Source organism: Oncorhynchus keta, chromosome 2, assembly GCF_023373465.1.
Source record: "Oncorhynchus keta strain PuntledgeMale-10-30-2019 chromosome 2, Oket_V2, whole genome shotgun sequence".
NCBI lineage: Eukaryota > Metazoa > Chordata > Actinopteri > Salmoniformes > Salmonidae > Oncorhynchus > Oncorhynchus keta.
The window spans coordinates 78,810,825-78,882,641 of NC_068422.1; the positions used below are offsets into that span (position 1 = coordinate 78,810,825).

The 71,817-nt window shown below is 45.9% G+C and overlaps 1 long non-coding RNA gene across 7 annotated transcripts; it reads right to left on the bottom strand.

Annotated features, from left to right (window-relative positions):
- Nucleotides 1–40,127: 40,127 nt before the first annotated feature.
- LOC127913166 (uncharacterized) lies at nt 40,128–59,707 on the bottom strand. Of its 7 annotated transcripts, XR_008084962.1 has the most exons (5): nt 59,545–59,707; nt 50,674–52,714; nt 46,719–46,791; nt 45,409–46,066; nt 41,254–41,467 (listed from the first exon to the last, which is right to left on the bottom strand). It is a non-coding gene; the product is annotated as an uncharacterized LOC127913166 (long non-coding RNA). The 7 variants fall into 7 exon arrangements; XR_008084952.1 differs by lacking the exons at nt 41,254–41,467; nt 45,409–46,066; nt 46,719–46,791 and adding exons at nt 40,128–41,247; nt 41,688–41,760 and having other exon boundaries at nt 49,490–52,714; XR_008084954.1 differs by lacking the exons at nt 41,254–41,467; nt 45,409–46,066; nt 46,719–46,791 and adding exons at nt 41,476–41,687; nt 41,907–42,491.
- Between the last annotated feature and the right edge of the window lie 12,110 nt (nt 59,708–71,817).

The following is a 71,817-nucleotide window of genomic DNA, read 5'->3' on the forward strand; positions in this document are numbered from 1 at the left end:
CTCTCTCCATCTCTCTCTCCATCTATCTATCCATCTCTCTCTTTCGCTCTCTAGCTCTCCACCTCTCTATCTACCTCTCTCTCGCTCTCCATCTCTCTCTCTCTCCATCTCTCTCTCTAGCTCACCATCTCTCTCTCTCTCCAGCTCTCCACCTCTCTCTCTCGCTGTCCATCTCTCTCTCTCTAGCTCTCCACCTCTCTCTTTCGCTCTCCATCTCTCTCTCTCTAGCTCTCCATCCCTCTCTCTCTAGCTCCCCATCTACCCCTCTCTCGCTCTCCATCTCTCTCTCTCGCTCTCCATCTCTCTCTCTCGCTGTCCATCTCTCTCTCTCTAGCTCTCCACCTCTCTCTTTCGCTCTCCATCTCTCTCTAGCTCTCCACCCCTCTCTCTCTAGCTCCCCATCTACCCCTCTCTCGCTCTCCACCTCTCTCTTTCGCTCTCCATCTCTCTCTCTCTAGCTCTCCATCCCTCTCTCTCTCACTCCCCATCTACCTCTCTCTCGCTCTCCATCTCTCTCTCTCGCTCTCCATCTCTCTCTCTCTCACTCTCCATTTCTCTCTCTAGCTCACCATCTCTCTCTCTCTAGCTCTCCACCTCTCTCTTTCGCTCTCCATCTCTCTCTCTCTAGCTCTCCATCCCTCTCTCTCTCACTCCCCATCTACCTCTCTCTCGCTCTCCATCTCTCTCTCTCTCGCTCTCCATCTCTCTCTCTCTCTCGCTCTCCATCTCTCTCTCTCTCACTCTCCATTTCTCTCTCTAGCTCACCATCTCTCTCTCTCTCTAGCTCTCCACCTCTCTCTTTCGCTCTCCATCTCTCTCTCTCTAGCTCTCCATCCCTCTCTCTCTAGCTCCCCATCTACCCCTCTCTCGCTCTCCATCTCTCTCTCTCACGCTCTCCATCTCTCTCTCTCTCACTCTCCATTTCTCTCTCTCGCTCTCCATCTCTCTCTCTCGCTGTCCATCTCTCTCTCTCTAGCTCTCCACCTCTCTCTTTCGCTCTCCATCTCTCTCTCTCTAGCTCTCCACCCCTCTCTCTCTAGCTCCCCATCTACCCCTCTCTCGCTCTCCACCTCTCTCTTTCGCTCTCCATCTCTCTCTCTCTAGCTCTCCATCCCTCTCTCTCTCACTCCCCATCTACCTCTCTCTCGCTCTCCATCTCTCTCTCTCTCGCTCTCCATCTCTCTCTCTCTCGCTCTCCATCTCTCTCTCTCTCACTCTCCATTTCTCTCTCTAGCTCACCATCTCTCTCTCTCTAGCTCTCCACCTCTCTCTAACGCTCTCCATCTCTCTCTCTAGCTCTCCATCCTTCTCTCTCTCTCGCTCTCCATCTCTTTCTCTCTAGCTCTCCATCTCTCTCTCAATTCAATTCAATTCAATTCAAGGGCTTTATTGGCATGGGAAACATGTGTTAATATTGCCAAAGCAAGTGAGGTAGACAACATACAAAGTGAATATATAAAGTAAAAAAATAAAAAAAATTAACAGTAAACATTACACATACAGAAGTTTCAAAACAATAAAGACATTACAAATGTCATATTATATATATACAGTGTTTTAACAATGTACAAATGGTTAAAGGACACAAGATAAAATAAATAAGCATAAATATGGGTTGTATTTACAATGGTATTTGTTCTACACTGGTTGCCCTTTTCTCGTGGCAACAGGTCACAAATCTTGCTGCTGTGATGGCACACTGTGGAATTTCACCCAGTAGATATGGGAGTTTTTCAAAATTGGATTTGTTTTTGAATTCTTTGTGGATCTGTGTAATCTGAGGGAAATATGTCTCTCTAATATGGTCATACATTGGGCAGGAGGTTAGGAAGTGCAGCTCAGTTTCCACCTCGTTTTGTGGGCAGTGAGCACATAGCCTGTCTTACATTTACATTTACATTTAAGTCATTTAGCAGACGCTCTTATCCAGAGCGACTTACAAATTGGTGCATTCACCTTATGACATCCAGTGGAACAGCCACTTTACAATAGTGCATCTAAATCTTTTAAGGGGGGGGGGGAGGTGAGAAGGATTACTTATCCTATCCTAGGTATTCCTTAAAGAGGTGGGGTTTCAGGTGTCTCCGGAAGGTGGTGATTGACTCCGCTGTCCTGGCGTCGTGAGGGAGTTTGTTCCACCATTGGGGGGCGAGAGCAGCGAACAGTTTTGACTGGGCTGAGCGGGAACTGTACTTCATGTCTGCCTACGGCGGCCTTTCTCAATAGCAAGGCTATGCTCACTGAGTCTGTACATAGTCAAAGCTTTCCTTAATTTTGGGTCAGTCACAGTGGTCGGGTATTCTGCCGCTGTGTACACTCTGTGTAGGGCCAAATAGCATTATAGTTTGCTCTGTTTTTTTGTTAATTCTTTCCAATGTGTCAAGTAATTATCTTTTTGTTTTCTCATGATTTGGTTGGGTCTAATTGTGCTGTTGTCTTGGGGCTCTGTAGGGTGTGTTTATGTTTGTGAACAGAGCCCCAGGACCAGCTTGCTTAGGGAACTCTTCTCCAGGTTCATCTCTCTGTAGGTGATGGCTTTGTTATGGAAGGTTTGGGAATCGCTTCCTTTTAGGTGGTTGTAGAATTTAAATGCTCTTTTCTGGATTTTGATAATTAGTGGGTATCGGCCCAATTCTGCTCTGCATGCATTCTCTCTCTCACTCTCTATCTCTTTCACTCGCTCTGTTTATAGTTTGTTTGTATAAACATTAGAGCGCTAAAAACAATCAACACACAAACCTCCTGCAGAACTGTGTGTATGAGTAGGGTTTATGACCAACACCAATACAAACAACACACAAACCTCCTGCAGAACTGTGTGTATGAGTAGGGTTTATGACCAACACCAATACAATCAACACACAAACCTCCTGCAGAACAGTGTGTATGAGTAGGGTTCATGACCAACACCAATACAATCAACACACAAACCTCCTGCAGAACAGTGTGTATGAGTAGGGTTTATGACCAACACCAATACAATCAACACACAAACCTCCTGCAGAACAGTGTGTATGAGTAGGGTTTATGACCAACACCAATACAATCAACACACAAACCTCCTGCAGAACAGTGTGTATGAGTAGGGTTCATGACCAACACCAATACAAACAACACACAAACCTCCCACAGAACAGTGTGTATGAGTAGGGTTCATGACCAACACCAATACTAACAACACACAAACCTCCCGCAGAACTGTGTGTATGAGTAGGGTTCATGACCAACACCAATACAAACAACACACAAACCTCCCACAGAACTGTGTGTATGAGTAGGGTTCATGACCAACACCAATACAAACAACACACAAACCTCCCACAGAACTGTGTGTATGAATAGGGTTCATGACCAACACCAATACAATCAACACACAAACCTCCTGCAGAACAGTGTGTATGAGTAGGGTTTATGACCAACACCAATACAATCAACACACAAACCTCCCACATAACTGTGTGTATGAGTAGGGTTCATGACCAACACCAATACAATCAACACACAAACCTCCTGCAGAACAGTGTGTATGAGTAGGGTTTATGACCAACACCAATACAATCAACACACAAACCTCCCACATAACTGTGTGTATGAGTAGGGTTCATGACCAACACCAATACAATCAACACACAAACCTCCTGCAGAACAGTGTGTATGAGTAGGGTTTATGACCAACACCAATACAATCAATACACAAACCTCCTGCAGAACAGTGTGTATGAGTAGGGTTCATGACCAACACCAATACAATCAACACACAAACCTCCTGCAGAACAGTGTGTATGAGTAGGGTTTATGACCAACACCAATACAATCAACACACAAACCTCCCACATAACTGTGTGTATGAGTAGGGTTCATGACCAACACCAATACAATCAACACACAAACCTCCTGCAGAACAGTGTGTATGAGTAGGGTTTATGACCAACACCAATACAATCAATACACAAACCTCCTGCAGAACAGTGTGTATGAGTAGGGTTCATGACCAACACCAATACAATCAACACACAAACCTCCTGCAGAACAGTGTGTATGAGTAGGGTTCATGACCAACACCAATACAAACAACACACAAACCTCCTGCAGAACAGTGTGTATGAGTAGGGTTCATGACCAACACCAATACAATCAACGCACAAAACTCCTGCAGAACAGTGTGTATGAGTAGGGTTTATGACCAACACCAATACAAACAACACACAAACCTCCTGCAGAACAGTGTGTATGAGTAGGGTTTATGACCAACACCAATACAAACAATACACAAACCTCCTGCAGAACAGTGTGTATGAGTAGGGTTTATGACCAACACCAATACAATCAACACACAAACCTCCTGCAGAACAGTGTGTATGAGTAGGGTTTATGACCAACACCAATACAATCAACACACAAACCTCCTGCAGAACAGTGTGTATGAGTAGGGTTTATGACCAACACCAATACAATCAACACACAAACCTCCTGCAGAACAGTGTGTATGAGTAGGGTTCATGACCAACACCAATACAATCAACGCACAAACCTCCTGCAGAACAGTGTGTATGAGTAGGGTTTATGACCAACACCAATACAATCAACACACAAACCTCCTGCAGAACAGTGTGTATGAGTAGGGTTCATGACCAACACCAATACAATCAACACACAAACCTCCTGCAGAACAGTGTGTATGAGTAGGGTTCATGACCAACACCAATACAAACAACACACAAACCTCCTGCAGAACAGTGTGTATGAGTAGGGTTCATGACCAACACCAATACAATCAACACACAAACCTCCTGCAGAACAGTGTGTATGAGTAGGGTTTATGACCAACACCAATACAAACAACACACAAACCTCCTGCAGAACAGTGTGTATGAGTAGGGTTCATGACCAACACCAATACAATCAACACACAAACCTCCTGCAGAACTGTGTGTATGAGTAGGGTTTATGACCAACACCAATACAATCAACACACAAACCTCCCACATAACTGTGTGTATGAGTAGGGTTTATGACCAACACCAATACAATCAACACACAAACCTCCTGCAGAACAGTGTGTATGAGTAGGGTTTATGACCAACACCAATACAATCAACACACAAACCTCCCACATAACTGTGTGTATGAGTAGGGTTCATGACCAACACCAATACAATCAACACACAAACCTCCTGCAGAACAGTGTGTATGAGTAGGGTTTATGACCAACACCAATACAATCAATACACAAACCTCCTGCAGAACAGTGTGTATGAGTAGGGTTCATGACCAACACCAATACAATCAACACACAAACCTCCTGCAGAACAGTGTGTATGAGTAGGGTTTATGACCAACACCAATACAATCAACACACAAACCTCCCACATAACTGTGTGTATGAATAGGGTTCATGACCAACACCAATACAATCAACACACAAACCTCCTGCAGAACAGTGTGTATGAGTAGGGTTCATGACCAACACCAATACAAACAACACACAAACCTCCTGCAGAACAGTGTGTATGAGTAGGGTTCATGACCAACACCAATACAATCAACACACAAAACTCCTGCAGAACAGTGTGTATGAGTAGGGTTTATGACCAACACCAATACAAACAACACACAAACCTCCTGCAGAACAGTGTGTATGAGTAGGGTTTATGACCAACACCAATACAAACAATACACAAACCTCCTGCAGAACAGTGTGTATGAGTAGGGTTTATGACCAACACCAATACAATCAACACACAAACCTCCTGCAGAACAGTGTGTATGAGTAGGGTTTATGACCAACACCAATACAATCAACACACAAACCTCCTGCAGAACAGTGTGTATGAGTAGGGTTTATGACCAACACCAATACAATCAACACACAAACCTCCTGCAGAACAGTGTGTATGAGTAGGGTTCATGACCAACACCAATACAATCAACGCACAAACCTCCTGCAGAACAGTGTGTATGAGTAGGGTTTATGACCAACACCAATACAATCAACACACAAACCTCCTGCAGAACAGTGTGTATGAGTAGGGTTCATGACCAACACCAATACAATCAACACACAAACCTCCTGCAGAACAGTGTGTATGAGTAGGGTTCATGACCAACACCAATACAAACAACACACAAACCTCCTGCAGAACAGTGTGTATGAGTAGGGTTCATGACCAACACCAATACAATCAACACACAAACCTCCTGCAGAACAGTGTGTATGAGTAGGGTTTATGACCAACACCAATACAAACAACACACAAACCTCCTGCAGAACTGTGTGTATGAGTAGGGTTCATGACCAACACCAATACAATCAACACACAAACCTCCTGCAGAACAGTGTGTATGAGTAGGGTTTATGACCAACACCAATACAATCAACGCACAAAACTCCTGCAGAACAGTGTGTATGAGTAGGGTTCATGACCAACACCAATACAATCAACACACAAACCTCCTGCAGAACAGTGTGTATGAGTAGGGTTCATGACCAACACCAATACAATCAACACACAAACCTCCTGCAGAACTGTGTGTATGAGTAGGGTTTATGACCAACACCAATACAATCAACACACAAACCTCCCACATAACTGTGTGTGTATGAGTAGGGTTTATGACCAACACCAATACAATCAACACACAAACCTCCTGCAGAACAGTGTGTATGAGTAGGGTTTATGACCAACACCAATACAATCAACACACAAACCTCCCACATAACTGTGTGTATGAGTAGGGTTTATGACCAACACCAATACAATCAACACACAAACCTCCTGCAGAACAGTGTGTATGAGTAGGGTTTATGACCAACACCAATACAAACAATACACAAACCTCCTGCAGAACAGTGTGTATGAGTAGGGTTTATGACCAACACCAATACAATCAACACACAAACCTCCTGCAGAACAGTGTGTATGAGTAGGGTTTATGACCAACACCAATACAAACAACACACAAACCTCCTGCAGAACAGTGTGTATGAGTAGGGTTTATGACCAACACCAATACAATCAACACACAAACCTCCTGCAGAACAGTGTGTATGAGTAGGGTTTATGACCAACACCAATACAATCAACACACAAACCTCCTGCAGAACAGTGTGTATGAGTAGGGTTTATGACCAACACCAATACAAACAACACACAAACCTCCTGCAGAACAGTGTGTATGAGTAGGGTTTATGACCAACACCAATACAAACAATACACAAACCTCCTGCAGAACAGTGTGTATGAGTAGGGTTTATGACCAACACCAATACAAACAACACACAAACCTCCTGCAGAACAGTGTGTATGAGTAGGGTTTATGACCAACACCAATACAATCAACACACAAACCTCCTGCAGAACAGTGTGTATGAGTAGGGTTTATGACCAACACCAATACAATCAACACACAAACCTCCTGCAGAACAGTGTGTATGAGTAGGGTTTATGACCAACACCAATACAATCAACACACAAACCTCCTGCAGAACAGTGTGTATGAGTAGGGTTTATGACCAACACCAATACAATCAACACACAAACCTCCTGCAGAACAGTGTGTATGAGTAGGGTTTATGACCAACACCAATACAATCAACACACAAACCTCCTGCAGAACAGTGTGTATGAGTAGGGTTTATGACCAACACCAATACAATCAACACACAAACCTCCTGCAGAACAGTGTGTATGAGTAGGGTTTATGACCAACACCAATACAATCAACACACAAACCTCCTGCAGAACAGTGTGTATGAGTAGGGTTTATGACCAACACCAATACAATCAACACACAAACCTCCTGCAGAACAGTGTGTATGAGTAGGGTTTATGACCAACACCAATACAATCAACACACAAACCTCCTGCAGAACAGTGTGTATGAGTAGGGTTTATGACCAACACCAATACAAACAATACACAAACCTCCTGCAGAACAGTGTGTATGAGTAGGGTTTATGACCAACACCAATACAATCAACACACAAACCTCCTGCAGAACAGTGTGTATGAGTAGGGTTTATGACCAACACCAATACAAACAATACACAAACCTCCTGCAGAACAGTGTGTATGAGTAGGGTTTATGACCAACACCAATACAATCAACACACAAACCTCCTGCAGAACAGTGTGTATGAGTAGGGTTTATGACCAACACCAATACAATCAACACACAAACCTCCTGCAGAACAGTGTGTATGAGTAGGGTTTATGACCAACACCAATACAAACAACACACAAACCTCCTGCAGAACAGTGTGTATGAGTAGGGTTCATGACCAACACCAATACAATCAACACACAAACCTCCTGCAGAACAGTGTGTATGAGTAGGGTTTATGACCAACACCAATACAATCAATACACAAACCTCCTGCAGAACAGTGTGTATGAGTAGGGTTCATGACCAACACCAATACAATCAACACACACACCTCCTGCAGAACAGTGTGTATGAGTAGGGTTTATGACCAACACCAATACAATCAACACACAAACCTCCTGCAGAACAGTGTGTATGAGTAGGGTTTATGACCAACACCAATACAATCAACACACAAACCTCCTGCAGAACAGTGTGTATGAGTAGGGTTTATGACCAACACCAATACAATCAACACACAAACCTCCTGCAGAACAGTGTGTATGAGTAGGGTTTATGACCAACACCAATACAATCAACACACAAACCTCCTGCAGAACAGTGTGTATGAGTAGGGTTTATGACCAACACCAATACAATCAACACACAAACCTCCTGCAGAACAGTGTGTATGAGTAGGGTTCATGACCAACACCAATACAATCAACACACAAACCTCCTGCAGAACAGTGTGTATGAGTAGGGTTTATGACCAACACCAATACAATCAATACACAAACCTCCTGCAGAACAGTGTGTATGAGTAGGGTTCATGACCAACACCAATACAATCAACACACACACCTCCTGCAGAACAGTGTGTATGAGTAGGGTTTATGACCAACACCAATACAATCAACACACAAACCTCCTGCAGAACAGTGTGTATGAGTAGGGTTTATGACCAACACCAATACAATCAACACACAAACCTCCTGCAGAACAGTGTGTATGAGTAGGGTTTATGACCAACACCAATACAATCAACACACAAACCTCCTGCAGAACAGTGTGTATGAGTAGGGTTTATGACCAACACCAATACAATCAACACACAAACCTCCTGCAGAACAGTGTGTATGAGTAGGGTTTATGACCAACACCAATACAATCAACACACAAACCTCCTGCAGAACAGTGTGTATGAGTAGGGTTTATGACCAACACCAATACAATCAACACACAAACCTCCTGCAGAACAGTGTGTATGAGTAGGGTTTATGACCAACACCAATACAATCAATACACAAACCTCCTGCAGAACAGTGTGTATGAGTAGGGTTTATGACCAACACCAATACAATCAACACACAAACCTCCTGCAGAACAGTGTGTATGAGTAGGGTTCATGACCAACACCAATACAATCAACACACAAACCTCCTGCAGAACAGTGTGTATGAGTAGGGTTTATGACCAACACCAATACAATCAACACACAAACCTCCTGCAGAACAGTGTGTATGAGTAGGGTTTATGACCAACACCAATACAATCAACACACAAACCTCCTGCAGAACAGTGTGTATGAGTAGGGTTTATGACCAACACCAATACAATCAATACACAAACCTCCTGCAGAACAGTGTGTATGAGTAGGGTTTATGACCAACACCAATACAATCAACACACAAACCTCCTGCAGAACAGTGTGTATGAGTAGGGTTTATGACCAACACCAATACAATCAACACACAAACCTCCTGCAGAACAGTGTGTATGAGTAGGGTTTATGACCAACACCAATACAATCAACACACAAACCTCCTGCAGAACAGTGTGTATGAGTAGGGTTTATGACCAACACCAATACAATCAACACACAAACCTCCTGCAGAACAGTGTGTATGAGTAGGGTTTATGACCAACACCAATACAATCAACACACAAACCTCCTGCAGAACAGTGTGTATGAGTAGGGTTTATGACCAACACCAATACAATCAACACACAAACCTCCTGCAGAACAGTGTGTATGAGTAGGGTTTATGACCAACACCAATACAATCAACACACAAACCTCCTGCAGAACAGTGTGTATGAGTAGGGTTTATGACCAACACCAATACAATCAATACACAAACCTCCTGCAGAACAGTGTGTATGAGTAGGGTTTATGACCAACACCAATACAATCAACACACAAACCTCCTGCAGAACAGTGTGTATGAGTAGGGTTCATGACCAACACCAATACAATCAACACACAAACCTCCTGCAGAACAGTGTGTATGAGTAGGGTTTATGACCAACACCAATACAATCAACACACAAACCTCCTGCAGAACAGTCTGTATGAGTAGGGTTTATGACCAACACCAATACAATCAACACACAAACCTCCTGCAGAACAGTGTGTATGAGTAGGGTTTATGACCAACACCAATACAATCAACACACAAACCTCCTGCAGAACAGTGTGTATGAGTAGGGTTTATGACCAACACCAATACAATCAACACACAAACCTCCCACATAACTGTGTGTATGAGTAGGGTTTATGACCAACACCAATACAATCAACACACAAACCTCCTGCAGAACAGTGTGTATGAGTAGGGTTTATGACCAACACCAATACAATCAACACACAAACCTCCTGCAGAACAGTGTGTATGAGTAGGGTTTATGACCAACACCAATACAATCAACACACAAACCTCCTGCAGAACAGTGTGTATGAGTAGGGTTTATGACCAACACCAATACAATCAACACACAAACCTCCTGCAGAACAGTGTGTATGAGTAGGGTTTATGACCAACACCAATACAATCAATACACAAACCTCCTGCAGAACAGTGTGTATGAGTAGGGTTTATGACCAACACCAATACAATCAACACACAAACCTCCTGCAGAACAGTGTGTATGAGTAGGGTTCATGACCAACACCAATACAATCAACACACAAACCTCCTGCAGAACAGTGTGTATGAGTAGGGTTTATGACCAACACCAATACAATCAACACACAAACCTCCTGCAGAACAGTCTGTATGAGTAGGGTTTATGACCAACACCAATACAATCAACACACAAACCTCCTGCAGAACAGTGTGTATGAGTAGGGTTTATGACCAACACCAATACAATCAACACACAAACCTCCTGCAGAACAGTGTGTATGAGTAGGGTTTATGACCAACAACAATACAATCAACACACAAACCTCCCACTGCATAACTGTGTGTATGAGTAGGGTTTATGACCAACACCAATACAATCAATACACAAACCTCCTGCAGAACAGTGTGTATGAGTAGGGTTCATGACCAACACCAATACAAACAACACACAAACCTCCTGCAGAACAGTGTGTATGAGTAGGGTTCATGACCAACACCAATACAATCAACACACAAACCTCCTGCAGAACAGTGTGTATGAGTAGGGTTTATGACCAACACCAATACAAACAACACACAAACCTCCTGCAGAACTGTGTGTATGAGTAGGGTTTATGACCAACACCAATACAATCAACACACAAACCTCCTGCAGAACAGTGTGTATGAGTAGGGTTCATGACCAACACCAATACAATCAACACACAAACCTCCTGCAGAACAGTGTGTATGAGTAGGGTTTATGACCAACACCAATACAAACAACACACAAACCTCCTGCAGAACAGTGTGTATGAGTAGGGTTTATGACCAACACCAATACAATCAACACACAAACCTCCTGCAGAACAGTGTGTATGAGTAGGGTTCATGACCAACACCAATACAATCAACACACAAACCTCCTGCAGAACAGTGTGTATGAGTAGGGTTTATGACCAACACCAATACAATCAACACACAAACCTCCTGCAGAACAGTCTGTATGAGTAGGGTTTATGACCAACACCAATACAATCAACACACAAACCTCCTGCAGAACAGTGTGTATGAGTAGGGTTTATGACCAACACCAATACAATCAACACACAAACCTCCTGCAGAACAGTGTGTATGAGTAGGGTTTATGACCAACACCAATACAATCAACACACAAACCTCCCACATAACTGTGTGTATGAGTAGGGTTTATGACCAACACCAATACAATCAATACACAAACCTCCTGCAGAACAGTGTGTATGAGTAGGGTTTATGACCAACACCAATACAATCAACACACAAACCTCCTGCAGAACAGTGTGTATGAGTAGGGTTCATGACCAACACCAATACAATCAACACACAAACCTCCTGCAGAACAGTGTGTATGAGTAGGGTTTATGACCAACACCAATACAAACAACACACAAACCTCCTGCAGAACAGTGTGTATGAGTAGGGTTTATGACCAACACCAATACAATCAACACACAAACCTCCTGCAGAACAGTGTGTATGAGTAGGGTTCATGACCAACACCAATACAATCAACACACAAACCTCCTGCAGAACAGTGTGTATGAGTAGGGTTTATGACCAACACCAATACAATCAACACACAAACCTCCTGCAGAACAGTGTGTATGAGTAGGGTTTATGACCAACACCAATACAATCAACACACAAACCTCCTGCAGAACAGTGTGTATGAGTAGGGTTTATGACCAACACCAATACAATCAACACACAAACCTCCTGCAGAACAGTGTGTATGAGTAGGGTTTATGACCAACACCAATACAATCAACACACAAACCTCCTGCAGAACAGTGTGTATGAGTAGGGTTTATGACCAACACCAATACAATCAATACACAAACCTCCTGCAGAACAGTGTGTATGAGTAGGGTTTATGACCAACACCAATACAATCAACACACAAACCTCCTGCAGAACAGTGTGTATGAGTAGGGTTCATGACCAACACCAATACAATCAACACACAAACCTCCTGCAGAACAGTGTGTATGAGTAGGGTTTATGACCAACACCAATACAATCAACACACAAACCTCCTGCAGAACAGTGTGTATGAGTAGGGTTTATGACCAACACCAATACAATCAACACACAAACCTCCTGCAGAACAGTGTGTATGAGTAGGGTTTATGACCAACACCAATACAATCAACACACAAACCTCCTGCAGAACAGTGTGTATGAGTAGGGTTTATGACCAACACCAATACAATCAACACACAAACCTCCACATAACAGTGTGTATGAGTAGGGTTTATGACCAACACCAATACAATCAACACACAAACCTCCTGCAGAACAGTGTGTATGAGTAGGGTTTATGACCAACACCAATACAATCAACACACAAACCTCCTGCAGAACAGTGTGTATGAGTAGGGTTCATGACCAACACCAATACAAACAATACACAAACCTCCTGCAGAACAGTGTGTATGAGTAGGGTTTATGACCAACACCAATACAATCAACACACAAACCTCCTGCAGAACAGTGTGTATGAGTAGGGTTTATGACCAACACCAATACAATCAACACACAAACCTCCTGCAGAACAGTGTGTATGAGTAGGGTTTATGACCAACACCAATACAATCAACACACAAACCTCCTGCAGAACAGTGTGTATGAGTAGGGTTTATGACCAACACCAATACAATCAACACACAAACCTCCTGCAGAACAGTGTGTATGAGTAGGGTTTATGACCAACACCAATACAATCAACACACAAACCTCCTGCAGAACAGTGTGTATGAGTAGGGTTTATGACCAACACCAATACAATCAACACACAAACCTCCTGCAGAACAGTGTGTATGAGTAGGGTTTATGACCAACACCAATACAATCAACACACAAACCTCCTGCAGAACAGTGTGTATGAGTAGGGTTTATGACCAACACCAATACAATCAACACACAAACCTCCTGCAGAACAGTGTGTATGAGTAGGGTTTATGACCAACACCAATACAATCAACACACAAACCTCCTGCAGAACAGTGTGTATGAGTAGGGTTTATGACCAACACCAATACAATCAACACACAAACCTCCTGCAGAACAGTGTGTATGAGTAGGGTTCATGACCAACACCAATACAATCAACACACAAACCTCCTGCAGAACAGTGTGTATGAGTAGGGTTTATGACCAACACCAATACAATCAACACACAAACCTCCTGCAGAACAGTCTGTATGAGTAGGGTTTATGACCAACACCAATACAATCAACACACAAACCTCCTGCAGAACAGTGTGTATGAGTAGGGTTTATGACCAACACCAATACAATCAACACACAAACCTCCTGCAGAACAGTGTGTATGAGTAGGGTTTATGACCAACACCAATACAATCAACACACAAACCTCCCATACAATAACTGTGTGTATGAGTAGGGTTTATGACCAACACCAATACAATCAATACACAAACCTCCTGCAGAACAGTGTGTATGAGTAGGGTTTATGACCAACACCAATACAATCAACACACAAACCTCCTGCAGAACAGTGTGTATGAGTAGGGTTCATGACCAACACCAATACAATCAACACACAAACCTCCTGCAGAACAGTGTGTGTATGAGTAGGGTTTATGACCAACACCAATACAATCAACACACAAACCTCCTGCAGAACAGTGTGTATGAGTAGGGTTTATGACCAACACCAATACAATCAACACACAAACCTCCTGCAGAACAGTGTGTATGAGTAGGGTTTATGACCAACACCAATACAATCAACACACAAACCTCCTGCAGAACAGTGTGTATGAGTAGGGTTTATGACCAACACCAATACAATCAACACACAAACCTCCTGCAGAACAGTGTGTATGAGTAGGGTTTATGACCAACACCAATACAATCAACACACAAACCTCCTGCAGAACAGTGTGTATGAGTAGGGTTTATGACCAACACCAATACAATCAACACACAAACCTCCTGCAGAACAGTGTGTATGAGTAGGGTTTATGACCAACACAATACAATCAACACACAAACCTCCTGCAGAACAGTGTGTATGAGTAGGGTTTATGACCAACACCAATACAATCAATACACAAACCTCCTGCAGAACAGTGTGTATGAGTAGGGTTTATGACCAACACCAATACAATCAACACACAAACCTCCTGCAGAACAGTGTGTATGAGTAGGGTTCATGACCAACACCAATACAATCAACACACAAACCTCCTGCAGAACAGTGTGTATGAGTAGGGTTTATGACCAACACCAATACAATCAACACACAAACCTCCTGCAGAACAGTCTGTATGAGTAGGGTTTATGACCAACACCAATACAATCAACACACAAACCTCCTGCAGAACAGTGTGTATGAGTAGGGTTTATGACCAACACCAATACAAACAACACACAAACCTCCTGCAGAACAGTGTGTATGAGTAGGGTTTATGACCAACACCAATACAATCAACACACAAACCTCCAACATAACTGTGTGTATGAGTAGGGTTTATGACCAACACCAATACAATCAACACACAAACCTCCCACAGAACTGTGTGTATGAGTAGGGTTTATGACCAACACCAATACAATCAACACACAAACCTCCTGCAGAACAGTGTGTATGAGTAGGGTTTATGACCAACACCAATACAAACAATACACAAACCTCCTGCAGAACAGTGTGTATGAGTAGGGTTTATGACCAACACCAATACAATCAACACACAAACCTCCTGCAGAACAGTGTGTATGAGTAGGGTTTATGACCAACACCAATACAATCAACACACAAACCTCCTGCAGAACAGTGTGTATGAGTAGGGTTTATGACCAACACCAATACAATCAACACACAAACCTCCTGCAGAACAGTGTGTATGAGTAGGGTTTATGACCAACACCAATACAATCAACACACAAACCTCCTGCAGAACAGTGTGTATGAGTAGGGTTTATGACCAACACCAATACAATCAACACACAAACCTCCTGCAGAACAGTGTGTATGAGTAGGGTTTATGACCAACACCAATACAAACAACACACAAACCTCCTGCAGAACTGTGTGTATGAGTAGGGTTTATGACCAACACCAATACAATCAACACACAAACCTCCTGCAGAACAGTGTGTATGAGTAGGGTTTATGACCAACACCAATACAATCAACACACAAACCTCCTGCAGAACAGTGTGTATGAGTAGGGTTTATGACCAACACCAATACAATCAACACACAAACCTCCTGCAGAACAGTGTGTATGAGTAGGGTTTATGACCAACACCAATACAATCAACACACAAACCTCCTGCAGAACAGTGTGTATGAGTAGGGTTTATGACCAACACCAATACAATCAACACACAAACCTCCTGCAGAACAGTGTGTATGAGTAGGGTTTATGACCAACACCAATACAATCAACACACAAACCTCCTGCAGAACAGTGTGTATGAGTAGGGTTTATGACCAACACCAATACAATCAATACACAAACCTCCTGCAGAACAGTGTGTATGAGTAGGGTTTATGACCAACACCAATACAATCAACACACAAACCTCCTGCAGAACAGTGTGTATGAGTAGGGTTCATGACCAACACCAATACAATCAACACACAAACCTCCTGCAGAACAGTGTGTATGAGTAGGGTTTATGACCAACACCAATACAATCAACACACAAACCTCCTGCAGAACAGTGTGTATGAGTAGGGTTTATGACCAACACCAATACAATCAACACACAAACCTCCTGCAGAACAGTGTGTATAAGTAGGGTTTATGACCAACACCAATACAATCAATACACAAACCTCCTGCAGAACAGTGTGTATGAGTAGGGTTTATGACCAACACCAATACAATCAACACACAAACCTCCTGCAGAACAGTGTGTATGAGTAGGGTTCATGACCAACACCAATACAATCAACACACAAACCTCCTGCAGAACAGTGTGTATGAGTAGGGTTTATGACCAACACCAATACAATCAACACACAAACCTCCTGCAGAACAGTGTGTATGAGTAGGGTTTATGACCAACACCAATACAATCAACACACAAACCTCCTGCAGAACAGTGTGTATGAGTAGGGTTTATGACCAACACCAATACAATCAACACACAAACCTCCTGCAGAACAGTGTGTATGAGTAGGGTTTATGACCAACACCAATACAATCAACACACAAACCTCCTGCAGAACAGTGTGTATGAGTAGGGTTTATGACCAACACCAATACAATCAACACACAAACCTCCTGCAGAACAGTGTGTATGAGTAGGGTTTATGACCAACACCAATACAATCAACACACAAACCTCCTGCAGAACAGTGTGTATGAGTAGGGTTTATGACCAACACCAATACAATCAACACACAAACCTCCTGCAGAACAGTGTGTATGAGTAGGGTTTATGACCAACACCAATACAATCAACACACAAACCTCCTGCAGAACAGTGTGTATGAGTAGGGTTTATGACCAACACCAATACAATCAACACACAAACCTCCTGCAGAACAGTGTGTATGAGTAGGGTTCATGACCAACACCAATACAATCAACACACAAACCTCCTGCAGAACAGTGTGTATGAGTAGGGTTTATGACCAACACCAATACAATCAACACCAAACCTCCTGCAGAACAGTCTGTATGAGTAGGGTTTATGACCAACACCAATACAATCAACACACAAACCTCCTGCAGAACAGTGTGTATGAGTAGGGTTTATGACCAACACCAATACAATCAACACACAAACCTCCTGCAGAACAGTGTGTATGAGTAGGGTTTATGACCAACACCAATACAATCAACACACAAACCTCCCGCAGAACTGTGTGTATGAGTAGGGTTTATGACCAACACCAATACAATCAATACACAAACCTCCTGCAGAACAGTGTGTATGAGTAGGGTTTATGACCAACACCAATACAATCAACACACAAACCTCCTGCAGAACAGTGTGTATGAGTTGGGTTCATGACCAACACCAATACAATCAACACACAAACCTCCTGCAGAACAGTGTGTATGAGTAGGGTTTATGACCAACACCAATACAATCAACACACAAACCTCCTGCAGAACAGTGTGTATGAGTAGGGTTTATGACCAACACCAATACAATCAACACACAAACCTCCTGCAGAACAGTGTGTATGAGTAGGGTTTATGACCAACACCAATACAATCAACACACAAACCTCCTGCAGAACAGTGTGTATGAGTAGGGTTTATGACCAACACCAATACAATCAACACACAAACCTCCTGCAGAACAGTGTGTATGAGTAGGGTTTATGACCAACACCAATACAATCAACACACAAACCTCCTGCAGAACAGTGTGTATGAGTAGGGTTTATGACCAACACCAATACAATCAACACACAAACCTCCTGCAGAACTGTGTGTATGAGTAGGGTTTATGACCAACACAAATACAATCAACACACAAACCTCCTGCAGAACAGTGTGTATGAGTAGGGTTTATGACCAACACCAATACAATCAACACACAAACCTCCTGCAGAACAGTGTGTATGAGTAGGGTTTATGACCAACACCAATACAATCAACACACAAACCTCCTGCAGAACAGTGTGTATGAGTAGGGTTTATGACCAACACCAATACAATCAACACACAAACCTCCTGCAGAACAGTGTGTATGAGTAGGGTTTATGACCAACACCAATACAATCAACACACAAACCTCCTGCAGAACAGTGTGTATGAGTAGGGTTTATGACCAACACCAATACAATCAACACACAAACCTCCTGCAGAACAGTGTGTATGAGTAGGGTTTATGACCAACACCAATACAATCAATACACAAACCTCCTGCAGAACAGTGTGTATGAGTAGGGTTTATGACCAACACCAATACAATCAACACACAAACCTCCTGCAGAACAGTGTGTATGAGTAGGGTTATGACCAACACCAATACAATCAACACACAAACCTCCTGCAGAACAGTGTGTATGAGTAGGGTTTATGACCAACACCAATACAATCAACACACAAACCTCCTGCAGAACAGTGTGTATGAGTAGGGTTTATGACCAACACCAATACAATCAACACACAAACCTCCTGCAGAACAGTGTGTATGAGTAGGGTTTATGACCAACACCAATACAATCAATACACAAACCTCCTGCAGAACAGTGTGTATGAGTAGGGTTTATGACCAACACCAATACAATCAACACACAAACCTCCTGCAGAACAGTGTGTATGAGTAGGGTTCATGACCAACACCAATACAATCAACACACAAACCTCCTGCAGAACAGTGTGTATGAGTAGGGTTTATGACCAACACCAATACAAACAACACACAAACCTCCTGCAGAACAGTGTGTATGAGTAGGGTTTATGACCAACACCAATACAATCAACACACAAACCTCCTGCAGAACAGTGTGTATGAGTAGGGTTCATGACCAACACCAATACAATCAACACACAAACCTCCTGCAGAACAGTGTGTATGAGTAGGGTTTATGACCAACACCAATACAATCAACACACAAACCTCCTGCAGAACAGTGTGTATGAGTAGGGTTTATGACCAACACCAATACAATCAACACACAAACCTCCTGCAGAACAGTGTGTATGAGTAGGGTTTATGACCAACACCAATACAATCAACACACAAACCTCCTGCAGAACAGTGTGTATGAGTAGGGTTTATGACCAACACCAATACAATCAATACACAAACCTCCTGCAGAACAGTGTGTATGAGTAGGGTTTATGACCAACACCAATACAATCAACACACAAACCTCCTGCAGAACAGTGTGTATGAGTAGGGTTTATGACCAACACCAATACAATCAACACACAAACCTCCTGCAGAACAGTGTGTATGAGTAGGGTTTATGACCAACACCAATACAATCAACACACAAACCTCCTGCAGAACAGTCTGTATGAGTAGGGTTTATGACCAACACCAATACAATCAACACACAAACCTCCTGCAGAACAGTGTGTATGAATAGGGTTTATGACCAACACCAATACAATCAACACACAAACCTCCTGCAGAACAGTGTGTATGAGTAGGGTTTATGACCAACACCAATACAATCAACACACAAACCTCCCACATAACTGTGTGTATGAGTAGGGTTTATGACCAACACCAATACAATCAATACACAAACCTCCTGCAGAACAGTGTGTATGAGTAGGGTTTATGACCAACACCAATACAATCAACACACAAACCTCCTGCAGAACAGTGTGTATGAGTAGGGTTCATGACCAACACCAATACAATCAACACACAAACCTCCTGCAGAACAGTGTGTATGAGTAGGGTTTATGACCAACACCAATACAAACAACACACAAACCTCCTGCAGAACAGTGTGTATGAGTAGGGTTTATGACCAACACCAATACAATCAACACACAAACCTCCTGCAGAACAGTGTGTATGAGTAGGGTTCATGACCAACACCAATACAATCAACACACAAACCTCCTGCAGAACAGTGTGTATGAGTAGGGTTTATGACCAACACCAATACAATCAACACACAAACCTCCTGCAGAACAGTGTGTATGAGTAGGGTTTATGACCAACACCAATACAATCAACACACAAACCTCCTGCAGAACAGTGTGTATGAGTAGGGTTTATGACCAACACCAATACAATCAACACACAAACCTCCTGCAGAACAGTGTGTATGAGTAGGGTTTATGACCAACACCAATACAATCAACACACAAACCTCCTGCAGAACAGTGTGTATGAGTAGGGTTTATGACCAACACCAATACAATCAATACACAAACCTCCTGCAGAACAGTGTGTATGAGTAGGGTTTATGACCAACACCAATACAATCAACACACAAACCTCCTGCAGAACAGTGTGTATGAGTAGGGTTCATGACCAACACCAATACAATCAACACACAAACCTCCTGCAGAACAGTGTGTATGAGTAGGGTTTATGACCAACACCAATACAATCAACACACAAACCTCCTGCAGAACAGTCTGTATGAGTAGGGTTTATGACCAACACCAATACAATCAACACACAAACCTCCTGCAGAACAGTGTGTATGAGTAGGGTTTATGACCAACACCAATACAATCAACACACAAACCTCCTGCAGAACAGTGTGTATGAGTAGGGTTTATGACCAACACCAATACAATCAACACACAAACCTCCCACATAACTGTGTGTATGAGTAGGGTTTATGACCAACACCAATACAATCAATACACAAACCTCCTGCAGAACAGTGTGTATGAGTAGGGTTTATGACCAACACCAATACAATCAACACACAAACCTCCTGCAGAACAGTGTGTATGAGTAGGGTTCATGACCAACACCAATACAATCAACACACAAACCTCCTGCAGAACAGTGTGTATGAGTAGGGTTTATGACCAACACCAATACAATCAACACACAAACCTCCTGCAGAACAGTGTGTATGAGTAGGGTTTATGACCAACACCAATACAATCAACACACAAACCTCCTGCAGAACAGTGTGTATGAGTAGGGTTCATGACCAGGGTTTATGACCAACACCAATACAATCAACACACAAACCTCCTGCAGAACAGTGTGTATGAGTAGGGTTCATGACCAACACCAATACAATCAACACACAAACCTCCTGCAGAACAGTGTGTATGAGTAGGGTTTATGACCAACACCAATACAATCAACACACAAACCTCCTGCAGAACAGTGTGTATGAGTAGGGTTTATGACCAACACCAATACAATCAACACACAAACCTCCTGCAGAACAGTGTGTATGAGTAGGGTTCATGACCAACACCAATACAATCAACACACAAACCTCCTGCAGAACAGTGTGTATGAGTAGGGTTTATGACCAACACCAATACAATCAACACACAAACCTCCTGCAGAACAGTGTGTATGAGTAGGGTTTATGACCAACACCAATACAATCAACACACAAACCTCCTGCAGAACAGTGTGTATGAGTAGGGTTTATGACCAACACCAATACAATCAACACACAAACCTCCTGCAGAACAGTGTGTATGAGTAGGGTTTATGACCAACACCAATACAATCAACACACAAACCTCCTGCAGAACAGTGTGTATGAGTAGGGTTTATGACCAACACCAATACAATCAATACACAAACCTCCTGCAGAACAGTGTGTATGAGTAGGGTTTATGACCAACACCAATACAATCAACACACAAACCTCCTGCAGAACAGTGTGTATGAGTAGGGTTCATGACCAACACCAATACAATCAACACACAAACCTCCTGCAGAACAGTGTGTATGAGTAGGGTTTATGACCAACACCAATACAATCAACACACAAACCTCCTGCAGAACAGTCTGTATGAGTAGGGTTTATGACCAACACCAATACAATCAACACACAAACCTCCTGCAGAACAGTGTGTATGAGTAGGGTTTATGACCAACACCAATACAATCAACACACAAACCTCCTGCAGAACAGTGTGTATGAGTAGGGTTTATGACCAACACCAATACAATCAACACACAAACCTCCCACATAACTGTGTGTATGAGTAGGGTTTATGACCAACACCAATACAATCAATACACAAACCTCCTGCAGAACAGTGTGTATGAGTAGGGTTTATGACCAACACCAATACAATCAACACACAAACCTCCTGCAGAACAGTGTGTATGAGTAGGGTTCATGACCAACACCAATACAATCAACACACAAACCTCCTGCAGAACAGTGTGTATGAGTAGGGTTTATGACCAACACCAATACAATCAACACACAAACCTCCTGCAGAACAGTGTGTATGAGTAGGGTTTATGACCAACACCAATACAATCAACACACAAACCTCCTGCAGAACAGTGTGTATGAGTAGGGTTTATGACCAACACCAATACAATCAACACACAAACCTCCTGCAGAACAGTGTGTATGAGTAGGGTTTATGACCAACACCAATACAATCAACACACAAACCTCCTGCAGAACAGTGTGTATGAGTAGGGTTTATGACCAACACCAATACAATCAACACAAAACCTCCTGCAGAACAGTGTGTATGAGTAGGGTTTATGACCAACACCAATACAATCAACACACAAACCTCCTGCAGAACAGTGTGTATGAGTAGGGTTTATGACCAACACCAATACAATCAACACACAAACCTCCTGCAGAACAGTGTGTATGAGTAGGGTTTATGACCAACACCAATACAAACAATACACAAACCTCCTGCAGAACAGTGTGTATGAGTAGGGTTTATGACCAACACCAATACAATCAACACACAAACCTCCTGCAGAACAGTGTGTATGAGTAGGGTTTATGACCAACACCAATACAATCAACACACAAACCTCCTGCAGAACAGTGTGTATGAGTAGGGTTTATGACCAACACCAATACAAACAACACACAAACCTCCTGCAGAACAGTGTGTATGAGTAGGGTTTATGACCAACACCAATACAATCAACACACAAACCTCCTGCAGAACAGTGTGTATGAGTAGGGTTCATGACCAACACCAATACAATCAACACACAAACCTCCTGCAGAACAGTGTGTATGAGTAGGGTTCATGACCAACACCAATACAATCAACACACAAACCTCCTGCAGAACAGTGTGTATGAGTAGGGTTTATGACCAACACCAATACAATCAACACACAAACCTCCTGCAGAACAGTGTGTATGAGTAGGGTTTATGACCAACACCAATACAATCAACACACAAACCTCCTGCAGAACAGTGTGTATGAGTAGGGTTTATGACCAACACCAATACAATCAACACACAAACCTCCTGCAGAACAGTGTGTATGAGTAGGGTTTATGACCAACACCAATACAATCAACACACAAACCTCCTGCAGAACAGTGTGTATGAGTAGGGTTTATGACCAACACCAATACAATCAACACACAAACCTCCTGCAGAACAGTGTGTATGAGTAGGGTTTATGACCAACACCAATACAATCAACACACAAACCTCCTGCAGAACAGTGTGTATGAGTAGGGTTTATGACCAACACCAATACAATCAACACACAAACCTCCTGCAGAACAGTGTGTATGAGTAGGGTTTATGACCAACACCAATACAATCAATACACAAACCTCCTGCAGAACAGTGTGTATGAGTAGGGTTTATGACCAACACCAATACAATCAACACACAAACCTCCTGCAGAACAGTGTGTATGAGTAGGGTTCATGACCAACACCAATACAATCAACACACAAACCTCCTGCAGAACAGTGTGTATGAGTAGGGTTTATGACCAACACCAATACAATCAACACACAAACCTCCTGCAGAACAGTCTGTATGAGTAGGGTTTATGACCAACACCAATACAATCAACACACAAACCTCCTGCAGAACAGTGTGTATGAGTAGGGTTTATGACCAACACCAATACAATCAACACACAAACCTCCTGCAGAACAGTGTGTATGAGTAGGGTTTATGACCAACACCAATACAATCAACACACAAACCTCCCACATAACTGTGTGTATGAGTAGGGTTTATGACCAACACCAATACAATCAATACACAAACCTCCTGCAGAACAGTGTGTATGAGTAGGGTTTATGACCAACACCAATACAATCAACACACAAACCTCCTGCAGAACAGTGTGTATGAGTAGGGTTCATGACCAACACCAATACAATCAACACACAAACCTCCTGCAGAACAGTGTGTATGAGTAGGGTTTATGACCAACACCAATACAATCAACACACAAACCTCCTGCAGAACAGTGTGTATGAGTAGGGTTTATGACCAACACCAATACAATCAACACACAAACCTCCTGCAGAACAGTGTGTATGAGTAGGGTTCATGACCAACACCAATACAATCAACACACAAACCTCCTGCAGAACAGTGTGTATGAGTAGGGTTTATGACCAACACCAATACAATCAACACACAAACCTCCTGCAGAACAGTGTGTATGAGTAGGGTTTATGACCAACACCAATACAATCAACACAAAACCTCCTGCAGAACAGTGTGTATGAGTAGGGTTTATGACCAACACCAATACAATCAACACACAAACCTCCTGCAGAACAGTGTGTATGAGTAGGGTTTATGACCAACACCAATACAATCAACACACAAACCTCCTGCAGAACAGTGTGTATGAGTAGGGTTTATGACCAACACCAATACAATCAATACACAAACCTCCTGCAGAACAGTGTGTATGAGTAGGGTTTATGACCAACACCAATACAATCAACACACAAACCTCCTGCAGAACAGTGTGTATGAGTAGGGTTTATGACCAACACCAATACAATCAACACACAAACCTCCTGCAGAACAGTGTGTATGAGTAGGGTTTATGACCAACACCAATACAAACAACACACAAACCTCCTGCAGAACAGTGTGTATGAGTAGGGTTTATGACCAACACCAATACAATCAACACACAAACCTCCTGCAGAACAGTGTGTATGAGTAGGGTTTATGACCAACACCAATACAAACAACACACAAACCTCCTGCAGAACAGTGTGTATGAGTAGGGTTTATGACCAACACCAATACAATCAACACACAAACCTCCAACATAACTGTGTGTATGAGTAGGGTTTATGACCAACACCAATACAATCAACACACAAACCTCCCACAGAACTGTGTGTATGAGTAGGGTTTATGACCAACACCAATACAATCAACACACAAACCTCCTGCAGAACAGTGTGTATGAGTAGGGTTCATGACCAACACCAATACAAACAATACACAAACCTCCTGCAGAACAGTGTGTATGAGTAGGGTTTATGACCAACACCAATACAATCAACACACAAACCTCCTGCAGAACAGTGTGTATGAGTAGGGTTTATGACCAACACCAATACAATCAACACACAAACCTCCTGCAGAACAGTGTGTATGAGTAGGGTTTATGACCAACACCAATACAATCAACACACAAACCTCCTGCAGAACAGTGTGTATGAGTAGGGTTTATGACCAACACCAATACAATCAACACACAAACCTCCTGCAGAACAGTGTGTATGAGTAGGGTTTATGACCAACACCAATACAATCAACACACAAACCTCCTGCAGAACAGTGTGTATGAGTAGGGTTTATGACCAACACCAATACAAACAACACACAAACCTCCTGCAGAACTGTGTGTATGAGTAGGGTTTATGACCAACACCAATACAATCAACACACAAACCTCCTGCAGAACAGTGTGTATGAGTAGGGTTTATGACCAACACCAATACAATCAACACACAAACCTCCTGCAGAACAGTGTGTATGAGTAGGGTTTATGACCAACACCAATACAATCAACACACAAACCTCCTGCAGAACAGTGTGTATGAGTAGGGTTTATGACCAACACCAATACAATCAACACACAAACCTCCTGCAGAACAGTGTGTATGAGTAGGGTTTATGACCAACACCAATACAATCAACACACAAACCTCCTGCAGAACTGTGTGTATGAGTAGGGTTTATGACCAACACCAATACAATCAACACACAAACCTCCTGCAGAACAGTGTGTATGAGTAGGGTTTATGACCAACACCAATACAATCAACACACAAACCTCCTGCAGAACAGTGTGTATGAGTAGGGTTTATGACCAACACCAATACAATCAACACACAAACCTCCTGCAGAACTGTGTGTATGAGTAGGGTTTATGACCAACACCAATACAATCAACACACAAACCTCCTGCAGAACAGTGTGTATGAGTAGGGTTTATGACCAACACCAATACAATCAACACACAAACCTCCTGCAGAACAGTGTGTATGAGTTGGGTTTATGACCAACACCAATACAATCAACACACAAACCTCCTGCAGAACAGTGTGTATGAGTAGGGTTTATGACCAACACCAATACAATCAACACACAAACCTCCTGCAGAACAGTGTGTATGAGTAGGGTTTATGACCAACACCAATACAATCAACACACAAACCTCCTGCAGAACTGTGTGTATGAGTAGGGTTTATGACCAACACCAATACAATCAACACACAAACCTCCTGCAGAACAGTGTGTATGAGTAGGGTTTATGACCAACACCAATACAATCAACACACAAACCTCCTGCAGAACAGTGTGTATGAGTAGGGTTTATGACCAACACCAATACAATCAACACACAAACCTCCTGCAGAACAGTGTGTATGAGTAGGGTTTATGACCAACACCAATACAATCAACACACAAACCTCCTGCAGAACAGTGTGTATGAGTAGGCTTTATGACCAACACCAATACAATCAACACACAAACCTCCTGCAGAACAGTGTGTATGAGTAGGGTTTATGACCAACACCAATACAATCAACACACAAACCTCCGGCAGAACAGTGTGTATGAGTAGGGTTTATGACCAACACCAATACAATCAACACACAAACCTCCTGCAGAACAGTGTGTATGAGTAGGGTTCATGACCAACACCAATACAAACAATACAAACAAACTTAGTATCAAGATTATTCTACTCAAATTGAATGGTAACATGTTATATGTGTACCTAGTATTCATCGACAAAATAAACATTTGTTGATCTATTGTCTACAGACAATAATGTCACTGAGCAGTTAGAGCCACATTTATACATACTGTATTTCTGAACAACCTATTGTGACCAGCTCTGCCAGGGCAGTGACGTAGTAACAAGCGCTACTGGGCTGAAACAATGAAGGCTCTAAGCAGGAAGAGAATGGCCATTTGTTACTGTACACTGATCAAATTCATACAGGGGCATTGTACTGGTGTAAAAATGGACGTCCAACACATTAATCAGAGACAGATGGAAGGTTCAGCTGTCGCCTGGTGCTGGGAGACAGAGAGACAGAGCCTGGGCTCTAAAAGGCCAGGGTGTGTTGGTGTGGCTCTCAGTGTCCCAGTGACTGGTGATAACCACTAGCTCACCATATTGATCATGGAGACCAGAGTGGAGTGGAGGGTGAGAGGTGGCCACACACAGACACACACAACCCAGAGAAACAGCCTCCTAACACAGCTTTAATAACACAGTCTTGTGGTGAAAAGAAGACCTGGATTCAAACCCAGTCAGTCACACTGTGCAACCTCATAGATTTTCATTTCAAATCCAAAAAGACTAATTAAAACGAGTCGCTAAAGACTGTAGACCAGGAGGAATACATCTCTGTAGACCAGGAGGAATACATCTCTGTAGACCAGGAGGAATACATCTCTGTAGACCAGGAGGAATACATCTCTGTAGACCAGGAGGAATACATCTCTGTAGACCAGGAGGAATACATCTCTGTAGACCAGGAGGAATACATCTCTGTAGACCAGGAGGAATACATCTCTGTAGACCAGGAGGAATACATCTCTGTAGACCAGGAGGAATACATCTCTGTAGACCAGGAGGAATGCATCTCTTCATATAGGAGTGTAAGTAATGTTCCAGCCCACCACACCAGACTGTTGTGTATGACTCATGTTCACCAGCTGGATACCATTCTCCCCCCAGCTTCACTATCCTGATTGGACAGGTAGACACTAAGGCGTGTTGCTTGTCTCCACTATGTTTCCACAGATTCAGCAGAAAATGTTTTATTGTGCGTTTTTGCCTCACCAATCCAAACAATGTGAGCTGCATGCACATGGCACATGGCTCCGTTTTGGCTGTGTGACGTAGGTTGGTTCCTCTACCGTTCTATGAATTACCCAGATATTGTTTTGGCTTTAGAGAGAGCGGGAGAAAGAGGGCTGCTCGATAGCTTTAGAGTTTTACTTAAGGTTAAACTGAGATTTTAATTTGAAGCATTGACTTTAATAATCCCCTGCCACTGTCCAAGTGGTGCTCTGTTTTCTCTCCACTGAATGGGTTCAGGGTGTGTGTATGTGTGTGAGTGCTTTTCGTGCGTGTGTGTTCTTGTGTATCATGCAGGGTTCTGGTGGCAGGTAGCCGGGTACACAGCGGGTGCACGGTTGGTCTGTGACAACCTCTCTCTGCTCCCAGGGGCAGATCTGCCACACTCTCCAAATTACACAGTGGGCTGGAGTCAATGCACTGAAACTAAGCACAAACAACAACCAAGTCTGCCCCTTATTCTGAATCAAAGTGAACTTACATGAACCAGGTTGTGGATGCGTCATTCTACAAGGCCACACCCATACTACAGAACATCCCCTGCTGTTTCATTCATGAAAACTCCTCCTCATCCTCCCCTCGTTCTCACCCTCCTATCTCTCTATCCTCCCTGTGTTGTGTGTCACAGTGTGTAGCTGGTTTGCTTTAAGGGACAGGGCTCCAGAGGTTCTTTGCAGCGACCAGCTTTCTCTCAAAACCAAACTCAAACACAACCAAAAATGACACCATACGTCTCAGCTGCTGTTCCCAAAGCTCCCTCATATTCACGGTTCAGTCCAGCTGGTACAGTACAACAGTATTAGCAACACCATGAAGACTGGCAGAACGGAGCAGAAATATACTCTCCAGCTGTGGTGGGCACACACACACACACGCATGCACACACACACACTGGCTCTGTGCATGCCACTAGACAGACCAGACTGTGTGTGTGGTGTAGGTCTGTGTGTGTCACGCCATCAGAATGTGTGGTTCTGTTGTGTGATGGAGGTCCTGAGAACGACGGCTGTAGCTGCAGTCCTATCAGCCTATCAGATAACAGTATGGAAAAACTGAGGCCAACAGGAAGGACCTGCATGTTTCCCAGCAGCCACTACTGTTCTCCAGAGAGCCAATAACCTTTCAGATGTACTCTCCAGCAGGTCTGGGTTCAGTGTTCTCTTTGGCAGCCATACTATATTGTAAATGGCCTACGTCTTTACAGGTCAAAACAGGTGCTCTCAGTATATATCTACAGGGTGGTGGTCTGAGGGGTGGGTGACATCACCCCGTTTAGATGTTGAAAGAGCCTGTAAAAGGCCATGATCTTAAAAGGGCCTAGTGCGTGTGTGAATTCTCCTCATAACACCTGGGCCTATGTAAACCACTAATGACAGAGAAAAAATAAACCTCAACTTATCCCTTTTATTTAGCTGATAAGGGACATGACACGCATTTGTCTCATTGAGATCAGTAAAATTAGGTAAGCAATGAAGCAAGAAGATATGCAGTCAAGAAAGGAGGCCATTGGAGACGGAGAGCCATGTGGAAAACCCCCACCATCACAGTGACCTCTCTGTCTGTGTTGCGTGTTACATTACATTACCTCTCCACTCTCCATATAATCACATGCAGCCAGACCAGGACCAGACCTATATTGCTGGTCTGCCGTGTAATTAGAGAGCCTAATTAATAACACACGTTGGCGTGTCCCATCTTCCTTCAGCCGGCTAAAGAGAGTGAGTGCGGAGGGAGACAGAGAGAGAGAGAGAGAGAGAGAGAGAGAGAGATGCAACATGTAATGCAACACGCAATTGGATTGAATTGAATTGAATTAAGAGAGAGAGAGAGTGAGACAGAGATAGAGAGAGAGAGTGGGGGGACAGTGAGTGAGAGAGATGAGCAGAACTGAACTAAGCCCGGACCCCTTTTCCTCCCCACCTCGTCCTGCTGTGGGGGAAGAGTTCAGATGTGATGAGGGTCAAATAAATAGCCATGATTCATTCCACTCTGCAATACCACTCTATCATCCACTCAGCCCCAGGTTTCCTCAGGCAACACCCAGCCACCTGTTGCTCTTCTTCTATAAATGCTGGCCGAACTGAGGAAGTCCTCTCATGTGGAACTGAGCCCTCGATCTCCCCTACTCCTATTTCTCCACTCCTATATCCCTACTCTCCATCTCCTTTCCTCTCCTCACCCCTGCATCCATTCCTCTGTTCTCCACTTTCCCATCTCCTCTCCTCTCTGCACCTCTCCTCTCCACTCTCCTATCTCCTCTCCTCTCTGCCCCTCTCCTTTCCACTCTCCCATCTCCTCTCCTCTCCACTCTCCCCTCTCCTCTATGCACCTCTCCTCTCCACTCTCCCATCTCCTCTCCTCTCTGCCCCTCTCCTCTCCACTCTCCCATATCCTCTCCTCTCTGCACCTCTCCTCTCCACTCTCCCATCTCCTCTCCTCTCTGCACCTCTCCTCTCCACTCTCCTATCTCCTCTCCTCTCTGCACCTCTCCTCTCCACTCTCCCCTCTCCTCTCCTCTCTGCACCTCTCCTCTCCACTCTCCTCTCCTCTCTGCACCTCTCCTCTCCACTCTCCTATCTCCTCTCCTCTCTGCATCTCTCCTCTACACTCTCCCCTCTCCTCTATGCACCTCTCCTCTCCACTCTCCCATCTCCTCTCCTCTCTGCACCTCTCCTCTCCACTCTCCTATCTCCTCTCCTCTCTGCACCTCTCCTTTCCACTCTCCCATCTCCTCTCCTCTCTGCACCTCTCCTCTCCACTCTCCCATCTCCTCTCCTCTCTGCACCTCTCCACTCCACTCTCCTATCTCCTCTCCTCTCTGCACCTCTCCTCTCCACTATCCCATCTCCTCTCCTCTCTGCACCTCTCCTCTCCACTCTCCTATCTCCTCTCCTCTCTGAACCTCTCATCTCCACTCTCCCCTCTCCTCTCCTCTCTGCACCTCTCCTCTCCACTCTCCCATCCCCTCTCCTCTCTGCACCTCTCCTCTCCATTCTCCCCTCTCCTCTCTGCACCTCTCCTCTCCACTATCCCATCTCCTCTCCTCTCTGCACCTCTCCTCTCCACTCTCCTATCTCCTCTCCTCTCTGCACCTCTCATCTCCACTCTTCCCTCTCCTCTCCTCTCTGCACCTCTCCTCTCCACTCTCCCATCCCCTCTCCTCTCTGCACCTCTCCTCTCCACTCTCCCATCTCCTCTCCTCTCTGCACCTCTCCTCTCCACTCTCCCATCTCCTCTCCTCTCTGCACCTCTCCTCTCCACTCTCCCATCTCCTCTCCTCTCTGCACCTCTCCTCTCCACTCTCCTATCTCCTCTCCTCTCTGCACCTCTCCTCTCCATTCTCCCATCACCTCTCCTCTCTCCTATCTCCTCTCCTTTCTGCACCTCTCCTCTCCACTCTCCCATCACCTCTCCTCTCTGCACCTCTACTCTCCTCTCCACTCTCGTATCTCCTCTCCTCTCTGCACCTCTCCTCTCCACTCTCCCCTCTCCTCTCCTCTCTGCACCTCTCCTCTCCACTCTCCTATCTCCTCTCCTTTCTGCACCTCTCCTCTCCACTCTCCCATCACCTCTCCTCTCTGCACCTCTACTCTCCTCTCCACTCTCGTATCTCCTCTCCTCTCTTTTCCACTCTCCCCTCTTCTCTTGCCTCTCCACTCTCCCCTCTTCTCTTGCCTCTCCACTCTCCCCTCTTCTCTTGCCTCTCCACTCTCCGCCCGTCTCTTGCCTCTCCACTCTCCCCTCTTCTCTTGCCTCTCCACTCTCCCCTCTTCTCTTGCCTCTCCACTCTCCCCTCTTCTCTTGCCTCTCCACTCTCCCCTCGTCTCTTGCCTCTCCACTCTCCCCTCTTCTCTTGCTTCTCCACTCTCCCCTCTTCTCTTGCCTCTCCACTCTCCCCTCTTCTCTTGCCTCTCCACTCTCCCCTCGTCTCTTGCCTCTCCACTCTCCCCTCTTCTCTTGCCTCTCCACTCTCCCCTCTTCTCTTGCCTCTCCACTCTCCCCTCGTCTCTTGCCTCTCCACTCTCCCCTCTTCTCTTGCTTCTCCACTCTCCCCTCTTCTCTTGCCTCTCCACTCTCCCCTCGTCTCTTGCCTCTCCACTCTCCCCTCTTCTCTTGCCTCTCCACTCTCCCCTCTTCTCTTGCCTCTCCACTCTCCCCTCTTCTCTTGCCTCTCCACTCTCCCCTCGTCTCTTGCCTCTCCACTCTCCCCTCGTCTCTTGCCTCTCCACTCTACCCTCGTCTCTTGCCTCTCCACTCTACCCTCGTCTCTTGCCTCTCCACTCTCCCCTCTTCTCTTGCCTCTCCACTCTCCCTCTTCTCTTGCCTCTCCACTCTCCCCTCGTCTCTTGCCTCTCCACTCTCCCCTCTTCTCTTGCTTCTCCACTCTCCCCTCTTCTCTTGCTTCTCCACTCTCCCTCTTCTCTTGCCTCTCCACTCTCCCCTCTTCTCTTGCCTCTCCACTCTCCCCTCGTCTCTTGCCTCTCCACTCTCCCCTCTTCTCTTGCCTCTCCACTCTCCCCTCTTCTCTTGCCTCTCCACTCTCCCCTCGTCTCTTGCCTCTCCACTCTCCCCTCTTCTCTTGCCTCTCCACTCTCCCCTCTTCTCTTGCCTCTCCACTCTCCCTCTTCTCTTGCCTCTCCACTCTCCCCTCTTCTCTTGCCTCTCCACTCTACCCTCGTCTCTTGCCTCTCCACTCTCCCCTCTTCTCTTGCCTCTCCACTCTCCCCTCTTCTCTTGCCTCTCCACTCTCCCCTCGTCTCTTGCCTCTCCACTCTCCCCTCTTCTCTTGCTTCTCCACTCTCCCCTCTTCTCTTGCCTCTCCACTCTCCCCTCTTCTCTTGCTTCTCCACTCTCCCCTCTTCTCTTGCCTCTCAACTCTACCCTCGTCTCTTGCCTCTCCACTCTCCCCTCTTCTCTTGCCTCTCCACTCTCCCCTCTTCTCTTGCCTCTCCACTCTCCCCTCTTCTCTTGCTTCTCCACTCTCCCCTCTTCTCTTGCCTCTCCACTCTCCCCTCTTCTCTTGCTTCTCCACTCTCCCCTCTTCTCTTGCCTCTCCACTCTCCCCTCTTCTCTTGCCTCTCCACTCTCCCCTCTTCTCTTGCCTCTCCACTCTCCCCTCGTCTCTTGCCTCTCCACTCTCCCCTCGTCTCTTGCCTCTCCACTCTCCCCTCTTCTCTTGCCTCTCCACTCTCCCTCTTCTCTTGCCTCTCTACTCTCCCCTCTTCTCTTACCTCTCCACTCTCCCTCGTCTCTTGCCTCTCCACTCTCCCCTCGTCTCTTGCCTCTCCACTCTCCCCTCTTCTCTTGCCTCTCCACTCTCCCCTCTTCTCTTGCCTCTCCACTCTCCCCTCTTCTCTTGCCTCTCCACTCTCCCCTCGTCTCTTGCCTCTCCACTCTCCCCTCTTCTCTTGCCTCTCCACTCTCCCCTCTTCTCTTGCCTCTCCACTCTCCCCTCTTCTCTTGCCTCTCCACTCTCCCCTCTTCTCTTGCCTCTCCACTCTCCCTCTTCTCTTGCCTCTCCACTCTCCCTCGTCTCTTGCCTCTCCACTCTCCCCTCGTCTCTTGCCTCTCCACTCTCCCCTCGTCTCTTGCCTCTCCACTCTCCCCTCGTCTCTTGCCTCTCCACTCTCCCTCTTCTCTTGCCTCTCCACTCTCCCCTCTTCTCTTGCTTCTCCACTCTCCCCTCTTCTCTTGCCTCTCCACTCTCCCCTCTTCTCTTGCCTCTCCACTCTCCCCTCTTCTCTTGCCTCTCCACTCTCCCCTCTTCTCTTGCCTCTCAACTCTACCCTCGTCTCTTGCCTCTCCACTCTCCCCTCTTCTCTTGCCTCTCCACTCTCCCCTCTTCTCTTGCCTCTCCACTCTCCCCTCGTCTCTTGCCTCTCCACTCTCCCCTCTTCTCTTGCCTCTCCACTCTCCCCTCTTCTCTTGCCTCTCCACTCTCCCCTCTTCTCTTGCCTCTCCACTCTCCCCTCTTCTCTTGCCTCTCCACTCTCCCCTCTTCTCTTGCCTCTCCACTCTCCCCTCTTCTCTTGCCTCTCCACTCTCCCTCTTCTCTTGCCTCTCCACTCTCCCTCGTCTCTTGCCTCTCCCTCTCCCCTCTTCTCTTGCCTCTCCACTCTCCCCTCTTCTCTTGCCTCTCTACTCTCCCCTCTTCTCTTACCTCTCCACTCTCCCCTTGTCTCTTGCCTCTCCACTCTCCCCTCGTCTCTTGCCTCTCCACTCTCCCCTCTTCTCTTGCCTCTCCACTCTCCCCTCGTCTCTTGCCTCTCCACTAGCTCGGTGGAACTGTAATGATTCAAATAAAAATTGTACATGGCCTCTGAGACATCGTTCTGGCCCTTTACCTCCCCCAGAATCAGCAGAGAGGCACTCTATCTCAATAATGGGACCAGATGCTAAGGCCTTCAGGTCTATGAAGCTGGGAGGGAAAAGCCTTGAAGTAGTTACTGTATAGAGCAGGACATACTCTAAACTGCAGTGGGATAGTTTTCTTATGTGACAGACAATACATGTTTACAAATTTGTGCAAAATGTTTATGGTATGTGCTGTCTGCTTTGAAAAAATACTCTGTAGTCTGCACTAATGTGAAATAATATAATGTACATTTAAGAAATATATTTATTTGATATTTATTCACAATATCAAAGTCTGGAAACACAAAAATAGAATACTATTTCTGGTATCTGAAAAAACATCTATCTTTCATCCAGGTATTTACACTGTCTTTACTGACTTCCCTCAGAGCAACTCAGTACCTTACATTAGGCTTCCAATTACTTTAAATGCCCTTTTGATCAAATTTAATTAAAGGCGGTGGGCAATTACCCGGGTGAAATTAGCAGCATTTAAATTCATCCATTTACTTGATTAAAGTTACATGATGAGAGTGAGGTAAGCTAAGACCAATACTTCTAGAAGATGAAAGCAATCGGTCCTGATATCGGGTGTCAGGTGTGGTGCATCACAGTGGACATTACAAAAAGCCACAGGTAAATAAATGAAGAGCGATGGATGGCCGTGTTACATCCTGCTGGGGGGATGGACAGAGAAACCGTCGAGGTCCACTGGGTATCGTGTAAAGCTCAAAGCACTGCCCTCAGTGTCAGATACTCCCATGGTCTTCTATTGTCAGCCCCAACCGGCACAGATACCGTACAGATACCGTCCGCAGCCTCTGGTTACCGTATGGAGATGGAAGGGGAGAAGAAATCCAGCCCGCTCAGCCCCGGCTCCATTTCTCCAGGCCGGGACTAAGATGGAGGAGAGGAGTGACTAGTCTGCATGCTGTACATTTAACCCATCCAAACTCTTCAAACTCTTAAACAGATCCCTTATGTATGAGGTAGCACGGCCTAAAGCGTCATCACCAGCCAAACCTTTAGCCCTACAGTGCCTTGCAAAAGTATTCATCCCCCTTGGCATTTTTCATATTTTGTTGCATTACAATCTGTAATTTAAATAGATTTTCTATTTGGATATCATGTAATGGACATACACAAAATAGTCCAAATTGGTGAAGTGAAATGAAAAAAAATTACTTGTTTCAAAGAATTATTAAAACTGTAAAAAGGAAAAGTGGTGTGTGCATATGTATTCACACCCTTTGCTATGAAGCCCTTAAATAAGACCTTCAGAAGTCACATCATTAGTTAAATAAAGTCCACCTGTGTGCAATCTAAGTGTCACGTGATCTGTCACATGATCTCAGTATATATACACCTGTTCTGAAAAGCCCCAGAGTCTGCAACACCACTAAACAAGTGGCACCATGAAGACCAAGGAGCTCTCCAAACGGGTCAGGGGCAAAGTTGTGGAGAAGTACAGATCAGGGTTGGGTTATAAAAAATACCAGAAACGTTGAACATCCCGCGGAGCACCATTAAACCTGTTATAAAAATGGAAAGAATATGGCACCACAACAAACCTGCCATAAGAGAGCCGCCCACCAAAACTCACGGACCAGGCAAGGAGGGCATTAATCAGAGAGGCAACAAAGAGACACAAGATAACCCTGAAGGAGCTGCAAAGCTCCACAGCGGAAATTGGAGTATCTGTCCACAGGACCACTTTAAGCCGTACATTCCCCAGAGCTGGGCTTTAAGGAAGAGTGGCCAGAAAAAAAGCCATCTCTTAAAGAAAACAATAAGCAAACACGTTCGGTGTTCACCAACAGGCATGTGGGAGACTCCCCAAACATATGGAAGAAGGTACTCTGGTCAGATGAGACTAAAATGTAGCTTTTTGGCCATCAAGAAAAACACTATGTCTGGCACAAACCCAACACCTCTCATCACCCCGAGAACACCATGGCAGCATCATTCTGTGGGGATGTTTTCATCTGCAGGGACTGGGTGGGAAACTGGTCAGAATTTAAAGAATGATGGATGGTGTTAAATACAGAGAAATTCTTGATGGAAACCTGTTTCAGTCTTCCAGAGATTTAAGACTGGGACGGGGGTTCACCTTCCAGCAGGACAATGACCCTAAGCATACTGTTAAAGCAACACTCCAGTGGTTTAAGGGGAAACATATAAATGTCTTGGAATGGCCTAGTCAAAGCCCAGACCTCAATCCAATTGAGAATCTGTGGTATGACTTAAAGATTGCTGTACACCAGAGGCTGTACACTGCCTAGCTCCTATCAGTCTCCACAGTGACCTGGGACTGGCTGCCTGGCTCCTATCAGTCTCCACAGTGACCTGGGACTGGCTGCCTGGCTCGTAGCTCCTACCAGCCTACACAGCCTCATAAAGTCCCATGACATTCCTTCCAACCAGTAACATTTGAAAAAGCCACCAACTTCTATCAAATAACTAACTCAAATTGCACCATTTCTTCCTTTCACTCTTTCTTCTCATCCCTCTCTTTTCATCCCTCCCTCTCTTTTCATGCCCTGACATGAATAACGAGGCAGGGGGTTAACTGCAGTTCACAGACAGCTCCCTATCTCCAGGGTTAGTTATTCAGCGGAATGAGAAATTGATCACATTATTTCGTTAAGAGGGAGCTGATTCGTTATAATCAGCCTGGTATTGGCAGTTGAAGGCCTGCAGGCTGTAGCATTAGGTATGTTCAGCCTGCCATAGGTCACCACCGCTCAGGCCATTTCACAACATCACCTCCCTGACCTTTTGATGACCACTTACCAAAATGGAGGGGTGGACGAAAGACTAAAGGAAAGCAATGAAGCGGAGTGCAATATTAGTCGGTGAACAGACTCCATGCATCTTGACTACAGGACATGTGGTATCGTATGCCGAGGGGCAGAGATTCAGTCACATTAAATACACCTACACCTATTCCAGTAATCTTAGAAGCAAGCACAAAACATATCAACAGTATGCAAAATAAAAATAAAACTGTTGGTGACATTGTCCTGTCATTCTAAAACAAATTGATTCACACCTACTGACTAAGAAATTATAATATTAGTACTGACTTTCTATTGACCACATGGAAGCATGTTTCCTCTGTGCATCCATTTCAGAGTCATCATGTATTTGATCACCCTCTCCCAACTATTTACATGCCCGAGAAAGACAGCTCTGTGACAGTGCTCAATTGAGACAGCTGTAATAAATAAATCCACATTATTCAATAAATCAGCCCACTGTATAAAAGTATTTAGCTTCAAACTGTTTTCTGGAGCGTTTGCCTGCTAATGTAACTCAATGGCATCTTTCCAAATGAGTGAAAAATGGGTTAGAAGACCTGGTACTCTAACTAACCTCTCTCCCTCCCAGGTCACATCAGCCATTACAACAGACCATTAATCGGGGGAGCTCCATCGCTCTGTTTGCATAGTGGACGGCAGATATTTGTTCATGCCTGTTGATTTAACCCAAAACGCCTCAACATGGGAACATGTCCTTGGATCTAAAATTAATCTTCAACATAGATGTAGGATTTTCCTCGGGAAAGACATGTTTTTTTTTACAGTATATGAGGCTTGTAATGTGCCGTGCCGCCACACCCAGGGCTGAAAAACAACCCTACCCTCTCTCTCTCTCTTCACTCTTCTCCAGCCTCTCTCTCTCTCTTCACTCTTCTCCAGCCTCTCTCTCTCTTCACTCTCTCTTCTCCAGCCTCTCTCTCTCTTCACTCTTCTCCAGCCTCTCTCTCTCTCTTCACTCTTCTCCAGCCTCTCTCTCTCTTCACTCTCTCTTCTCCAGCCTCTCTCTCTCTTCACTCTCTCTTCTCCAGCCTCTCTCTCTCTTCACTCTCTCTCCTCCAGCCTCTCTCTCTCTTCACTCTCTCTTCTCCAGCCTCTCTCTCTCTTCACTCTCTCTTCTCCAGCCTCTCTCTCTCTTCACTCTCTCTTCTCCAGCCTCTCTCTCTCTTCACTCTCTCTTCTCCAGGCTCTCTCTCTCTTCACTCTCTCTTCTCCAGCCTCTCTCTCTCTTCACTCTCTCTTCTCCAGCCTCTCTCTCTCTTCTCTCTCTTCTCCAGCCTCTCTCTCCCTTCACTCTCTCTTCTCCAGCCTCTCTCTCTCTTCACTCTCACTTCTCCAGCCTCTCTCTCTCTTCACTCTCTCTTCTCCAGCCTCTCTCTCTCTTCACTCTCTCTTCTCCAGCCTCTCTCTCCCTTCACTCTCTCTTCTCCAGCCTCTCTCTCCCTTCACTCTCTCTTCTCCAGCCTCTCTCTCTCTTCACTCTCTCTTCCCCAGCCTCTCTCTCTCTTCACTCTCTCTTCTCCAGCCTCTCTCTCTCTTCACTCTCTCATCCCTACCCTCTCTCTCTCTTCACTCTCTCTTCTCCAGCCTCTCTCTCTCTTCACTCTCTCTTCTCCAGCCTCTCTCTCTCTTCAATCTCTCTTCTCCAGCCTCTCTCTCTCTTCACTCACTCTTCTCCAGCCTCTCTCTCTCTTCACTCTCTCTTCTCCAGCCTCTGCCTCCTCCCCAGCCTCTCTTCACTCACTCTTCTCCAGCCTCTCTCTCTCTTCACTCACTCTTCTCCAGCCTCTGTCTCCTCCCCAGCCTCTCTTCACTCACTCTTCTCCAGCCTCTGTCTCCTCCCCAGCCTCTCTTCACTCTCTCTTCTCCAGCCTCTGTCTCCTCCCCAGCCTCTCTTCACTTACTCTTCTCCAGCCTCTCTCTCTCTCCTCCCCAGCCTCTCTTCACTCTCTCTTCTCCAGCCTCTGTCTCCTCCCCAGCCTCTCTTCACTCACTCTTCTCCAGCCTCTCTCTCTCATCCCCAGCCTCTCTGCCCCTCTCTTCTCCAGCCTCTCTCTCTCCTCCCCAGCCTCTCTTCACTCACTCTTCTCCAGCCTCTCTCATCCCCAGCCTCTCTGCCCCTCTTCTCCAGCCTCTCTCTCTCATCCCCAGCTGCTCTTCCCCTCTCTTCTCCAGCCACTCTCCTCCCCAGCCTCTCTTCCCTTCTCTTCTCCAGGCTCACCAGATCGGTACAGCTGTTTACAGTGAAAAACATCTGTATTTAAATTATTCCACTTCCTCAGGCTTGAACAAAATCTGTCTCCTCAAAACAACAACAGGAAGAGAACCATTTTTACAATAGCTGTACTTAAATATGTGGAACAATTCAGTGGGTCCCAATTTTTTAAATCTTTGCATTTGTTTTTGTTTTTCACAGAGAAACATCACATTTTAGAGTAGTCCTTTTTGTAGTCCTTTTTGCACTACAAATGTACCCACAAAATAAAGTTTTTTAAATTGTTTTATTTTATCTTTACGTCTACAACATCTGTAATTGTAATGCCTAGGTTATACCAGAATATACTTTTCTGTAGATGTGGTCAGAACTACATCATTACACATATACAACTAAATGTATTCATCTGAAGCATATTGTGTGGCACTGCATCAACATTCCAAAACCACAAAGCTTCCTTCAGTGTTCTTTCCTCTCCTCCACCTCTCTAGGTCTCTCTCTCATCTCTCTCGTTCTCTCTCTCATCTCTCTAGTTCTCTCTCTCATCTCTCTCGTTCTCTCTCTCATCTTTCTCGTTCTCTCTCTCATCTCTCTCGGTCTCTCTCTCATCTCTCTCTCATCTCTCTCTCATCTCTCTTCCTCACACATACTGGAGGCAGAATTCTGTCTTTCCTCTCCTCCACCTCTCTCGTTCTCTCTCTCATCTCTCTCGTTCTCTCTCTCATCTCTCTCGTTCTCTCTCTCATCTCTCTCGTTCTCTCTCTCATCTCTCTCGTTCTCTCTCTCATCTTTCTCGTTCTCTCTCATCTCTCTCGTTCTCTCTCTCATCTCTCTCTCATCTCTCAATCATATCTCTTCCTAACACATACTGGAGGCAGAATTCTGTCTTTCCTCTCCTCCACATCTCTCATTCTCTCTCTCATCTCTCTTCCTAACACATACTGGAGGCAGAATTCTGTCTTTCCTCTCCTCCACCTCTCTCGTTCTCTCTCTCATCTTTCTTCCTAACACATACTGGAGGCAGAATTCTGTCTTTCCTCTCCTCCACCTCTCTCGTTCTCTCTCTCATCTCTCTTCCTAACACATTCTGGAGGCAGAATTCTGTCTTTCCTCTCCTCCACCTCTCTCATTCTCTCTCTCATCTCTCTTCCTGACACATACTGGAGGCAGAATTATGTATTTCCTCTCCTCCATCTCTCTCTCATCTCTCTCTCATCTCTCTTCCTAACACATACTGGAGGCAGAATTCTGTCTTTCCTCTCCTCCACCTCTCTTGTTCTCTCTCTCATCTCTCTTCCTAACACATACTGGAGGCAGAATTATGTCTTTCCTCTCCTCCACCTCTCTCATTCTCTCTCTCATCTCTCTTCCTAACACATACTGGAGGCCGAATTCTGTATTTCCTCTCCTCCATCTCTCTCTCATCTCTCTCTCATCTCTCTTCCTAACACATACTGGAGGCAGAATTCTGTATTTCCTCTCCTCCGCCTCTCTTGTTCTCTCTCTCATCTCTCTTCCGAACACATACTGGAGGCAGAATTCTGTCTTTCCTCTCCTCCACCTCTCTCGTTCTCTCTCTCATCTTTCTTCCTAACACATACTGGAGGCAGAATTCTGTCTTTCCTCTCCTCCACCTCTCTCGTTCTCTCTCTCATCTTTCTTCCTAACACATACTGGAGGCAGAATTCTGTCTTTCCTCTTCTCCACCTCTCTCGTTCTCTCTCTCATCTCTCTTCCTAACACATACTGGAGGCAGAAATATGTCTTTCCTCTCCTCCACCTCTCTCGTTCTCTCTCTCATCACTCTTCCTAACACATACTGGAGGCAGAATTATGTCTTTCCTCTCCTCCACCTCTCTCGTTCTCTCTCTCATCTCTCTTCCTAACACATACTGGAGGCAGAATTCTGTCTTTCCTCTCCTTCTCCTCTCTCGTTCTCTCTCTCATCTCTCTTCCTAACACATACTGGAGGCAGAATTATGTCTTTCCTCACCTCCACCTCTCTCGTTCTCTCTCTCATCTCTCTTCCTAACACATACTGGAGGCAGAATTCTGTCTTTCCTCTCCTCCATCTCTCTCTCATCTCTCTCTCATCTCTCTTCCTAACACATACTGGAGGCAGAATTCTGTCTTTCCTCTCCTCCACCTCTCTCGTTCTCTCTCTCATCTCTCTTCCTAACACATACTGGAGGCAGAATTCTGTCTTTCCTCTCCTCCACCTCTCTCGTTCTCTCTCTCATCTCTCTTCCTAACACATTCTGGAGGCAGAATTCTGTCTTTCCTCTCCTCCACCTCTCTCGTTCTCTCTCTCATCTCTCTTCCTAACACATTCTGGAGGCAGAATTCTGTCTTTCCTCTCCTCCACCTCTCTCGTTCTCTCTCTCATCTCTCTTCCTAACACATTCTGGAGGCAGAATTCTGTCTTTCCTCTCCTCCACCTCTCTCATTCTCTCTCTCATCTCTCTTCCTGACACATACTGGAGGCAGAATTATGTATTTCCTCTCCTCCATCTCTCTCTCATCTCTCTCTCATCTCTCTTCCTAACACATACTGGAGGCAGAATTCTGTCTTTCCTCTCTCCACCTCTCTTGTTCTCTCTCTCATCTCTCTTCCTAACACATACTGGAGGCAGAATTATGTCTTTCCTCTCCTCCACCTCTCTCGTTCTCTCTCTCATCTCTCTTCCTAACACATACTGGAGGCAGAATTCTGTATTTCCTCTCCTCCATCTCTCTCTCTCTCTCTCTCATCTCTCTTCCTAACACATACTGGAGGCAGAATTCTGTATTTCCTCTCCTCCGCCTCTCTTGTTCTCTCTCTCATCTCTCTTCCGAACACATACTGGAGGCAGAATTCTGTCTTTCCTCTCCTCCACCTCTCTCGTTCTCTCTCATCTCTCTTCCTAACACATTCTGGAGGCAGAATTCTGTCTTTCCTCTCCTCCACCTCTCTCGTTCTCTCTCTCATCTCTCTTCCTAACACATTCTGGAGGCAGAATTCTGTCTTTCCTCTCCTCCACCTCTCTCGTTCTCTCTCTCATCTCTCTTCCTAACACATACTGGAGGCAGAAATGTGTCTTTCCTCTCCTCCGCCTCTCTCGTCCTCTCTCTAATCTCTCTTCCTAACACATACTGGAGGCAGAATTATGTCTTTCCTCTCCTCCATCTCTCTCTCATCTCTCTCTCATCTCTCTTCCTAACACATACTGGAGGCAGAATTCTGTCTTTCCTCTCCTCCACCTCTCTTGTTCTCTCTCTCATCTCTCTTCCTAACACATACTGGAGGCCGAATTCTGTATTTCCTCTCCTCCATCTCTCTCTCATCTCTCTCTCATCTCTCTTCCTAACACATACTGGAGGCAGAATTCTGTCTTTCCTCTCCTCCACCTCTCTCGTTCTCTCTCTCATCTCTCTTCCTAACAAATACTGGAGGCAGAATTCTGTCTTTCCTCTCCTCCGCCTCTCTTGTTCTCTCTCTCATCTCTCTTCCGAACACATACTGGAGGCAGAATTCTGTCTTTCCTCTCCTCCATCTCTCTCTCATCCCTCTCTCATCTCTCTTCCTAACACATACTGGAGGCAGAATTCTGTCTTTCCTCTCCTCCACCTCTCTCGTTCTCTCTCTCATCTTTCTTCCTAACACATACTGGAGGCAGAATTCTGTCTTTCCTCTCCTCAACCTCTCTCGTTCTCTCTCTCATCTCTCTTCCTAACACATACTGGAGGCAAAAATATGTCTTTCCTCTCCTCCACCTCTCTCGTTCTCTCTCTCATCACTCTTCCTAACACATACTGGAGGCAGAATTATGTCTTTCCTCTCCTCCACCTCTCTCATCTCTCTCTCATCTCTCTTCCTAACACATACTGGAGGCAGAATTCTGTCTTTCCTCTCCTCCACCTCTCTCGTTCTCTCTCTCATCTCTCTTCCTAACAAATACTGGAGGCAGAATTCTGTCTTTCCTCTCCTCCGCCTCTCTTGTTCTCTCTCTCATCTCTCTTCCGAACACATACTGGAGGCAGAATTCTGTCTTTCCTCTCCTCCATCTCTCTCTCATCCCTCTCTCATCTCTCTTCCTAACACATACTGGAGGCAGAATTCTGTCTTTCCTCTCCTCCACCTCTCTCGTTCTCTCTCTCATCTTTCTTCCTAACACATACTGGAGGCAGAATTCTGTCTTTCCTCTCCTCAACCTCTCTCGTTCTCTCTCTCATCTCTCTTCCTAACACATACTGGAGGCAGAATTCTGTCTTTCCTCTCCTCCACCTCTCTCGTTCTCTCTCTCATCTCTCTTCCTAACACATTCTGGAGGCAGAATTCTGTCTTTCCTCTCCTCCACCTCTCTCGTTCTCTCTCTCATCTCTCTTCCTAACACATACTGGAGGCAGAATTCTGTCTTTCCTCTCCTCCACCTCTCTCGTTCTCTCTCTCATCTCTCTTCCTAACACATACTGGAGGCAGAATTCTGTCTTTCCTCTCCTCCACCTCTCTCGTTCTCTCTCTCATCTTACTTCCTAACACATTCTTGAAGCAGAATTCGGTCTTTCCTCTCCTCCACCTCTCTCGTTCTCTCTCTCATCTTTCTTCCTAACACATACTGGAGGCAGAATTATGTCTTTCCTCTCCTCCACCTCTCTCGTTCTCTCTCTCATCTCTCTTCTAACACATACTGGAGGCAGAATTCTGTCTTTCCTCCGCCTCTCTCGTTCTCTCTCTCATCTCTGTTCCTAACACATACTGGAGGCAGAACTCTGTCTTTCCTCTCCTCCATCTCTCTCTCATCTCTCTCTCATCTCTCTTCCTAACACATACTGGAGGCAGAATTCTGTCTTTCCTCTCCTCCACCTCTCTCGTTCTCTCTCTCATCTCTCTTCCTAACACATACTGGAGGCAGAATTCTGTCTTTCCTCTCCTCCACCTCTCTCTCATCTCTCTCTCATCTCTCTTCCTAACACATACTGGAGGCAGAATTCTGTCATTCCTCTCCTTCACCTCTCTCGTTCTCTCTCTCATCTCTCTTCCTAACACATACTGGAGGCAGAATTCTGTCTTTCCTCTCCTCCACCTCTCTCGTTCTCTCTCTCGTCTCTCTTCCTAACACATTCTGGAGGCAGAATTCTGTCTTTCCTCTCCTCCACCTCTCTCGTTCTCTCTCTCATCTCTCTTCCTAACACATTCTGGAGGCAGAAATATGTCTTTCCTCTCCTCAGCCTCTCTCGTCCTCTCTCTAATCTCTCTTCCTAACACATACTGGAGGCAGAATTATGTCTTTCCTCTCCTCCACCTCTCTCGTTCTCTCTCTCATCTCTCTTCCTAACACATACTGGAGGCAGAATTCTGTCTTTCCTCTCCTCCACCTCTCTCGTTCTCTCTCTCATCTCTCTTCCTAACACATACTGGAGGCAGAATTCTGTCTTTCCTCTCCTCCACCTCTCTCGTTCTCTATCTCATCTTACTTCCTAACACATTCTGGAGGCAGAATTCGGTCTTTCCTCTCCTCCACCTCTCTCGTTCTCTCTCTCATCTTTCTTCCTAACACATACTGTAGGCAGAATTCTGTCTTTCCTCTCCTACACCTCTCTCGTTCTCTCTCTCATCTCTCTTCCTAACAAATACTGGAGGCAGAATTCTGTCTTTCCTCTCCTCCGCCTCTCTTGTTCTCTCTCTCATCTCTCTTCCGAACACATACTGGAGGCAGAATTCTGTCTTTCCTCTCCTCCATCTCTCTCTCATCCCTCTCTCATCTCTCTTCCTAACACATACTGGAGGCAGAATTCTGTCTTTCCTCTCCTCCACCTCTCTCGTTCTCTCTCTCATCTTTCTTCCTAACACATACTGGAGGCAGAATTCTGTCTTTCCTCTCCTCAACCTCTCTCGTTCTCTCTCTCATCTCTCTTACTAACACATACTGGAGGCAGAATTCTGTCTTTCCTCTCCTCCACCTCTCTCGTTCTCTCTCTCATCTCTCTTCCTAACACATTCTGAGGCAGAATTCTGTCTTTCCTCTCCTCCACCTCTCTCGTTCTCTCTCTCATCTCTCTTCCTAACACATACTGGAGGCAGAATTCTGTCTTTCCTCTCCTCCACCTCTCTCGTTCTCTCTCTCATCTCTCTTCCTAACACATACTGGAGGCAGAATTCTGTCTTTCCTCTCCTCCACCTCTCTCGTTCTCTCTCTCATCTTACTTCCTAACACATTCTTGAGGCAGAATTCGGTCTTTCCTCTCCTCCACCTCTCTCGTTCTCTCTCTCATCTTTCTTCCTAACACATACTGGAGGCAGAATTATGTCTTTCCTCTCCTCCACCTCTCTCGTTCTCTCTCTCATCTCTCTTCCTAACACATACTGGAGGCAGAATTCTGTCTTTCCTCCGCCTCTCTCGTTCTCTCTCTCATCTCTGTTCCTAACACATACTGGAGGCAGAACTCTGTCTTTCCTCTCCTCCATCTCTCTCTCATCTCTCTCTCATCTCTCTTCCTAACACATTCTGGAGGCAGAATTCTGTCTTTCCTCTCCTCCACCTCTCTCGTTCTCTCTCTCATCTCTCTTCCTAACACATACTGGAGGCAGAATTCTGTCTTTCCTCTCCTCCACCTCTCTCGTTCTCTCTCTCATCTCTCTTCCTAACACATTCTGGAGGCAGAATTCTGTCTTTCCTCTCCTCCACCTCTCTCGTTCTCTCTCTCATCTCTCTTCCTAACACATACTGGAGGCAGAATTCTGTCTTTCCTCTCCTCCACCTCTCTCGTTCTCTCTCTCATCTCTCTTCCTAACACATACTGGAGGCAGAATTCTGTCTTTCCTCTCCTCCACCTCTCTCGTTCTCTCTCTCATCTTACTTCCTAACACATTCTTGAAGCAGAATTCGGTCTTTCCTCTCCTCCACCTCTCTCGTTCTCTCTCTCATCTTTCTTCCTAACACATACTGGAGGCAGAATTATGTCTTTCCTCTCCTCCACCTCTCTCGTTCTCTCTCTCATCTCTCTTCCTAACACATACTGGAGGCAGAATTCTGTCTTTCCTCCGCCTCTCTCGTTCTCTCTCTCATCTCTGTTCCTAACACATACTGGAGGCAGAACTCTGTCTTTCCTCTCCTCCATCTCTCTCTCATCTCTCTCTCATCTCTCTTCCTAACACATACTGGAGGCAGAATTCTGTCTTTCCTCTCCTCCACCTCTCTCGTTCTCTCTCTCATCTCTCTTCCTAACACATACTGGAGGCAGAATTCTGTCTTTCCTCTCCTCCACCTCTCTCTCATCTCTCTCTCATCTCTCTTCCTAACACATACTGGAGGCAGAATTCTGTCATTCCTCTCCTTCACCTCTCTCGTTCTCTCTCTCATCTCTCTTCCTAACACATACTGGAGGCAGAATTCTGTCTTTCCTCTCCTCCACCTCTCTCGTTCTCTCTCTCGTCTCTCTTCCTAACACATTCTGGAGGCAGAATTCTGTCTTTCCTCTCCTCCACCTCTCTCGTTCTCTCTCTCATCTCTCTTCCTAACACATTCTGGAGGCAGAAATATGTCTTTCCTCTCCTCAGCCTCTCTCGTCCTCTCTCTAATCTCTCTTCCTAACACATACTGGAGGCAGAATTATGTCTTTCCTCTCCTCCACCTCTCTCGTTCTCTCTCTCATCTCTCTTCCTAACACATACTGGAGGCAGAATTCTGTCTTTCCTCTCCTCCACCTCTCTCGTTCTCTCTCTCATCTCTCTTCCTAACACATACTGGAGGCAGAATTCTGTCTTTCCTCTCCTCCACCTCTCTCGTTCTCTATCTCATCTTACTTCCTAACACATTCTGGAGGCAGAATTCGGTCTTTCCTCTCCTCCACCTCTCTCGTTCTCTCTCTCATCTTTCTTCCTAACACATACTGTAGGCAGAATTCTGTCTTTCCTCTCCTACACCTCTCTCGTTCTCTCTCTCATCTCTCTTCCTAACAAATACTGGAGGCAGAATTCTGTCTTTCCTCTCCTCCGCCTCTCTTGTTCTCTCTCTCATCTCTCTCTTCCGAACACATACTGGAGGCAGAATTCTGTCTTTCCTCTCCTCCATCTCTCTCTCATCCCTCTCTCATCTCTCTTCCTAACACATACTGGAGGCAGAATTCTGTCTTTCCTCTCCTCCACCTCTCTCGTTCTCTCTCTCATCTTTCTTCCTAACACATACTGGAGGCAGAATTCTGTCTTTCCTCTCCTCAACCTCTCTCGTTCTCTCTCTCATCTCTCTTACTAACACATACTGGAGGCAGAATTCTGTCTTTCCTCTCCTCCACCTCTCTCGTTCTCTCTCTCATCTCTCTTCCTAACACATTCTGGAGGCAGAATTCTGTCTTTCCTCTCCTCCACCTCTCTCGTTCTCTCTCTCATCTCTCTTCCTAACACATACTGGAGGCAGAATTCTGTCTTTCCTCTCCTCCACCTCTCTCGTTCTCTCTCTCATCTCTCTTCCTAACACATACTGGAGGCAGAATTCTGTCTTTCCTCTCCTCCACCTCTCTCGTTCTCTCTCTCATCTTACTTCCTAACACATTCTTGAGGCAGAATTCGGTCTTTCCTCTCCTCCACCTCTCTCGTTCTCTCTCTCATCTTTCTTCCTAACACATACTGGAGGCAGAATTATGTCTTTCCTCTCCTCCACCTCTCTCGTTCTCTCTCTCATCTCTCTTCCTAACACATACTGGAGGCAGAATTCTGTCTTTCCTCCGCCTCTCTCGTTCTCTCTCTCATCTCTGTTCCTAACACATACTGGAGGCAGAACTCTGTCTTTCCTCTCCTCCATCTCTCTCTCATCTCTCTCTCATCTCTCTTCCTAACACATACTGGAGGCAGAATTCTGTCTTTCCTCTCCTCCACCTCTCTCGTTCTCTCTCTCATCTCTCTTCCTAACACATACTGGAGGCAGAATTCTGTCTTTCCTCTCCTCCACCTCTCTCTCATCTCTCTCTCATCTCTCTTCCTAACACATACTGGAGGCAGAATTCTGTCTTTCCTCTCCTTCACCTCTCTCGTTCTCTCTCTCATCTCTCTTCCTAACACATACTGGAGGCAGAATTCTGTCTTTCCTCTCCTCCACCTCTCTCGTTCTCTCTCTCATCTCTCTTCCTAACACATTCTGGAGGCAGAATTCTGTCTTTCCTCTCCTCCACCTCTCTCGTTCTCTCTCTCATCTCTCTTCCTAACACATTCTGGAGGCAGAAATATGTCTTTCCTCTCCTCCGCCTCTCTCGTCCTCTCTCTAATCTCTCTTCCTAACACATACTGGAGGCAGAATTATGTCTTTCCTCTCCTCCACCTCTCTCGTTCTCTCTCTCATCTCTCTTCCTAACACATACTGGAGGCAGAATTCTGTCTTTCCTCTCCTCCACCTCTCTCGTTCTCTCTCTCATCTCTCTTCCTAACACATTCTGGAGGCAGAATTCTGTCTTTCCTCTCCTCCACCTCTCTCATTCTCTCTCTCATCTCTCTTCCTAACACATACTGGAGGCAGAATTCTGTCTTTCCTCTCCTCCACCTCTCTCGTTCTCTCTCTCATCTCTCTTCCTAACACATACTGGAGGCAGAATTCTGTCTTTCCTCTCCTCCACCTCTCTCGTTCTCTCTCTCATCTTACTTCCTAACACATTCTGGAGGCAGAATTCGGTCTTTCCTCTCCTCCACCTCTCTCGTTCTCTCTCTCATCTTTCTTCCTAACACATACTGTAGGCAGAATTCTGTCTTTCCTCTCCTACACCTCTCTCGTTCTCTCTCTCATCTCTCTTCCTAACACATACTGGAGGCAGAAATATGTCTTTCCTCTCCTCCACCTCTCTCGTTCTCTCTCTCATCTCTTTTCCTAACACATACTGGAGGCAGAATTATGTCTTTCCTCTCCTCCACCTCTCTCGTTCTCTCTCTCATCTCTCTTTTCCTAACACATACTGGAGGCACAATTCTGTCTTTCCTCCGCCTCTCTCGTTCTCTCTCTCATCTCTCTTCCTAACACATACTGGAGGCAGAATTCTGTCTTTCCTCTCCTCCATCTCTCTCTCATCTCTCTCTCATCTCTCTTCCTAACACATACTGGAGGCAGAATTCTGTCTTTCCTCTCCTCCACCTCTCTCGTTCTCTCTCTCATCTTTCTCGTTCTCTCTCATCTCTCTCGTTCTCTCTCTCATCTCTCAACCATCTCTCTTCCTAACACATACTGGAGGCAGAATTCTGTCTTTCCTCTCCTCCACCTCTCTCGTTCTCTCTCTCATCTCTCTTCCTAACACATACTGGAGGCAGAATTCTGTCTTTCCTCTCCTCCACCTCTCTCGTTCTCTCTCTCATCTCTCTCATCTCTCTCGTTCTCTCTCTCATCTCTCTCGTTCTCTCTCTCATCTTTCTCGTTCTCTCTCATCTCTCTCGTTCTCTCTCTCATCTCTCTCTCATCTCTCAACCATCTCTCTTCCTAACACATACTGGAGGCAGAATTCTGTCTTTCCTCTCCTCCACATCTCTCATTCTCTCTCTCATCTCTCTTCCTAACACATACTGGAGGCAGAATTCTGTCTTTCCTCTCCTCCACCTCTCTCGTTCTCTCTCTCATCTTTCTTCCTAACACATACTGGAGGCAGAATTCTGTCTTTCCTCTCCTCCACCTCTCTCGTTCTCTCTCTCATCTCTCTTCCTAACACATTCTGGAGGCAGAATTCTGTCTTTCCTCTCCTCCACCTCTCTCGTTCTCTCTCTCATCTCTCTTCCTAACACATACTGGAGGCAGAAATATGTCTTTCCTCTCCTCCGCCTCTCTCGTCCTCTCTCTAATCTCTCTTCCTAACACATACTGGAGGCAGAATTATGTCTTTCCTCTCCTCCACCTCTCTCGTTCTCTCTCTCATCTCTCTTCCTGACACATACTGGAGGCAGAATTATGTATTTCCTCTCCTCCATCTCTCTCTCATCTCTCTCGCATCTCTCTTCCTAACACATACTGGAGGCAGAATTCTGTCTTTCCTCTCCTCCACCTCTCTTGTTCTCTCTCTCATCTCTCTTCCTAACACATACTGGAGGCAGAATTATGTCTTTCCTCTCCTCCACCTCTCTCGTTCTCTCTCTCATCTCTCTTCCTAACACATACTGGAGGCAGAATTCTGTCTTTCCTCTCCTCCACCTCTCTCGTTCTCTCTCTCATCTCTCTTCCTAACACATACTGGAGGCAGAATTCTGTCTTTCCTCTCCTCCACCTCTCTCGTTCTCTCTCTCATCTCTCTTCCTAACACATTCTGGAGGCAGAATTCTGTCTTTCCTCTCCTCCACCTCTCTCATTCTCTCTCTCATCTCTCTTCCTAACACATACTGGAGGCAGAATTCTGTCTTTCCTCTCCTCCACCTCTCTCGTTCTCTCTCTCATCTCTCTTCCTAACACATACTGGAGGCAGAATTCTGTCTTTCCTCTCCTCCACCTCTCTCGTTCTCTCTCTCATCTTACTTCCTAACACATTCTGGAGGCAGAATTCGGTCTTTCCTCTCCTCCACCTCTCTCGTTCTCTCTCTCATCTTTCTTCCTAACACATACTGTAGGCAGAATTCTGTCTTTCCTCTCCTACACCTCTCTCGTTCTCTCTCTCATCTCTCTTCCTAACACATACTGGAGGCAGAAATATGTCTTTCCTCTCCTCCACCTCTCTCGTTCTCTCTCTCATCTCTTTTCCTAACACATACTGGAGGCAGAATTATGTCTTTCCTCTCCTCCACCTCTCTCGTTCTCTCTCTCATCTCTCTTCCTAACACATACTGGAGGCACAATTCTGTCTTTCCTCCGCCTCTCTCGTTCTCTCTCTCATCTCTCTTCCTAACACATACTGGAGGCAGAATTCTGTCTTTCCTCTCCTCCATCTCTCTCTCATCTCTCTCTCATCTCTCTTCCTAACACATACTGGAGGCAGAATTCTGTCTTTCCTCTCCTCCACCTCTCTCGTTCTCTCTCTCATCTCTCCTCCTAACACATACTGGAGGCAGACTTCTGTCTTTCCTCTCCTCCACCTCTCTCGTTCTCTCTCTCATCTCTCTTCCTAACACATACTGGAGGCATAATTCTGTCTTTCCTCTCCTCCACCTCTCTCATTCTCTCTCTCATCTCTCTTCCTAACACATACTGGAGGCAGAATTCTGTCTTTCCTCTCCTCCACCTCTCTCGTTCTCTCTCTCATCTCTCTTCCTAACACATACTGGAGGCAGAATTCTGTCTTTCCTCTCCTCCACCTCTCTCGTTCTCTCTCTCATCTCTCTTCCTAACACATACTGGAGGCAGAATTCTGTCTTTCCTCTCGTCCAGCTCTCTCATTCTCTCTCTCATCTCTCTTCCTAACACATTCTGGAGGCAGAATTCTGTCTTTCCTCCCCTCCACCTCTCTCGTTCTCTCTCTCATCTCTCTTCCTAACACATACTGGAGGCAGAATTCTGTCTTTCCTCTCCTCCACCTCTCTCGTTCTCTCTCTCATCTCTCTTCCTAACACATACTGGAGGCAGAATTCTGTCTTTCCTCTCCTCCACCTCTCTCATTCTCTCTCTCATCTCTCTTCCTAACACATACTGGAGGCAGAATTCTGTCTTTCCTCTCCTCCACCTCTCTCGTTCTCTCTCTCATCTCTCTTCCTAACACATACTGGAGACAGAATTCTGTCTTTCCTCTCCTCCACCTCTCTCATTCTATTTTCTCATCTCTCTTCCTAACACATACTGGAGGCAGAATTCTGTCTTTCCTCTCGTCCAGCTCTCTCATTCTCTCTCTCATCTCTCTTCCTAACACATTCTGGAGGCAGAATTCTGTCTTTCCTCCCCTCCACCTCTCTCATTCTCTCTCTCATCTCTCTTCCTAACACATACTGGAGGCAGAATTCTGTCTTTCCTCTCCTCCACCTCTCTCGTTCTCTCTCTCATCTCTCTTCCTAACACATACTGGAGGCAGAATTCTGTCTTTCCTCTCCTCCACCTCTCTCGTTCTCTCTCTCATCTCTCTTCCTAACACATTCTGGAGGCAGAATTCTGTCTTTCCTCCCCTCCACCTCTCTCGTTCTCTCTCTCATCTCTCTTCCTAACACATACTGGAGACAGAATTCTGTCTTTCCTCTCCTCCACCTCTCTCGTTCTCTCTCTCATCTCTCTTCCTAACACATACTGGAGGCAGAATTCTGTCTTTCCTCTCTCATCTTTCTCGTTCTCTCTCATGTCTCTCGTTCTCTCTCTCATCTCTCTCTCATCTCTCAACCATCTCTCTTCCTAACACATACTGGAGGCAGAATTCTGTCTTTCCTCTCCTCCATCTCTCTCTCATCTCTCTCTCATCTCTCTTCCTAACACATACTGGAGGCAGAATTCTGTCTTTCCTCTCCTCCACCTCTCTCGTTCTCTCTCTCATCTCTCTTCCTAACACATACTGGAGGCAGAATTCTGTCTTTCCTCTCCTCCACCTCTCTCGTTCTCTCTCTCATCTCTCTTCCTAACACATACTGGAGGCAGAATTCTGTCTTTCCTCTTCTCCACCTCTCTCGTTCTCTCTCTCATCTTACTTCCTAACACATTCTGGAGGTAGAATTCGGTCTTTCCTCTCCTCCACCTCTCTTGTTCTCTCTCTCATCTTTCTTCCTAACACATACTGTAGGCAGAATTCTGTCTTTCCTCTCCTACACCTCTCTCGTTCTCTCTCTCATCTCTCTTCCTAACACATACTGGAGGCAGAAATATGTCTTTCCTCTCCTCCACCTCTCTCGTTCTCTCTCTCATCTCTCTTCCTAACACATACTGGAGGCAGAATTCTGTCTTTCCTCCGCCTCTCTCGTTCTCTCTCTCATCTCTCTTCCTAACACATACTGGAGGCAGAATTCTGTCTTTCCTCTCCTCCACCTCTCTCGTTCTCTCTCATCTCTCTTCCTAACACATACTGGAGGCAGAATTCTGTCTTTCCTCTCCTCCACCTCTCTCATTCTCTCTCTCATCTCTCTTCCTAACACATACTGGAGGCAGAATTCTGTCTTTCCTCTCCTCCACCTCTCTCGTTCTCTCTCTCATCTCTCTTCCTAACACATACTGGAGGCAGAAATATGTCTTTCCTCTCCTCCACCTCTCTCGTCCTCTCTCTAATCTCTCTTCCTAACACATACTGGAGGCAGAATTATGTCTTTCCTCTCCTCCACCTCTCTCGTTCTCTCTCTCATCTCTCTTCCTGACACATACTGGAGGCAGAATTATGTATTTCCTCTCCTCCATCTCTCTCTCATCTCTCTCATCTCTCTTCCTAACACATACTGAGGCAGAATTCTGTCTTTCCTCTCCTCCACCTCTCTTGTTCTCTCTCTCATCTCTCTTCCTAACACATACTGGAGGCAGAATTATGTCTTTCCTCTCCTCCACCTCTCTCGTTCTCTCTCTCATCTCTCTTCCTAACACATACTGGAGGCAGAATTCTGTCTTTCCTCTCCTCCACCTCTCTCGTTCTCTCTCTCATCTCTCTTCCTAACACATACTGGAGGCAGAATTCTGTCTTTCCTCTCCTCCACCTCTCTCGTTCTCTCTCTCATCTCTCTTCCTAACACATTCTGGAGGCAGAATTCTGTCTTTCCTCTCCTCCACCTCTCTCATTCTCTCTCTCATCTCTCTTCCTAACACATACTGGAGGCAGAATTCTGTCTTTCCTCTCCTCCACCTCTCTCGTTCTCTCTCTCATCTCTCTTCCTAACACATACTGGAGGCAGAATTCTGTCTTTCCTCTCCTCCACCTCTCTCGTTCTCTCTCTCATCTTACTTCCTAACACATTCTGGAGGCAGAATTCGGTCTTTCCTCTCCTCCACCTCTCTCGTTCTCTCTCTCATCTTTCTTCCTAACACATACTGTAGGCAGAATTCTGTCTTTCCTCTCCTACACCTCTCTCGTTCTCTCTCTCATCTCTCTTCCTAACACATACTGGAGGCAGAAATATGTCTTTCCTCTCCTCCACCTCTCTCGTTCTCTCTCTCATCTCTTTTCCTAACACATACTGGAGGCAGAATTATGTCTTTCCTCTCCTCCACCTCTCTCGTTCTCTCTCTCATCTCTCTTCCTAACACATACTAATTCTGTCTTTTCCTCCGCCTCTCTCGTTCTCTCTCTCTCATCTCTCTTCCTAACACATACTGAGGCAGAATTCTGTCTTTCCTCTCCTCCATCTCTCTCGTTCTCTCTCTCATCTCTCTTCCTAACACATACTGGAGGCAGAATTCTGTCTTTCCTCTCCTCCACCTCTCTCGTTCTCTCTCTCATCTCTCTTCCTAACACATACTGGAGGCAGATTCTGTCTTTCCTCTCCTCCACCTCTCTCGTTTCTCTCTCTCATCTCTCTTCCTAACACATACTGGAGGCATAATTCTGTCTTTCCTCTCCTCCACCTCTCTCGTTCTCTCTCTCATCTCTCTTCCTAACACATACTGGAGGCAGAATTCTGTCTTTCCTCTCCTCCACCTCTCTCGTTCTCTCTCTCATCTCTCTTCCTAACACATACTGGAGGCAGAATTCTGTCTTTCCTCTCCTCCACCTCTCTCGTCTCTCTCTCATCTCTCTTCCTAACACATACTGGAGGCAGAATTCTGTCTTTCCTCTCGTCCAGCTCTCTCATTCTCTCTCTCATCTCTCTTCCTAACACATTCTGGAGGCAGAATTCTGTCTTTCCTCCCCTCCACCTCTCTCGTTCTCTCTCTCATCTCTCTTCCTAACACATCTCTGGAGGCAGAATTCTGTCTTTCCTCTCCTCCACTCTCTCGTTCTCTCTCTCATCTCTCTTCCTAACACATACTGGAGGCAGAATTCTGTCTTTCCTCTCCTCCACCTCTCTCATTCTCTCTCTCATCTCTCTTCCTAACACATACTGGAGGCAGAATTCTGTCTTTCCTCTCCTCCACCTCTCTCGTTCTCTCTCTCATCTCTCTTCCTAACACATACTGGAGACAGAATTCTGTCTTTCCTCTCCTCCACCTCTCTCGTTCTATTTTCTCATCTCTCTTCCTAACACATACTGGAGGCAGAATTCTGTCTTTCCTCTCGTCCAGCCTCTCTCATTCTCTCTCTCATCTCTCTTCCTAACACATTCTGGAGGCAGAATTCTGTCTTTCCTCCTCCACCTCTCTCATTCTCTCTCTCATCTCTCTTCCTAACACATACTGGAGGCAGAATTCTGTCTTTCCTCTCCTCAACCTCTCTCGTTCTCTCTCTCATCTCTCTTCCTAACACATACTGGAGGCAGAATTCTGTCTTTCCTCTCCTCCACCTCTCTCGTTCTCTCTCTCATCTCTCTTCCTAACACATTCTGGAGGCAGAATTCTGTCTTTCCTCTCCTCCACCTCTCTCGTTCTCTCTCTCATCTCTCTTCCTAACACATACTGGAGGCAGAATTCTGTCTTTCCTCTCCTCCACCTCTCTCGTTCTCTCTCTCATCTCTCTTCCTAACACATACTGGAGGCAGAATTCTGTCTTTCCTCTCTCATCTTTCTCTCTCTCTCATGTCTCTCGTTCTCTCTCTCATCTCTCTCTCATCTCTCAACCATCTCTCTTCCTAACACATACTGGAGGCAGAATTCTGTCTTTCCTCTCCTCCATCTCTCTCTCATCTCTCTCTCATCTCTCTTCCTAACACATACTGGAGGCAGAATTCTGTCTTTCCTCTCCTCCACCTCTCTCGTTCTCTCTCTCATCTCTCTTCCTAACACATACTGGAGGCAGAATTCTGTCTTTCCTCTCCTCCACCTCTCTCGTTCTCTCTCTCATCTCTCTTCCTAACACATACTGGAGGCAGAATTCTGTCTTTCCTCTTCTCCACCTCTCTCGTTCTCTCTCATCTTACTTCCTAACACATTCTGAGGTAGAATTCGGTCTTTCCTCTCCTCCACCTCTCTTGTTCTCTCTCTCATCTTTCTTCCTAACACATACTGTAGGCAGAATTCTGTCTTTCCTCTCCTCCACCTCTCTCGTTCTCTCTCTCATCTCTCTTCCTAACACATACTGGAGGCAGAATTCTGTCTTTCCTCTCCTCCACCTCTCTCGTTCTCTCTCTCATCTCTCTTCCTAACACATACTGGAGGCAGAATTCTGTCTTTCCTCCTCCCTCTCTCGTTCTCTCTCTCATCTCTCTTCCTAACACATACTGGAGGCAGAATTCTGTCTTTCCTCCTCCACCTCTCTCGTTCTCTCTCTCATCTCTCTTCCTAACACATACTGGAGGCAGAATTCTGTCTTTCCTCTCCTCCACCTCTCTCATTCTCTCTCTCATCTCTCTTCCTAACACATACTGGAGGCAGAATTCTGTCTTTCCTCTCCTCCAGCTATCTCATTATCTCTCTCATCTCTCTTCCTAACACATTCTGAGGCAGAATTCTGTCTTTCCTCCCTCCACCTCTCTCGTTCTCTCTCTCATCTCTCTTCCTAACACATACTGGAGGCAGAATTCTGTCTTTCCTCTCCTCCACCTCTCTCGTTCTCTCTCTCATCTCTCTTCCTAACATGTACTGGAGGCAGAATTCTGTCTTTCCTCTCCTCCACCTCTCTTGTTCTCTCTCTCATCTCTCTTCCTAACACATTCTGGAGGCAGAATTCTGTCTTTCCTCCTCCACCTCTCTCGTTCTCTCTCTCATCTCTTTCCTAACACATACTGGAGGCAGAATTCTGTCTTTCCTCTCCTCCACCTCTCTCATTCTCTCTCTCATCTCTCTTCCTAACACATACTGGAGGCAGAATTCTGTCTTTCCTCTCCTCCACCTCTCTCGTTCTCTCTCTCATCTCTCTTCCTAACACATACTGGAGGCAGAATTCTGTCTTTCCTCTCCTCCACCTCTCTCGTTCTCTCTCTCATCTCTCTTCCTAACACATACTGGAGGCAGAATTCTGTCTTTCCTCTCCTCCACCTCTCTCGTTCTCTCTCTCATCTCTCTTCCTAACACATACTGGAGGCAGAATTCTGTCTTTCCTCTCCTCCACCTCTCTCGTTCTCTCTCTCATCTCTCTTCCTAACACATACTGGAGGCAGAATTCTGTCTTTCCTCTCCTCCACCTCTCTCGTTCTCTCTCTCATCTCTCTTCCTAACACATACTGGAGGCAGAATTCTGTCTTTCCTCTCCTCCACCTCTCTCGTTCTCTCTCTCATCTCTCTTCCTAACACATACTGGAGGCAGAATTCTGTCTTTCCTCTCCTCCACCTCTCTCGTTCTCTCTCTCATCTCTCTTCCTAACACATACTGGAGGCCGAATGATGTCTTTCCTCTCCTCCACCTCTCTCGTTCTCTCTCTCATCTCTCTTCCTAACACATACTGGAGGCAGAATTCTTTCTTTCCTCTCCTCCACCTCTCTCGTTCTCTCTCTCATCTCTCTTCCTAACACATACTGGAGGCAGAATTCTGTCTTTCCTCTCCTCCACCTCTCTCGTTCTCTCTCTCATCTCTCTTCCTAACACATACTGGAGGCAGAATTCTGTCTTTCCTCTCCTCCACCTCTCTCGTTCTCTCACTCATCTCTCTTCCTAACACATACTGAGGCAGAATTCTGTCTTTCCTCTCCTCCACCTCTCTCGTTCTCTCTCTCATCTCTCTTCCTAACACATACTGGAGGCCGAATTCTGTATTTCCTCTCTCCATCTCTCTCGTTCTCTCTCTCATCTCTCTTCCTAACACATACTGGAGGCAGAATTCTGTCTTTCCTCTCCTCCACCTCTCTCGTTCTCTCTCTCATCTCTCTTCCTAACACATACTGGAGGCAGAATTCTGTCTTTCCTCTCCTCCACCTCTCTCATTCTCTCTCTCATCTCTCTTCCTAACACATACTGGAGGCAGAATTCTGTCTTTCCTCTCCTCCACCTCTCTCATTCTCTCTCTCATCTCTCTTCCTAACACATACTGGAGGCAGAATTCTGTCTTTCCTCTCCTCCACCTCTCTCGTTCTCTCTCTCATCTCTCTTCCTAAGACATACTGGAGGCAGAATTCTGTCTTTCCTCTCCTCCACCTCTCTCGTTCTCTCTCTCATCTCTCTTCCTAACACATACTGGAGGCAGAATTCTGTCTTTCCTCTCCTCCAGCTATCTCATTATCTCTCTCATCTCTCTTCCTAACACATTCTGGAGGCAGAATTCTGTCTTTCCTCCCCTCCACCTCTCTCGTTCTCTCTCTCATCTCTCTTCCTAACACATACTGGAGGCAGAATTCTGTCTTTCCTCTCCTCCACCTCTCTCGTTCTCTCTCTCATCTCTCTTCCTAACACATTCTGGAGGCAGAATTCTGTCTTTCCTCTCCTCCACCTCTCTCGTTCTCTCTCTCATCTCTCTTCCTAACACATACTGGAGGCAGAATTCTGTCTTTCCTCTCCTCCACCTCTCTCATTCTCTCTCTCATCTCTCTTCCTAAACATACTGGAGGCAGAATTCTGTCTTTCCTCTCCTCCACCTCTCTCGTTCTCTCTCTCATCTCTCTTCCTAAGACATACTGGAGGCAGAATTCTGTCTTTCCTCTCCTCCACCTCTCTCGTTCTCTCTCTCATCTCTCTTCCTAACACATACTGGAGGCAGAATTCTGTCTTTCCTCTCCTCCAGCTATCTCATTATCTCTCTCATCTCTCTTCCTAACACATTCTGAGGCAGAATTCTGTCTTTCTCCCCTCCACCTCTCTCGTTCTCTCTCTCATCTCTCTTCCTAACACATACTGGAGGCAGAATTCTGTCTTTCCTCTCCTCCACCTCTCTCGTTCTCTCTCTCATCTCTCTTCCTAACACGTACTGGAGGCAGAATTCTGTCTTTCCTCTCCTCCACCTCTCTTGTTCTCTCTCTCATCTCTCTTCCTAACACATTCTGAGGCAGAATTCTGTCTTTCCTCCCCTCCACCTCTCTCGTTCTCTCTCTCATCTCTTTTCCTAACACATACTGGAGGCAGAATTCTGTCTTTCCTCTCCTCCTCCTCTCTCATTCTCTCTCTCATCTCTCTTCCTAACACATACTGGAGGCAGAATTCTGTCTTTCCTCTCCTCCACCTCTCTCGTTCTCTCTCTCATCTCTCTTCCTAACACATACTGGAGGCAGAATTCTGTCTTTCCTCTCCTCCACCTCTCTCGTTCTCTCTCTCATCTCTCTTCCTAACACATACTGGAGGCAGAATTCTGTCTTTCCTCTCCTCCACCTCTCTCGTTCTCTCTCTCATCTCTCTTCCTAACACATACTGGAGGCAGAATTCTGTCTTTCCTCTCCTCCACCTCTCTCGTTCTCTCTCTCATCTCTCTTCCGAACACATACTGGAGGCAGAATTCTGTCTTTCCTCTCCTCCACCTCTCTCATTCTCTCTCTCATCTCTCTTCCTATCACATACTGGAGGCAAAATTCTGTCTTTCCTCTCCCCCACCTCTCTCGTTCTCTCTCTCATCTCTCTTCCTAACACATACTGGAGGCAGAATTCTGTCTTTCCTCTCCTCCACCTCTCTCGTTCTCTCTCTCATCTCTCTTCCTAACACATACTGGAGGCCGAATGATGTCTTTCCTCTCCTCCACCTCTCTCGTTCTCTCTCTCATCTCTCTTCCTAACACATACTGGAGGCAGAATTCTTTCTTTCCTCTCCTCCACCTCTCTCGTTCTCTCTCTCATCTCTCTTCCTAACACATACTGGAGGCAGAATTCTGTCTTTCCTCTTCTCCACCTTCTCGTTCTCTCTCTCATCTTACTTCCTAACACATTCTGGAGGTAGTTCTTTCCTCTCCTCCACCTCTCTTGTTCTCTCTCTCATCTTTCTTCCTAACACATACTGTAGGCAGAATTCTGTCTTTCCTCTCCTACACCTCTCTCGTTCTCTCTCTCATCTCTCTTCCTAACACATACTGGAGGCAGAAATATGTCTTTCCTCTCCTCCACCTCTCTCGTTCTCTCTCTCATCTCTCTTCCTAACACATACTGGAGGCAGAATTCTGTCTTTTCCGCCTCTCTCTCTCTCTCTCATCTCTCTTCCTAACACATACTGGAGGCAGAATTCTGTCTTTCCTCTCCTCCACCTCTCTCGTTCTCTCTCATCTCTCTTCCTAACACATACTGGAGGCAGAATTCTGTCTTTCCTCTCCTCCACCTCTCTCATTCTCTCTCTCATCTCTCTTCCTAACACATACTGGAGGCAGAATTCTGTCTTTCCTCTCCTCCAGCTATCTCATTATCTCTCTCATCTCTCTTCCTAACACATTCTGGAGGCAGAATTCTGTCTTTCCTCCTCCACCTCTCGTTCTCTCTCTCATCTCTCTTCCTAACACATACTGGAGGCAGAATTCTGTCTTTCCTCTCCTCCACCTCTCTCGTTCTCTCTCTCATCTCTCTTCCTAACATGTACTGGAGGCAGAATTCTGTCTTTCCTCTCCTCCACCTCTCTTGTTTCTCTCTCTCATCTCTCTTCCTAACACATTCTGGAGGCAGAATTCTGTCTTTCCTCCCCTCCACCTCTCTCGTTCTCTCTCTCATCTCTTTTCCTAACACATACTGGAGGCAGAATTCTGTCTTTCCTCTCCTCCACCTCTCTCATTCTCTCTCTCATCTCTCTTCCTAACACATACTGGAGGCAGAATTCTGTCTTTCCTCTCCTCCACCTCTCTCGTTCTCTCTCTCATCTCTCTTCCTAACACATACTGGAGGCAGAATTCTGTCTTTCCTCTCCTCCACCTCTCTCGTTCTCTCTCTCATCTCTCTTCCTAACACATACTGGAGGCAGAATTCTGTCTTTCCTCTCCTCCACCTCTCTCGTTCTCTCTCTCATCTCTCTTCCTAACACATACTGGAGGCAGAATTCTGTCTTTCCTCTCCTCCACCTCTCTCGTTCTCTCTCTCATCTCTCTTCCTAACACATACTGGAGGCAGAATTCTGTCTTTCCTCTCCTCCACCTCTCTCGTTCTCTCTCTCATCTCTCTTCCTAACACATACTGGAGGCAGAATTCTGTCTTTCCTCTCCTCCACCTCTCTCGTTCTCTCTCTCTCATCTCTCTTCCTAACACATACTGAGGCAGAATTCTGTCTTTCCTCTCCTCCACCTCTCTCGTTCTCTCTCTCATCTCTCTTCCTAACACATACTGGAGGCCGAATGATGTCTTTCCTCTCCTCCACCTCTCTCGTTTCTCTCTCTCATCTCTCTTCCTAACACATACTGGAGGCAGAATTCTTTCTTTCCTCTCCTCCACCTCTCTCGTTCTCTCTCTCATCTCTCTTCCTAACACATACTGGAGGCAGAATTCTGTCTTTCCTCTCCTCCACCTCTCTCGTTCTCTCTCTCATCTCTCTTCCTAACACATACTGGAGGCAGAATTCTGTCTTTCCTCTCCTCCACCTCTCTCGTTCTCTCACTCGTCTCTCTTCCTAACACATACTGGAGGCAGAATTCTGTCTTTCCTCTCCTCCACCTCTCTCGTTCTCTCTCTCATCTCTCTTCCTAACACATACTGGAGGCCGAATTCTGTATTTCCTCTCCTCCACCTCTCTCGTTCTCTCTCTCATCTCTCTTCCTAACACGTACTGGAGGCAGAATTCTGTCTTTCCTCTCCTCCACCTCTCTTGTTCTCTCTCTCATCTCTCTTCCTAACACATTCTGGAGGCAGAATTCTGTCTTTCCTCCCCTCCACCTCTCTCGTTCTCTCTCTCATCTCTTTTCCTAACACATACTGGAGGCAGAATTCTGTCTTTCCTCCTCCTCCTCCTCTCTCATTCTCTCTCTCATCTCTCTTCCTAACACATACTGGAGGCAGAATTCTGTCTTTCCTCTCCTCCACCTCTCTCGTTCTCTCTCTCATCTCTCTTCCTAACACATACTGGAGGCAGAATTCTGTCTTTCCTCTCCTCCACCTCTCTCGTTCTCTCTCTCATCTCTCTTCCTAACACATACTGGAGGCAGAATTCTGTCTTTCCTCTCCTCCACCTCTCTCGTTCTCTCTCTCATCTCTCTTCCTAACACATACTGAGGCAGAATTCTGTCTTTCCTCTCCTCCACCTCTCTCGTTCTCTCTCTCATCTCTCTTCCGAACACATACTGGAGGCAGAATTCTGTCTTTCCTCTCCTCCACCTCTCTCATTTCTCTCTCATCTCTCTTCCTATCACATACTGGAGGCAAAATTCTGTCTTTCCTCTCCCCACCTCTCTCGTTCTCTCTCTCATCTCTCTTCCTAACACATACTGGAGGCAGAATTCTGTCTTTCCTCTCCTCCACCTCTCTCATTCTCTCTCTCATCTCTCTTCCTAACACATACTGGAGGCAGAATGATGTCTTTCCTCTCCTCCACCTCTCTCGTTCTCTCTCTCATCTCTCTTCCTAACACATACTGGAGGCAGAATTCTGTCTTTCCTCTCCTCCACCTCTCTCGTTCTCTCTCTCATCTCTCTTCCTAACACATACTGGAGGCAGAATTCTGTCTTTCCTCTCCTCCACCTCTCTTGTTCTCTCTCTCATCTTTCTTCCTAACACATACTGTAGGCAGAATTCTGTCTTTCCTCTCCTACACCTCTCTCGTTCTCTCTCTCATCTCTCTTCCTAACACATACTGGAGGCAGAAATATGTCTTTCCTCTCCTCCACCTCTCTCGTTCTCTCTCTCATCTCTCTTCCTAACACATACTGGAGGCAGAATTCTGTCTTTCCTCTCCTCCTCTCTCGTTCTCTCTCTCATCTCTCTTCCTAACACATACTGGAGGCAGAATTCTGTCTTTCCTCTCCTCCACCTCTCTCGTTCTCTCTCATCTCTCTTCCTAACACATACTGGAGGCAGAATTCTGTCTTTCCTCTCCTCCACCTCTCTCATTCTCTCTCTCATCTCTCTTCCTAACACATACTGGAGGCAGAATTCTGTCTTTCCTCTCCTCCAGCTATCTCATTATCTCTCTCATCTCTCTTCCTAACACATTCTGGAGGCAGAATTCTGTCTTTCCTCCCCTCCACCTCTCTCGTTCTCTCTCTCATCTCTCTTCCTAACACATACTGGAGGCAGAATTCTGTCTTTCCTCTCCTCCACCTCTCTCGTTCTCTCTCTCATCTCTCTTCCTAACATGTACTGGAGGCAGAATTCTGTCTTTCCTCTCCTCCACCTCTCTTGTTCTCTCTCTCATCTCTCTTCCTAACACATTCTGAGGCAGAATTCTGTCTTTCCTCCCTCCACCTCTCTCGTTCTCTCTCTCATCTCTTTTCCTAACACATACTGAGGCAGAATTCTGTCTTTCCTCTCCTCCACCTCTCTCATTCTCTCTCTCATCTCTCTTCCTAACACATACTGGAGGCAGAATTCTGTCTTTCCTCTCCTCCACCTCTCTCGTTCTCTCTCTCATCTCTCTTCCTAACACATACTGGAGGCAGAATTCTGTCTTTCCTCTCCTCCACCTCTCTCGTTTCTCTCTCATCTCTCTTCCTAACACATACTGGAGGCAGAATTCTGTCTTTCCTCTCCTCCACCTCTCTCGTTCTCTCTCTCATCTCTCTTCCTAACACATACTGGAGGCAGAATTCTGTCTTTCCTCTCCTCCACCTCTCTCGTTCTCTCTCTCATCTCTCTTCCTAACACATACTGGAGGCAGAATTCTGTCTTTCCTCTCCTCCACCTCTCTCTTCTCTCTCTCATCTCTCTTCCTAACACATACTGGAGGCAGAATTCTGTCTTTCCTCTCCTCCACCTCTCTCGTTCTCTCTCTCATCTCTCTCTTCCTAACACATACTGGAGGCAGAATTCTGTCTTTCCTCTCCTCCACCTCTCTCGTTCTCTCTCTCATCTCTCTTCCTAACACATACTGGAGGCCGAATGATGTCTTTCCTCTCCTCCACCTCTCTCGTTCTCTCTCTCATCTCTCTTCCTAACACATACTGGAGGCAGAATTCTTTCTTTCCTCTCCTCCACCTCTCTCGTTCTCTCTCTCATCTCTCTTCCTAACACATACTGGAGGCAGAATTCTGTCTTTCCTCTCCTCCACCTCTCTCGTTCTCTCTCTCATCTCTCTTCCTAACACATACTGGAGGCAGAATTCTGTCTTTCCTCTCCTCCACCTCTCTCGTTCTCTCACTCGTCTCTCTTCCTAACACATACTGGAGGCAGAATTCTGTCTTTCCTCTCCTCCACCTCTCTCGTTCTCTCTCTCATCTCTCTTCCTAACACATACTGGAGGCCGAATTCTGTATTTCCTCTCCTCCATCTCTCTCTCATCTCTCTCTCATCTCTCTTCCTAACACATACTGGAGGCAGAATTCTGTCTTTCCTCTCCTCCACCTCTCTCGTTCTCTCTCTCATCTCTCTTCCTAACACATACTGGAGGCAGAATTCTGTCTTTCCTCTCCTCCACCTCTCTCATTCTCTCTCTCATCTCTCTTCCTAACACATACTGGAGGCAGAATTCTGTCTTTCCTCTCCTCCAACTCTCTCATTCTCTCTCTCATCTCTCTTCCTAACACATACTGGAGGCAGAATTCTGTCTTTCCTCTCCTCCACCTCTCTCGTTCTCTCTCTCATCTCTCTTCCTAAGACATACTGGAGGCAGAATTCTGTCTTTCCTCTCCTCCACCTCTCTCGTTCGTTCTCTCTCTCATCTCTCTTCCTAACACATACTGGAGGCAGAATTCTGTCTTTCCTCTCCTCCAGCTATCTCATTATCTCTCTCATCTCTCTTCCTAACACATTCTGGAGGCAGAATTCTGTCTTTCCTCCCTCCACCTCTCTCGTTCTCTCTCTCATCTCTCTTCCTAACACATACTGGAGGCAGAATTCTGTCTTTCCTCTCCTCCACCTCTCTCGTTCTCTCTCTCATCTCTCTTCCTAACACATACTGGAGGCAGAATTCTGTCTTTCCTCTCCTCCACCTCTCTCATTCTCTCTCTCATCTCTCTTCCTAACACATACTGGAGGCAGAATTCTGTCTTTCCTCTCCTCCACCTCTCTCATTCTCTCTCTCATCTCTCTTCCTAACACATACTGGAGGCAGAATTCTGTCTTTCCTCTCCTCCACCTCTCTCGTTCTCTCTCTCTCTCTCTCTTCCTAAGACATACTGGAGGCAGAATTCTGTCTTTCCTCTCCTCCACCTCTCTCGTTCTCTCTCTCATCTCTCTTCCTAACACATACTGGAGGCAGAATTCTGTCTTTCCTCTCCTCCAGCTATCTCATTATCTCTCTCATCTCTCTTCCTAACACATTCTGGAGGCAGAATTCTGTCTTTCCTCCCCTCCACCTCTCTCGTTCTCTCTCTCATCTCTCTTCCTAACACATACTGGAGGCAGAATTCTGTCTTTCCTCTCCTCCACCTCTCTCGTTCTCTCTCTCATCTCTCTTCCTAACACGTACTGGAGGCAGAATTCTGTCTTTCCTCTCCTCCACCTCTCTTGTTCTCTCTCTCATCTCTCTTCCTAACACATTCTGGAGGCAGAATTCTGTCTTTCCTCCCCTCCACCTCTCTCGTTCTCTCTCTCATCTCTTTTCCTAACACATACTGGAGGCAGAATTCTGTCTTTCCTCTCCTCCTCCTCTCTCATTCTCTCTCTCATCTCTCTTCCTAACACATACTGGAGGCAGAATTCTGTCTTTCCTCTCCTCCACCTCTCTCGTTCTCTCTCTCATCTCTCTTCCTAACACATACTGGAGGCAGAATTCTGTCTTTCCTCTCCTCCACCTCTCTCGTTCTCTCTCTCATCTCTCTTCCTAACACATACTGGAGGCAGAATTCTGTCTTTCCTCTCCTCCACCTCTCTCGTTCTCTCTCTCATCTCTCTTCCTAACACATACTGGAGGCAGAATTCTGTCTTTCCTCTCCTCCACCTCTCTCGTTCTCTCTCTCATCTCTCTTCCGAACACATACTGGAGGCAGAATTCTGTCTTTCCTCTCCTCCACCTCTCTCATTCTCTCTCTCATCTCTCTTCCTATCACATACTGGAGGCAAAATTCTGTCTTTCCTCTCCCCACCTCTCTCGTTTCTCTCTCTCATCTCTCTTCCTAACACATACTGGAGGCAGAATTCTGTCTTTCCTCTCCTCCACCTCTCTCGTTCTCTCTCTCATCTCTCTTCCTAACACATACTGGAGGCCGAATGATGTCTTTCCTCTCCTCCACCTCTCTCGTTCTCTCTCTCATCTCTCTTCCTAACACATACTGGAGGCAGAATTCTTTCTTTCCTCTCCTCCACCTCTCTCGTTCTCTCTCTCATCTCTCTTCCTAACACATACTGGAGGCAGAATTCTGTATTTCCTCTCCTCCATCTCTCTCTCATCTCTCTCGTCTCTCTTCCTAACACATACTGGAGGCAGAATTCTGTCTTTCCTCTCCTCCACCTCTCTCGTTCTCTCTCTCATCTCTCTTCCTAACATATACTGGAGGCCGAATTCTGTATTTCCTCTCCTCCATCTCTCTCTCATCTCTCTTCCTAACACATACTGGAGGCAGAATTCTGTCTTTCCTCTCCTCCACCTCTCTCGTTCTCTCTCTCATCTCTCTTCCTAACACATACTGGAGGCAGAATTCTGTCTTTCCTCTCCTCCACCTCTCTCGTTCTCTCTCTCATCTCTCTTCCTAACACATACTGGAGGCAGAATTCTGTCTTTCCTCTCCTCCACCTCTCTCATTCTCTCTCTCATCTCTCTTCCTAACACATACTGGAGGCAGAATTATGTCTTTCCTCTCCTCCACCTCTCTCGTTCTCTCTCTCATCTTTCTTCCTAACACATACTGGAGGCAGAATTCTGTCTTTCCTCTCCTCCACCTCTCTCGTTCTCTCTCTCATCTCTCTTCCTAACACATACTGGAGGCAGAATTCTGTCTTTCCTCTCCTCCACTTCTCTCGTTCTCTCTCTCATCTCTCTTCCTAACACATACTGGAGGCAGAATTATGTCTTTCCTCCCTGCAGGCAGACATGGCAGGTAGCTCTAACTGGTCAATCATTAGCCAATAGCTGCCACTGCCTAGCCCTGGGCATTTAAACACACACAGGTCTCTCACAGGACCAGCTCTATAGTACACAGCTGGCCCTGGGATCCAAACCTCACAGCACACACTGAATCTCATTTCACAGGGAAGGGTACAGGGTGGCAGATAAAACCTTTAGTGGTTGAGTAGTCAAGGATGACAGCTTGTATATAGACGCTCATTTATTTAGGAGCATTAACTCAACTAAGCTCATTCAAGCTGATATGTGAAAATGATTAAGAACAGAAGAAGTCATATAAAATACCTGCTTACATTAGTCCTACTGTAACATTTGTCAGAGTATTATAGCAGTGTAGTGATAGTAACTCTCGTCCCCTTTTCATCCTGAAAATGTTATTATTGTCCTCTCTTGTTCTCAGAGTGTGTTTCAGTCACAGTCAACACTACCCTGAGGCATCTAGCCATCCATTTCTGTCTCAGTGACTGCCTGCCTCCACCGAGGCGAAGGGACCACGGTGTTGAAAAGAGGCAGGTACTCATGTAAACAATCTCCCCACTCCACTCTGCTCTGCACGCTGCCCTAAACTTGTTTAAAAATGTCTCAGCGTCCGTCACCCTGAAGCGTTTACACAGCCAGTGTGCACACTGTTACACACATGCAGAATTCATCTGAAAGGCTTACAATTAAGACATTGAGGAATTTCCCTCCATGCGATGAGGATATGACCCTGTGATCTCTAGAACGGTAGCCTGTAGGATGTGTGTGTATACAAATCTCCTGTGGTTACTCTAACTCTGTAAACTGTATAACTAAAGCTTAGGCCACATTCATAAGCTGTTTACCTTGTCGATAAATCACTTTGTGTCCGGTGGGACAAGGAGCTAAACACTGGGATTGGCGACAGGCAAGGAGCTAAACACGGGGATTGGCGACAGGCAAGGAGCTAAACACTGGGATTGGCGACAGGCAAGGAGCTAAACACGGGGATTGGCGACAGGCAAGGAGCTAAACACTGGGATTGGCGACAGGCAAGGAGCTAAACACTGGGATTGGCGACAGGCAAGGAGCTAAACACGGGGATTGGCGACAGGCAAGGAGCTAAACACTGGGATTGGCGACAGGCAAGGAGCTAAACACTGGGATTGGCGACAGGCAAGGAGCTAAACACTGGGATTGGCGACAGGCAAGGAGCTAAACACTGGGATTGGTGACAGGCAAGGAGCTAAACACGGGGATTGGCGACAGGCAAGGAGCTAAACACTGGGATTGGCGACAGGCAAGGAGCTAAACACTGGGATTGGCGACAGGCAAGGAGCTAAACACAGGGATTGGCGACAGGCAAGGAGCTAAACACTGGGATTGGCGACAGGCAAGGAGCTAAACACGGGGATTGGCGACAGGCAAGGAGCTAAACACTGGGATTGGCGACAGGCAAGGAGCTAAACACGGGGATTGGCGACAGGCAAGGAGCTAAACACTGGGATTGGCGACAGGCAAGGAGCTAAACACGCAAGGAGGGATTGGCGACAGGCAAGGAGCTAAACACTGGGATTGGCGACAGGCAAGGAGCTAAACACGGGGATTGGCGACAGGCAAGGAGCTAAACACTGGGATTGGCGACAGGCAAGGAGCTAAACACGGGGATTGGCGACAGGCAAGGAGCTAAACACTGGGATTGGCGACAGGCAAGGAGCTAAACACTGGGATTGGCGACAGGCAAGGAGCTAAACACTGGGATTGGCGACAGGCAAGGAGCTAAACACTGGGATTGGCGACAGGCAAGGAGCTAAACACTGGGATTGGCGACAGGCAAGGAGCTAAACACTGGGATTGGCGACAGGCAAGGAGCTAAACACTGGGATTGGCGACAGGCAAGGAGCTAAACACGGGGATTGGCGACAGGCAAGGAGCTAAACACGGGGATTGGCGACAGGCAAGGAGCTAAACACTGGGATTGGCGACAGGCAAGGAGCTAAACACGGGGATTGGCGACAGGCAAGGAGCTAAACACTGGGATTGGCGACAGGCAAGGAGCTAAACACTGGGATTGGCGACAGGCAAGGAGCTAAACACTGGGATTGGCGACAGGCAAGGAGCTAAACACGGGGATTGGCGACAGGCAAGGAGCTAAACACTGGGATTGGCGACAGGCAAGGAGCTAAACACTGGGATTGGCGACAGGCAAGGAGCTAAACACTGGGATTGGCGACAGGCAAGGAGCTAAATACTGGGATTGGCGACAGGCAAGGAGCTAAACACTGGGATTGGCGACAGGCAAGGAGCTAAACACTGGGATTGGCGACAGGCAAGGAGCTAAACACTGGGATTGGCGACAGGCAAGGAGCTAAACACTGGGATTGGCGACAGGCAAGGAGCTAAACACTGGGATTGGCGACAGGCAAGGAGCTAAATACTGGGATTGGCGACAGGCAAGGAGCTAAACACTGGGATTGGCGACAGGCAAGGAGCTAAACACTGGGATTGGCGACAGGCAAGGAGCTAAACACTGGGATTGGCGACAGGCAAGGAGCTAAACACTGGGATTGGCGACAGGCAAGGAGCTAAACACGGGGATTGACTCCAGCATAGGGGAGACCAAAATATCACGAAATACACACCAAATAAAAGTAATTCTGTGTCCACCAAAACACATATTAACACATAATATATTAACACATATTAGTCATTACTTACAGAATGTACAACATTGTACAATAATTTTATTTTCCGTACGCTGCATCTGTTCTGTCAACACTTTCTAAATATGACTGCAATAATAGAGTTGACAGAAACAAACAATTCAATAAACCTATTAATTATCAACCAATACATTAAAACATTTTCCATTCTTTCTCTCTTTTCCCAGACTGTTAAAGCGGGTGTGCGTGCTTTACCTGGCCATTCAGCATCACGGTACTGTGCTTTCAGACAGAGCTGCAGTACCAGCAGTGCTTTTACAGGCCAGTGAAAAGGCCTGGCCAGGGGTTGGTGGATACTCCATTGTGTGTGTGTGTGTGTGTGTGTGTGTGTGTGTGTGTGTGTGTGTGTGTGTGTGTGTGTGTGTGTGTGTGTGTGTGTGTGTGTGTGTGTGTGTGTGTGTGTGCGTGCGTGCGTGCGTGCGTGCGTGCGTGTGTGTGTGTGTGAGTGAGTGAGTACATTTGTGTGTGTATGTGTGAGTCAGGAGTGCTCTCCAGCTCTAGTTAGAAGGTATTGCTGTGGCACATTCCTCAAGTTCCTGCAGTCTACTGTACACCCCCCTGTTACATTCCCCAGAGATACAAATGAGCGCTAGCTGGAGCCCTCTTCAAAAGAGCAGGGCAGCGGGGCCTGTGGCACACGTCAGCACACACCATGATGGATGTATCTGGTAGACATGGACACGTGTGGACACTGGTACTGTAGGAGTAAAACCTGACACCAGAGTGTTGACAGAATCATCTAAACCTGGTTCGGACTCATTGTTTTGTGGTAACATGATCACTTCTTTGTTGTTTGTGGGTTATTTTCTCTGTGTCAAAGAACGTTCTACATACAGTAGTGGGCTACTATGTTGGAAACTGTGTGCGTGAATAAAGCAGCAATTCACTCAGTAACCGTAAGAAACAGAATCTCGACTTATCCATCCTCCATCCTACATTAAACCACTAGACAGGGGGGCTCCTGCTGTATCAGAAGCTAGCCGGGTCATGGCTGTACATTTCTAAGCTCCAGGGGTGCTGAAGATCCATTTGGTTCTCCAAGGCTTTTCACAACCACCTTCTCAGTCAAGTGTACAGTATGAATGCAATGACATTCATTTAGGAAGGGAGGGAATGGCAGTTAG